The sequence below is a fragment of the Salminus brasiliensis genome, chromosome 23, assembly GCF_030463535.1.
Source record: "Salminus brasiliensis chromosome 23, fSalBra1.hap2, whole genome shotgun sequence".
NCBI lineage: Eukaryota > Metazoa > Chordata > Actinopteri > Characiformes > Bryconidae > Salminus > Salminus brasiliensis.
Genome location: NC_132900.1, coordinates 9,584,811 through 9,641,302, shown reverse-complemented (window position 1 = coordinate 9,641,302; position 56,492 = coordinate 9,584,811). Strand labels below are relative to the sequence as shown.

General features: G+C 39.6%; 4 protein-coding genes across 7 annotated transcripts in view; 1 reads left to right on the top strand and 3 right to left on the bottom strand.

Moving 5' to 3' along the window:
- Positions 1-1,057, bottom strand: part of ccl25a (chemokine (C-C motif) ligand 25a) — a 4,127-nt gene extending 3,070 nt beyond the window's left edge. The window contains exons 1-2 of the mRNA XM_072668868.1: positions 978-1,057; positions 362-449 (exon numbers count right to left, since the gene is read on the bottom strand). Of these exons, the coding sequence (XP_072524969.1) occupies positions 362-425 (64 nt within the window). The 5' untranslated portion in view covers positions 426-449; positions 978-1,057. The remainder of the gene's footprint in view (positions 1-361; positions 450-977) is intronic.
- A 17,352-nt stretch (positions 1,058-18,409) lies between these two features.
- Positions 18,410-33,945, top strand: ranbp3b (RAN binding protein 3b). Of its 4 annotated transcripts, none has more exons than XM_072668669.1 (17): positions 18,410-18,439; positions 21,745-21,800; positions 23,322-23,358; positions 23,680-23,766; positions 25,157-25,228; positions 27,142-27,207; positions 27,508-27,609; positions 28,967-29,067; positions 29,457-29,570; positions 29,700-29,797; positions 29,970-30,045; positions 30,182-30,275; positions 31,111-31,235; positions 31,729-31,849; positions 32,058-32,200; positions 32,642-32,843; positions 33,109-33,945. In XM_072668669.1, exons 1-17 carry the CDS (start codon positions 18,418-18,420, stop codon positions 33,153-33,155), a joined length of 1,563 nt encoding a protein of 520 aa, XP_072524770.1. In that variant the 5' UTR covers positions 18,410-18,417; the 3' UTR covers positions 33,156-33,945. The 4 variants fall into 4 exon arrangements, with proteins under 4 accessions (XP_072524770.1, XP_072524769.1, XP_072524768.1 ...); XM_072668668.1 differs by having other exon boundaries at positions 27,496-27,609; XM_072668667.1 differs by lacking the exon at positions 18,410-18,439 and adding an exon at positions 18,478-18,511.
- A 367-nt stretch (positions 33,946-34,312) lies between these two features.
- On the bottom strand, positions 34,313-39,547 carry capsla (calcyphosine-like a). The gene is made up of 5 exons (XM_072668670.1): positions 39,512-39,547; positions 37,826-37,963; positions 36,486-36,663; positions 36,189-36,398; positions 34,313-35,327 (listed from the first exon to the last, which is right to left on the bottom strand). Exons 2-5 carry the CDS (start codon positions 37,897-37,899, stop codon positions 35,226-35,228), a joined length of 564 nt encoding a protein of 187 aa, XP_072524771.1. The 5' UTR covers positions 37,900-37,963; positions 39,512-39,547; the 3' UTR covers positions 34,313-35,225.
- A 6,245-nt stretch (positions 39,548-45,792) lies between these two features.
- LOC140546160 (neurturin) lies at positions 45,793-47,244 on the bottom strand. The gene is made up of 2 exons (XM_072669345.1): positions 47,004-47,244; positions 45,793-46,259 (listed from the first exon to the last, which is right to left on the bottom strand). Exons 1-2 carry the CDS (start codon positions 47,242-47,244, stop codon positions 45,793-45,795), a joined length of 708 nt encoding a protein of 235 aa, XP_072525446.1.
- Positions 47,245-56,492: the final 9,248 nt, after the last annotated feature.

Here is a 56,492-nt window from a genome sequence, read left to right as displayed (position 1 = left end):
TCATTAAGTCAAGAGTGCTTAAATGTTTTGTCTAGGAGGACCAAATCATGGATCCATTAACTGGCTTTTAAAGCTCCCATATCACAAAAACAAAGCAATGTTTATGTAATAAAGGTTATTTTCATTTTTACATTTTTTTAATGTTTTTATTTACTTTACACCACATTTTGTTGCGAAAACAGTTTAAAATACAACTTACAATTAAACATATGGAATTGAATTAGTTAGTTAAAGTAAAGTAAAAAAGTCTCCCATTGACTGAGAGGGGTTGAAGTAACTTTCTGTTGGGCTAAATTCAAAAGACTGCACTTTGGGCAGCAGAGGCAGCGCTGTATTAGATAAAAGGGTGTGTATGAATTACCTTGTGCGAAGGTGAGGGAAAAGAACCCCAGAACCACGAGGAACAAGAGCAAACTGTATCGCATGGCTATTGATGTGTCGATGTGTTTCTGTTGGAAAACACAGAAATGTCTTAGAAGTGGATGGTATGTGCCCAATCTCTTTTTAGACATGCCCATAAAGATTATCTCCTTTATGTCCACAACCTTGACCCTTGAACAAATCGACACACAATGAGTGAACAGAAGTCCTCTTTGAAAAGCAAGTTTGAAAGTGACAAGACAACTATACATCTCTGCTTGATTAAACCGCAGCACAACTAATGCTCTGTTAGAACATGATGCACTTGTTGACAGTCTCCATGCTATCATTGATTAGGACTTGTTATTTATTAATAAACTATTTATTAATATTAATATTAAAATTGCATTATTTCAAGAAATACCATCTTCTTTAATTACATATTCACACAAAAAGTACAAATCTATGTAAATCAATGTAAAAAATCTAATATTTTCATATACTTCATCAGCAAAAAACTAAAACACAATTAATGTGCTATATTATAAACATATAAACATAAAAAATATCCCCCATAACTGTGCACACAGATTCAGATTCAGATAAAGACTACTTACCAGAGTCAGTATAGGGCATTAGAAAGCTTAGCCAAAGTATCTGCTGGGTTGCAGGAGTCTGCTCGCTATTTAAGGCTTGCCCTCTTATAAAGATATAAGCTGTGACACGTGATGCCTGATACACACCCTTTCAAACTAGTGAAAGACGTTTGATACTTTCGTTTTGCATGAAAATATATGAAGGGTTGAAGTGACTGGTTAGAGTGGCTGGGTAGTGGGGGGGCTGGGGGCGGTTCATGATTTTTTTTACGATTCATAGGTAATCCAAGAGTGTCTTCTACATTCCTCAATAATATGCAGAATTAGTCTTAAAACAGCTAGTGTTAAAACGAATAGTTCAGTTTTAAAATCTGATTGGCTGAGCTGTGTTTTAAGGTATTTTAACATTGCTTAATGTACAATGTTAAAAGTATAAGAGTCCTTGAGGAACTTTTGGAGGCTCTTTTGAGTAAAACTTTGGAGGAACCTTCTCAGGTGCCTTGTGGAACCTTTTTCTTAAAGGTTCCTCAAATGACTCAAAGAGGTTCCTCCACAGTTTCAAATTGAAGAACCTCCAAAAGTTCCTCAAGGATCTTATACTTTATACTTCACAACAACTGAACTCAGATCAGTTTATGATAATTATGCTGCTCACTTGGAAAATACAAAACACAAATATGAACATTCACTGATGTGAATGATTATAAATCATGAATTATTCATATTTTATGTGAAATATGAAATAACTGCAAGACATATACACTGTATGTCCAAATGTTTGTGGACACTCATTCTAATGAATGCATTCAGATACTTACCTACTTACCTCAACTTACTTACCTCAATGAACAATTTGAAAAGCATAAAGCAAATGATGCTCGAAAAATGTCAAGAATATTCATGCACAAGAAAAACCTCTTGTGTATGGTTCTTATTGGGAAATGTTTGGTTGTATATAGCATCAAGAAATGTTCCACTATAGTTACAAGAACCTTTTTTCAGCCCTTTATAGAACCCTTTTTGTTCCCAGCAGTGGTCCTGGAGGACTCTCTGTCCTGCACATTTAGTGTTTACCTTGCTACCAAAACACCTGATCTAGTTAATCAGCTAATTAACAAGCTCTGAGTTGAAGGTGGTGATCACAAAACCACTAAACAGTGCAGGAGAAGAGGTCCCGTACTAGGAACCCGCACTATTACAATTATTATACAGTACAACTGGGACTCAAATGGGATTCATAGATGGAAACACCTGCAGAAACAGTATTTTCAGTATGGTTATTTTTAGGGTTATGGTTAGGGTAAGGATTAGATTCGGTTTGGGTTATGGTTAAGGTTAGAATTAAGTTTAGGTGTAATAATTGAAGTTTAGGTTTAAGTTAAGGTGTAGTAGGTTAGGTTTAGGTCTAGGTTGAGGTATACTAAATTACATTTAGGTCTATGTTGAGGTACAGTAGGTTAGGTTTAGGTGTAAGTTAAGATGTAGTACATTAAGTTTATGTTTAAATTAAGGTATAGTAGGTTAAGTTTATGTTTAGGTTAAGGTTTAGTAGGTTACGTTTAAGTTTAATTTGAGGCAGAGTAGGTTATGTTTAGGTTTACATTAACATGTAGTAGGTTAAGTTTAGAGGGGCAGTGGTGGCTCAGCGGTTAGAGCGCCGGGATATCGATAACAGGGTTGTGGGTTCGATTCCCGGGCTCGGCAAGCTGCCACTGTTGGGCCCTTGAGCAAGGCCCTTTACCCTCTCTGCTCCCCGGGCGCTGGAGTTGGCTGCCCACCGCTCTGGGTGTGTGTGTGTACTCACTGCCCCTAACACGTGTGTGTGTGTGAGTGTGTGTTCACTACCAGATGGGTTAAATGCGGAGGACACATTTCGCTGTACAGTCCACACTGTACAGTGACGAATACGTGCACCTTTATCCTTTATCCTTTATGTTTAAGTTAAGGTGTAGTAGGTTACATTTAGGTTTAAGTTGAGGCAGAGTAGGTTAGGTTTAGGGTTACATTAAGGTGTAGTAGGTTAAGTTTAGGTTTAAGTTAAGATGTAGTGGGTTAAGTTTATGTTTAAGTTAAGGTGTAGTAGATTACATTTAGGTTTACGTTAAGGTGTAGTAGGTTAAGTTTATGTTTAAGTTAAGGTGTAGTAGGTTTGTAAGTATGTAAGTTTAGGTTTTAGCTAAAGGTAAGTTTAGGTTTTAGCTAGTAGGTAACATTTAGGTCAAGGTTAACGTTTTATACAAGTCACATATACCCTAATAAAAATAAAAAGTTTGGTCCTAAATAGTGCTTGTCTTAGTTTTATGGTTTTAGGAAAACTCTGTGACTGGTATAGAATTTTTATATTGCGTGGGGCATTAAAAAGGTTCTACATGCGTTTTTTTAAGATTCTTCACTGGGGGTCATAGATTTTTAATGTCTTTTAATGGTACTGATTTTTTTTTTTTTGTCTTTTACAAATTACTGATTACTTTGTGAAAACAACAGTTGTAAAAAGCACTATACAAATAAATTTGACTTGACTTGACTGTATTTCATTAAAGCATGGTTCTAAAAGAATATTTAGGGAACCAAGAGTGTTTTTTTCTGTGGCATTTCTCCATGAAATTTTATTTTACATTTTTGCAAGACCAGAATGTGTTGGTGGGTGTTTGAACTTCTACATATTCTAAATGTTTTGTGGTGATTTGTGTGGTTCAGTACATTTGAGAATCCAGGCCTGGATTTGCAGGATGTCTTGGCATTAGAAAAAAATGTGCACTACGCAAAGTAATGGTTCTGCATTGGTTTTACGTCACATTCAAATAGTAAAGTAACAGGGCAGTAAAGTCAGACCCAGATGATCAAAGGAAGTGCAGCTGATATGCTTTAGAGACTCTTTGAAGTATCTGATGAATTAGGCTGTTAAAAACCTTCTGATCCACTTATAGGTTACCAATTGAGACATATCATTTTTTTATTGTACAAAGAGTTCACTGCTCTTACATAAGATTGGGGGAAATATGCTTGGATGGGAGCACAAATTCTGAAGTGTTATTTATTACTTGCCTTACATAAGAAGCCACAAAAAAGTGGTGTTATATGAGACATTAAGGAGTCAAATATTCAAGCCTCATTGAAAGTTTTGATGTAACCTAATCCACACAAACAGCACTGCTTGAACTTGATGAAACGAAGACCACTTTCATTTGCAATTTCATGAGTCCCAACAAAGCTTTATCATTATGTTACCGTATGATAGCATTTCATTTTCACATTTAAGGAAAAATATATTCTCTCCTTTGCAGAGGAGCTGTTTTTCACTCCTACTGTTTGCTCCTACTTTTAGCCAAACAATCTTAGCGTCTTGTAGCTTAACCAGCTGTTGGTCAGCATGTCCAGAAAACTAACTCCAAAATGGTACCTCACTTAGACTACACTCTGTACATGTTTCTTTGAGCAATGCCATAGGAGAACCACTTTTGGTTTCATAAAGAACCATGTTTGTCAGAAATGTATGAATGTAAAGAAAAACAACCCTCTTCCTTTAAAAGACAAAAAACCTTTCTCTGGATACAAAGGTTCTTTATTTAATTTAAAGGGCCACATCTCTATTCCAAAAATGGTTCTTTATGAAACCAAAAGTGGTTCTTCTATGGCATTGCTCAAAGAACCTTTTGTAGCACCTTTATTTTTTTACACACATAAACTCCAGAAATCTCAGACCTAAATCTGCTGGCCTGTGATTATGCATTGCCCTGTTAAAAATATTTATAGTAATCATTTCGGAAATATGAAGAACTTTCAGTACCTACAGGGCGTGTACTCACTTTCGTTACCACTTTAAATACTTCAAATAAATGTTCTTTTAAAACCAGCTTTCCAAACTTCCACGGCTTATCTAGTCCAATTTGTAAAATGTTTGCTTAATATTTTTCTATTTTCAAGATGTGCAGATATGCAGATGTGCTGTCAGTACTGACACATAATCAATGTTTCCGCACATTGATGTATGTTCTAGAAATGAGACCCTTGTGCATTTCCATTCCCAAGGGGCTCCCCTAAGTGAGTCTCTTACTACAAACAACCAGCCATTTATCACTAATCACACTTCAAACAGATGGAAAATTTCAAATGAACTTCTTCAAGCAGGAGCTCCAAAGCTATTTTCTCTCTCAGGTTGGGTCATGTTCCGACAGTCGCTAAAGCCTCATATTTCATTGGTCTAATTTTTTGCCTGCTTTGAAAGACGCTTGACAATGGATCATGAGGACAGGAGGTAATGAGGTGGCTATATGATAGTGTAGCACCCCTTCTTCGCACATGCAAGTGAAGCGTTTAAGTGCTCTGTGGCTGATGGAGCTATTTTCAGTATTTGAATCTACACATACATGGTCAAAACACATTGAACATAAGGTGCAATGTTAAAAACACTTAAAAAAACTTATTTGAGATATGCAAATGCAAAGAGATTTATTCCAAGTCATTTTGGAGCATTTCTGTTGGCTTTCATCATGATAGTCATGCAATGTAAAGAGTGTGTTCTAATGTATTCAGATGAATCTGTCCAACCACTGGCTCAGTTTACCATTGAATACATTCTGTACATGGAAACCAGGAGTAGGAATTAATAAACAATTTAATCAAATATATCTGCAGCCCCCATCAGGACATTCTTGCATTGGAATACACTGATGCATCATGCAGACCATCCTGTTATTGCACATGTAAATAGAATTTGAGCATGAAAGAGTGAAAAAATATACATGACTCAGTAGAGAATGCCAATATAGGCAATTGTTTTTTCCCCCAACAAAAACCTGAAAGCTGATTATGACCCTGTATAACTACATTGAAAAATGGCTTGCGGTAATATATGTAGCACAAATTCCATTAACTTCCCACATTAAAATGATCTTAGGCTTGTGTGCAGCTGTCCAGCCATTAAGACCCATTTCATGAAGCTCTCAACACACAGTTCTTGTACAAATGTTGCTTCTAGAGGCATTTTTTCAGTCCTTGGAGTTTGTCTGGTCTTCCATTTAATGACTGGACTGTTGTTGCTCCCGAAATGCTTCCAGTTCACAGTGATTGGGCTTACAGTTGTCTAGGGCAGATCTAGCAGAGCCTAGATTTCATGATCTAGCTTGTGGCAAAGGTGGCATCCTTAGACAGTGCCACATTTTAATCCAATGAGCTTTTTTAAGTTTGACTCCAGTCTACTGCTGATGCCTGTCTATGGAGATCATATGGCTGTGTGCCTGGTTTTACACACCTGTTAGCAATAAGTGTGGCTGCAACATCCGAATCTAATAGTTAGGAGGGAGTCTTAAGACTCAGAGTCAGAGCTGATATCTAGATGATGTATGATGCCTTGATTCGTCAATATACAGTAAAGTGGTGCCATACATATTCTAATAACAATACATACATTTTAATTTTAAAAAAGTACTTTAAGCTTTGAAGTCACCAATGTTAGGTCAGTTTATTGATGGTAAAGGCAGTTGGGTTAAAGCTAGTCTAAAGAATCCCAAACTGTTGTAAATGGCTTTGCTATTCCTGTGTTCTTGCACGTTCATTCTTGCTTTCATTCTTGGCAAGAAAGTTCTTCTTAGGAACGTTTGAGTCTTGGCGTTGAGAAACACTCCCAACATCTGGGTGCTGGCTGGGTTCTGTCACTCCACATCTGCCATGCCAGTTACCAAACCGTATACTGTTCAAAATAAAGGCTTGTAAATGGTTCTTCCAAAAACCTTTCATTGGTACAGGACAGGGGTATCAAACACACAGCCAAGTTCTAATCCAGTCCATCAAAGTCCAGAATCCATGTTCTCAGCAGCGATGCACCATCACCTTTTGGTGATGTTCATTGGTTGAATATTTACAAAACTCCCTCCTTAATCATAAGGACACTGACCTACAGGTAGAAACAGACAGACAGACTCAGCCGGAGGATCAAAGCTCCTGCAAGATCGAAACAAATGCTGACACTGTTTATGAATAGATGAGTGGGTTTATTGGGATGTGTTATTATATTGTGGCTCTGACAGAAGCTATATATAGAGCTAAAAGTTCATTATAGTTGCCTTTCATCAGAGAAAAGTGTGATTTGTCGGTCAGTCGACTGCTGTTCTGCTGGCCTGCTTTAGGCATAATGTGCTACTGATATGTAATTCTTCAGAGGCAAGATAATTATGCCACTGTAAAAAGGTAATTGATAAAATTGTCACTGTCATGCAAAAACCTTGCATGTTGTACACCAAAATGGCAGCTTTACAAGAGAACTTATATTATATTTTATTAGACAATAACAATTTTATTAATTAAGTAAATAAAAAGTACTGGATCATTTCTACTGGTCCATATTAAAACAAGGGAAATAACAACTGCCAGATTAAAAGTATGTAAAATGGTAAAAACTGCAAAAATTAAGAAAACTTCAACACTTTTGCATGACATATAATAAAGTACCTTATTACATGAAATGGGTTCTCAAGACCCTAGTCTTGAGAGCGATGACCAAGTGGCTATGCTTCATAGTTCCAAAGTTGACATGCTGTTATATATGAAGTATGAAAAAGGGCTAAATGTTTGGTCTAAACTTTGTAACAGGTGCTTTTCTTCACTGTGACCTGGAATGCTTGATTTACAAACACATTCAGTAGATGTTGAGCAGCATATTTGCGTGTATTGTATGCAGCAACTCCAGCTGTGTTGATAAAATTCACAAGGGTTTCAGGAAACTTTTGCAAACACAAATGTGTGGTGTTTCTGTTAAAAGTGATTTTAGTAGTACATCATTTGTAGATGCTTACTTTTGGAAATTCAAATCAAAGCACTGACTTCATTTCAACATTATGTGCCGAGATGGTAGAAGCTTGAGTAGCTTTAGCAAGACACTTGTCAACTTCCAAAGCTAGAATATTAGGTACCCCTGTAAAATTATGAACCAGGAATTAAAACAGTGATACTTCTGGTGGATTGGCATCACACATAAAACTCTGAAAACACATGAATGTTAACTGGCTGTTTGGGCTAATAAATAATCTGTTGTGGGAAAATCATTAGTTCAGTTCTCAGTGATGCTACAGCCATCCATGACTGGGAGTTCCAGAGAACATAACTGGTCTTATTAGATGGTGAATTAGATAACCCTCCCTCAGCATTTAGTGTCAAGCTAACCAACACCGGTGTATCAGAACTAGCAGCTAGCGTTCTTCTCCAAAGACACTCAGCTGTCCAATTACTCTGTGTCAGCAATTGGCTGGCTTCAAGTGACTCAAATGAAGCATATGCTAGCCTTTATTATCTCAGAACTGGTAGCATCCTGCTAGCTAGTGTGTGGGAATTGAGAATTTGGGGAAGAAAATTGGGGAAAATCCTTACATTAGAATACTGCGGTTCTGCACCATGTAGTGACATACAGAACTGCTATCCTGTGAAAATATGTGGAATTCCCCTTGTAAGTTGAGTCCACTTTCAGAGTAGCTAGAGCAGGACAAAGTTCAGTATAGGAAAGGTATTCTAAGAAGCAACCCTTAAACAAAGAATACTGAAGTGGCCAAACAGTTTTCAGTTACAGTAGCATTTCATTAATTATTAGTCTAATAACCATAGTCTCTGAATGTATTAATTGCTGGGTGCAAATAATGAAAGCCTTCCTATGGCCTACTTTAAAAGACGTTGAGGACTTCTTATTGGTTTTAATTGGATTTACCTGCTTTGATGTAGTTTGATGTGTAAAATCAATTGTCTGCTCAAGATTTTCCATTAAAGCTGCTGTTATGCTCTCTTTAAGTGTCTGCCAAACTCGTCAGTCATGGAATTTGTAAGCGCCTCAGGCTACTTCTGCAGATGCTTAAGAATGACAGGTTACAAATACATATTTAACCCATAGAGTTTCCAAGGTTTCGCGAATTTCCTTTTTCGAAACTCCAAACCCACATAATTCCCACATTACTTTTAAAGCGTTTCACAGTATTTGTAAATTTGTAATTGAGAGCAACACTGAAATAAGTATCACTATTGGTTACTTCTAATTGGTGCAGATGCCGTTTTGTAGCCTTTACATAAATAAAATATGTATATAAATGGTAAATATTAAGTATAGTAAATTTACTACACAATTAACTGGGCTGAGTAATAGGTGTATGAATAGTTTTCTAAGCTGAGAAAAAGCACCTAAATCTCAAAACACAGTTCCTGAGGCAGGTTAGTGCTTGCACATGTCTCTAGGATATGATACATAATTGACAGCCTATATATGCCATTAGCACCTATGTAATTATATGTTGATCAAAGAGCAAACCTTACTTGACTTGGTTTTATCCTTTCTTAACTCTGGAGACCTACAATCAAGAAACATTTATTTTTTGAAACATTGCACATAAGCTGGCACATCAACGGGGAAGAGCTAAAAGAAAAGAAAAAAAAACAGTGTTGGCATCACCTACTTTATTTCCCATTCGTGAGCATACCAGTCTTGATGGATTAATGGCAGTGAACTCGAACGAAAGTAAGGAGATGGTTTCACAAAAGCTCTCAAAACAAAATGATGGTCCACCGCCAAGCTCCCTTGGATGGTGCTTTAATACATGAAAAAACAAATAGATGAGCATTGTCTTCCACATTCCATCACACAGTGTCACATGTTATTCTAGTGTAGCTCCACTGAGGTCATTTACAGCTCACATGTTCAAAAGCAACCTCGAGCAGGCCATTAATCAAGCATTGATCAGATCTGCCTGGAGCTTTGGGGAAAGTCTGATGGAAACCCCACCCAACCTCCACTCCATGAGGTGGTCTTATTTTAAAGGACATGGGTATGTATTGTCTATAAAGGAACACCCAACTAGATGCAAAATTTCCTATAGGCACTAAAACAAAAACAAAAACAGGCAACAAAGAGCTGTTATTGCTGATTTCCTAACTGTAATTACATAATGAATTACATGGCAAAGAATAAGCCACTGCTACAACTTCGACACCATCAATTCCAGCTAAAGGTTGCAGCTGAATATATGCACAATGGGAAAATAAAAAGATTGACTTGTTTGGCCACAATGACCAGAGGTATGTTAGTAGGAGTTAGTGGAAGGCATTCAAGCCCAAAAACACTGTACTAACTGTTAAGCAAAGTGTGGTAGCATCAGCGCATCTGATCATCTGGCTATGAATCATAAAGAAGCTTAAATTGTGTGATGTTTGTTATAAGTAATGTAATCCAGGTTCAAGAAACTGCCCTCAAGGCTGAATGTTTACAGGAAACAACGTCAATCCAGGAACCTGGCTTTAGGTATTAGGATGTGCTCTGAAACCTGAAGCTGTGGCATCTTATGCTTGCAGAAGACAAATGAAAATGGAGGCCAAGATGAAGATCAAGCTCACAGGTCATACTTTGGTAACATAATGCATCTGCCTTTCCTTTTCCTAAAAGCGGAATGCTGGCATCATACATAAATACACAAAACAGTGTAATAGACTTAGTGTAATAGACTTAGTGGTGAAATGTAATAGCAGAGCATTTAAAGGCATCACTTTTGGTCTTTCTGGCTGATTCGCCTGCAATATAAGTCTAAGATTTGGCATGTGTATAGAGACCTAGCAGATAATCTGCAGCTTGGGTGGTAGTGATATGGTTGCATACTTTTCTACCTTTGAAATGAATGCACTGTTATGCACATCAGGGAGGTTGATTATGCAATGAGCTTAAGTACAAGCATTGTCTTTAATTAAAAGATTCATTTTGCCATACCTGAAGAGAGGCACAGCAATTTGTATGTACAGTAGTTTGGAATCAATGTTTTTGTTCTGACAAATAAATACAATGAATTCAGTATGTATAGTATGTGGCAGTATGTGGTATATGTATTACGTAGTATATATATATATATATATATATATATATATATATATATATATATATATATATATGTATACCATTGTTGTCACACAAAACAACTTGTGTCTCAGGAAACCTGTGCATCTCTATTATCTCTATTTTGGCGATATATATATATATATATATATATATATATATATATATATACAGTGGATATAAAAAGTCTACACACCCCTGTTCAAATGCCAGGTTTTTGTAATGTAAAAAAATGACAGCAATAATTTCCCTTTTTCCACCTTTAATGTGACCTATAACCTGTACAATGCAATTAAAAAACAAAGAGAAATCTTTCAGGGAGGTGAAGTAAAAATAAACAACTGAGATAATGTGGTTGCATAATTGTGTACACCCTTTTATAACTGGGGGTGTGGCTGTGTTCAGATTTAACCAATTACATTCAAACTCATGTTTAATTGGAGTCAGCACACACCTGTCACCAATTAAAGTGCCTCTGATCAACTCCAAATAAAGTTCAGCTGTTCTAGTTGGCTTGTCCTGACATTTTTGTAGCCACATCTTCCAGCACAAGACATGGTCCGCAAAGAGCTGCCAGCGCATCACAGGGATCCTATTATTCAAAGATATCAGTCAGGTGAAGGCTACAAAAGAATTTCCAAGTCATTAAATATACAATGGAACACAGTGAAGACTGTCATCATCAAGTGGAGAAAACATGGCACAACAGGGACATTACCAAGAACAGGACGTCCGTCCACATTTGATGATAAGACAAGAAGAAAACTGGTCAGGGAGGCTGTTAAGAGGCCAACAGCAACACTGAAGGAGCTGCAAGAATTTCTGGCAAATACTGGCTGTGCAGTACATGTGACAACAATCTCCTGTCTTCTTCATATGTCTTGGCTATAGGGTAGGGTGGCAAAACATCCAAGCCCGGCTTAATTTTGCAAAAAGACATCTGTAATCTCCCAAACACATGTGGGAAAATGTGTTATGGTCTGATGAAACCAAGGTTAAACTTTTTGGACATAATTTTAAAAGGTATATTTGGCGCAAAAACAACACTGCTCATCACCAAAAGAACACCATACCTACAGTGAAGCATGGTGGTGGCAGCATCATTCTTTGGGGCTGTTTTTCTTCAGCTGGAACTGGGGCCTTAGTCAGGGTGGACGGAATTATGAACAGTTCCAAATACCAGTCAGTGTTGGCACAAAACCTCCTGATAGAAAGCTGAAGATGAAGAGGAACTTCATCTTTCAGCATGACAATGACCCAAAGCACACATCTAAATCAACAGAAGAATGGCTTCACCAGAATAAGATTAAGGCTTTGGAAATGGCCCAGCCAGAGTCCAGACCTGAATCCCATCGAACATCTGTGGGGTGATCTGAAGAGGGCTGTGCACAGGAGATGCCCTCACAATCTGTCAGATTTGGAGCGGTTTTGCAAAGAAGAGTGGGCAAATATTGCCACATTAAGATGTCACGCTGATAGGCTCCTACCCAAAAAGACTAAGTGCTGCAACAAAGTATTAGTTTAAGGGTGTGCATATTTATGCAACCAGTTTTTATTTTTATATTTTTCCGCTGTAAAGATTTCTCTTTGTTTTTTAATTGCATTGTACAGGTTATAGGTCACATTAAAAGTGGAAAAAGTTGTGAAATTATTTGTCTTGCTGTCATTTTTTTACATCACAAAAACCTGGCATTTGAACAGGGGTGTGTAGACTTTTTATATCCACTGTATATATATACACCCACATTCTACATGTATAATCAGCATTTCATGCCGAAGCTGGCCTACAGACATTTTTACAGCAGGCACACCCAAGAACATCTAACGGTATGTGATATTTGATTTAATAAAGTGGTTCTTAATCTCACTCTAAATGTGCTGCACGTTTTAGTGTTTTCATTTTTCTAACCCACCTGGCTCAGCTCCCCAGATAATATAATTATCAAGTCTTCGAGAGGTGAGTCATGAGCTGAGCAGAGAAAACAAAAACAACTGCTGTGTATGAACTGATTGACAGTCATTGGTTTTGATTGACAGTCATTGGTTGAGCTGTTTTACTAACACATATTTAGGCACACAAATGAAAGGAAAAATATTCCCTAGTATATTTTCAGAATTTGCTATAAAAGAAGTATGCTGTAAAAGATTACTATACAAACTACCAGGCGTTTCTTGGTGTGCCCTGTTGCTAAATTGAGTATTGGGAGTAGCCAATAAGAAAAAAAGCATTTAAATGTCCTGGAAAAGAGCAGGTCAAGGAATCAGCTGCAGATGATAAAAGAAACTGTGTTACCTGCAAATAAAAACACAAAAACAACAGTCAGTAAAATTAACAACAAGTGGAGAAAAGGAAGAATGCACTCATGATCTAAACATTGTAAGCTTATCTGTCAAGCATGGTGAAGGCAGTGTCACGGCTTGGCCTTTCATGGTTGCTTTTGGAACAGGCTCACTAATCTTTATTGATAAGGAAACTAATAAAGACAGCAGCAACATTGAAATCAGAAATCTACACAGTAGATTTCCAACTGCAGGTATAGCCTATTGCAAGCAAGGGATTTGCAACCAAAAATCAAGTGTTATGTCATTAATTTTCTATCTGTTCCGATAATTATGCTTAACTACACATTAGGTAGGTGCCATGTTCTATGTTATTTAACTCATCTAGATTAAAATGCCAGGTAGCAAATCCTGAAATTCTGATTTTTAGTTTCATATTCATTTTTTGATCTCATCCCAAATGCCATCAGTGTTTGTCTTTCCAGCAGTCTTCTCTGAAAAGACTGTATTTGAATAGTGGCTGCCCTCCACTGAACCTTGTTTTCCCCTTCCAAAGAAGTCTAATTCTTTCAGAGCTAGATTATACCTGCAAATGTTCCCAATAGTTCGTTTTTCATTTTTCTGTGATGGATTGGTGAAGTCCTCTGTGCCTGCCTCTGAACGTGTGAGTACATGGGGCTTGCCTGAGGGCAGTGTCAAAAGCACCTCTCACACACACACACACAGACAATGTGAAATGTAAGATACATTACTATTATCTCTCTCCTTCTCTTATCTCTCTCTTTACATCACTAACTCACTTTATACAACAGGAATAGACATAAACCTACATATTTATATTTAGCTGCACTCTCTCTCAGACTATACCTGTCTTATAAATGTGCAAATGACAAATAAACCTGAAACTTGAACTTGAAACTTCTTCTACACATGTCCTCGGACAACCACGTACACCTTCTTCCCTTTCTTTTCCCTTCTTTCATTTTCTGAAAATACCACAAGGAAATGATAAAATACCCCAGGGCACTAATAGGATAGGTCTTTGTAATCAGGGGTGTCACAGCTGGAAAAGCCCAAACGAGGTCTTTACTGAAAACGAGGTCTTTACTGAAACTCTCTTTCTCTCTCTCTCTCTCTCTCTCTCTCTCGCTCTCTCTCTCTCTCTCTCTCTTTCTGTCTCTCTCTCTCTCTCTCTTTCTCTCTCTCTCTTTCTCTTACTCTCTCTGTCTCTCTCTCTCTCTCTCTCTCTATATATATATATATATATATATATATATATAATTTGTTGAGAGGTTTAAGTGTAATGTATACACTGATGAGCCAAAACATTAAGACCCTTCACAGATGAAGTGAATAATAATATAAACCCGTAATAAAGGCGACTGTTACAGGCTGGATGTCATCATGCTGGATGCAGGAGAATGGTCAGGTGTGAAGACCTGAATGACTCTTTGACAATGGCCAAATTGTTATGCCCAGAAGACTGGGTTAGATCTCCAAAACAGTAAATCACAAACTAATAATTAACTAGCCTACTGTTTTTTTAGGGTTTTTTTATTTATTTTGCTTTTTTATATACTACAGACTTCCTCACTTGTTCGTTTCTGAATACATCTGAATACAATCTAATTACATTTGATTCTATATTCACCTCATTATAAGGTTCTATTCAAGAGAGACGGTCAATATAAAAACCATAACCAGTTCAATTTACATTGACCAGACTTAGAGACATAACCCCCATAAAGAATTGTATGAGTCAACAACTGAATAAATTAATAAATGTTAAGGATAATTTTTCATTGAAACCTGAGTTAGGAATCTCTGAACATGAGAGGGTGGAAAATGTAATATTTGTAACTGAGGCACCTTCATTATTGTACTCAAGGAGGCAGTATACGATTCTAATTAAATAGCAAAAAACACACTCCTTCCTACAGTTCTCCTTCAGAAGCTCCACCCCCCAAATTCATGCACGTTGTGGGTTAGAAAACGCTTGCTACAATTGTTGCTGCTAAGCAAACCATTTGTGATTAGCTCACAAACTGGACGAAACAGCAAAAATATGTCAATGTTCTCTACCAATAGATTATTCATAGAGTAACATCCTTATGCCTTTTCATGCCTTTCATCGTTCTTTGGCCTTTCCACCGTCCAAATGAAATTTGGCTTCTGCATCTAACCCATCTGGGGAAGTGAACACACACCTGGAGTGACTGCCGGCCATCCCAACACCCAGGGAGCAATTAGAGGTTAGATACCTTGCTCAAAGAATGTGGAGTGCAGATAAAGTGCCTTTCTATTACTCCCCCTGCCCCTACTCTCTTCCGTGTTGGTCTAGGGCATGAAGCTGGTGACCGTCCAGTCTCAAACCCACTTCTCTAGCCCTTAGACCCCTCCCCTCCCACACACACACACACACACACACATATCTCCATTTTACATCCTGCAACAATAATAACTAAAAATTTTCTTCACCTGTAAAGTTAGTGATGCTAATTGAACTTCGTGCTAGACAAATATTGGCCTCATCGACATTAAGAGCAAGTTAAAAAATACTTGGACACAGATGGAATTTGGCAGTGAACAGACACATACACACTAGTGAGCAAACATACAGTGATACAGTGAGCCCACATACAGGAAAGGTGGACAGCCATCACTCTGTTTCCCAAAACAGAGAGGGTTATGGGCCTTATTCAGGGACCCACAACCCTGTTATCAATAACCCAGTGCTCTAACCACTGAGCCACCACTGCACCAATGACAGGAACTTCAACCATCAACAGTGAAAGGAGTTTCTGGATGTAGTTAAGATCATCTTTAGCTAATTCTTCCCTAACACTACAGCTAGAAAACCCTCCCTCAGCATTCCATAAGCTAAGATGTGAAAGTACAATGTAGTTTGTGAAGTAAACATATATTTTAAAGATTATGATTAGGGTTATATCTCTATTTTTGATCATGAGTTGATCTGTTTAATGTAGTTTTGCAGTTTGTTTGCTGCATAACATACTTTTCTTTACATCTTATCTCAAATAAGGACATTAGGAAGAAATAGGGAATGCCAAGTAACATTTTAACAGGCCTGTCACACATTGTGCTGTTAAAAAAATAAACTAATTACTAAATAAAAACTCTTTACTTTATTGAAATGTCAATACTTCTTACTTTCACTTCATGTTTTGGCTCCATACTTTCACTTTTGAGTAAAAAGAACAGTTTCCCATTCCTGACCACCAGATGCCTGAAAGAAAACCAAATCCTGCTCATGAACTACCACTGCCCTGCACATATGGCAGTGATTATATGATTGGTTTAGGAAATCACGCCACCTAGTGGCTCCAACACGACATTATCAAGTCACACTGATGCAAAACCAGAGAATTTCATTATTACATGACTTTATTTTATGTCCTTGTTGTTCTAAATAAAAAAGGCCTATTGAGTTTGTCCTGCATCAACCCTTCTAAAAGTTGTCATCACAGCATAGGAGATAAAAAAGAGGAGATGAAACTGTTAGAAGAAATACAATATACGCAAGTTCAGGTGGTTATGAATGACACAAACACCAGATTTAAACAGCTTAGAGAACTTGTGGGACTGTGTAGGGAAATGAGTGGAGAAGAAGATTTGACTAGGATGTCTGTGGACAGCAGTGAAGAATGAGTAGGAAGCAGTTTATTTAAAAAACCAAGTGGTGTGAGAAAGGATATACAAAACACTGCTAGATACTACATTAGAGTTTTGATGTGTCGCAGTGATTTTTACAAATAAACAACACTGAAGTCATTCTTTTTGACTTATGTTATGTATACTATACATACTATAATAAAAATAACTACAGGAATCATATACATAGACAGAAACATACAGTTCCATAAAAAGAGTTGACATTTCAAAAAATGAATGGAATCAATGGAATCCTTACCCAAAACCAAATGTCAGGTCATCTGTCCTTGAGCTAAAGCTGAAGCTGAGGCAGAGTTGGGTCATGCAACAAGACAATGATGCAAAGTCAACCTCAGAATGGTTCAAACATAAGGAATATAAATGTTTGGATTGGTTGAGCCTTGACCAAAACCTTATTGAAATTGTGTGGCATGACCTGAAACCTGTGATGGGGGGAATATTTCAAGCAAACCTGGCTGCCATGCTCCCTGTTATCAAGCTTAGACCTTCTAACATCATCTTTATTAACAGGTAATTACACAATTATCCACCTCATACTGCCAAACAACTACAAACATAAAATACTGTCTTTTTTGTGAGACTGGGTGGGCATACTTTGCTTGACAAACTTTTCCAGGTTGGAGAAAACAACACATAACCAATGTTGGAAAAAAGTACAACAATTTATTAGCTTTAAACTCACTGATGACTTCAGTGACGACTCTTACACTTAACTATGTCACTAAATGTGACTTCACATTATTTTTAAGGTGAAATAGGTTGGTGATGGAATTAATGTTTTATGTTAAATTGATTGAACTGACCCTGGCAAAGGTCAGTAATTGTCCTTGATCTTCAGTAATTGTCTATTTTGCGTAGCAATAGCTTTTTTTGTTTTACAGAATTTTTCATGAGAGTTTCTGCACTCTTCTTAATGGCACTAATACACTGTTTACAACCAACCAACCACATGGGGTACCACACAAACCACCACAACTTCCTAGCAAACTCCTAGCCACACCCCTGCAACCACTAAGCAACTCCTTTGCAACCCTTAGCAGCAACAGTTTCACCCAGGTAGCCACATAGCAACAGTCTAGCAACTTCCTGGACCACTTACCTCTAACCTCCTCAGCCATTCTGTGTTTTCTTCAGGAAATGCACTTTTAGTTCTTCTTGATATCTCAGTTGTTTTCCCATTAACCTATTTAACACTTTTCTTGAGATGTTATAACGAGATCACAAGAATAACAGATTGTTGTCTTGAGAAAACAGCTTTGATTATCCTGACCAATTAACATGTCATCTTGAGATCATAAAAAAAAAGTAAAGTTGTGGTAACAAAATAATTAACTTGTGATCTTTCTGGACTTTTGTGCAGCCTCTTTTTTACTTTCTCTCAAGTGTATTTAGGCTCCATACTTCCACTTCTTACTTGAGTGCAGTTTAAATACAGTACCCCAAGTATCCAGTATAAGTACCTTGTATTACTAAAATTTATTCGAGGCCAGAACTTGAATGTGAAAAAAACACTAATTCAAAGTGTGGTTTTATGGATTAATTTAGATTTATTTAGCGCTTCACATTTTTCCTTTTCTGTTCTAGAAATAACAGCCTTGTGGCGCGGTGGCTTGTGGGTGTGCGCGGAGAAGTAAAATGGCGGACTTGGCGAACGAAGGTAGGCAATGGGCTGAAGCAATGAAACCACAAAACAAAGGAGATAAATTACTCATGAGAAGTGCAGAAGCAGGTATTTGCGTGTGTGAAGAGCGGCGTTTGTTTTTCTCCCCCCACTCGTTCGTAAGGACAGTCATGTTTAAGACCCTGGCCGCGCTGGTTCGCCAGTTATTAATGAGTGAGTGTTGAGCTCCTAGAGCTAGCGAGGTTAGCTAGCTGTTAGCTCAACCCTGTCCACTCGGGCTGGCGGCGTGAGGGGGCTCTCCTGTGTACATACCCCTGACTAAACAGCCAGCTAACCGGCTAGCTGCTTTCCCGGCCTTTTTATCATTGGCCGGCGGGATGCAGGAGAGGGCTTGATGACCCGCTGGCCGAGCATTTGAGGATTGCCCGCTCGGCGAGTGGGTCGCGTTAGCAGCGAGCGGAAAACACTGTTTTACTAAAGCCGTCCATAAAGAGGGGGTTTATTCCACATATTCCCACCACGGCACGCTTGTGAATTAGTCTATTTCTCAGTCATCTAATTGGCACTAATGTAGCCTGCTGAAATCGGATTGTTTTGCCGTGTTGTTAGCTAGTCCATGTGTAAGTTAGCTAACGCTGCGTTATTAGTCGGAGGCTTGAGCTGTTTTGAAATCCTGGCCACAACAGGCAGCAACTTGACTAATACCCGAAAGCGTAGCCAGCCTGTTTAATACGATTTCCCAAACAATGGTAGACCGTTAGATTTGCGTTCAGGGCTTAAAACCTTCAGCTTAACCACATATCACGAAACCTGGCTGAATTATATGTGCTGGGTTTACGTTTGACTGCTGGTTTACCCGCATTTTTAGAGCGGCAACGTTAGCTAGCTAAGGAAGCTAGAGCTAGCTATCATTCATCACAAGTGACCAGACAGTCTAGCCAGCTGTATTGTAGCTAGCTGCCTGCCTGCCTGCCTGCCAGCCAGCTACGTTCAGCAACGTACAGGACACAAAGTCCTGCTTTTAGCCTTAAACCACAGTGCCATTAAAGCTGGGCCATCATCAGAGTAAATGCTTTCTCCTTGAGCCGCTCAGCCACTCGGTTTTCAGTGTTGTCCAGCAGATGATCACTGTACGATAGTTATAGCCAGCCAGCTAGATAGCATGAAATACAGATTAGGGCAGGATATTAAAAGTAGGTCTGATTTCAGCAGTGTAGCAATAGCTGCTTGAGATTTGCAGAGACATCTGAGCTGTTTAAAGTTTTAGTCCATGTTTCATTAGTTGAACTTGGCGTTGACTGAGCTAACATGCTAGCTAGCTATAGCTACATTTGATGAAAACGGGCTTTGCTCAGCTTAGATGGCTATTTTTGGCTAACCCGAATAGCCGTGAGCATCAATCGTGTTTACACCTGTGCTGAAGGTTCATAGCGAGGCGGCCCTGCCTGCAGAGCCACTGTTCCTAATCCTGATCCTAATCGAAATGAAAGCAGCTGGCTAACATTAGCTGGCTAGCTACTTTAGCTGTGTGATGTCGTCGTTTTGTCATTCGCACGGGGTGGGGTAGGTAGTTAGCTAGCAGTCTGCTGCCCTGATACACTCGTGGTTCGCAGCGCAACGTTTGTTGTGAAGCGGCTGAGATCGCATCACTTGGGCATCGTTTAGACCCTGAATCCGAGCAGCAAGCCCGCGGCGCTGTGTCTGAGCAGGTGGCTAGCATCCCTCCACCAGGCCCGCCGTGTGTAATGCTCACTATTTGGCTGGGCAGCCTGGCCGCGTTGTGCTGCTAAATCCGGGCCCGCCCACCCCCCAGCTCTTAGTGTAACGAAAGCCCTCCTGCACATGACTCTGCTGGAGCTTCGCCTACTCCAACCATTAGGGTACATTAGGGTCAGTAATTAATGTGTGGGGTGGTCGCGCTACGGTGGTACTGTCGTTGGCTCTAGGTGTGATTATTGTCAATCATTGTAAAACCCTCCTACTACAGTGAAGATGGTAAGAAATAACGTGTGTGTGGGTGGGTGTGGGGGGGGGGGGGGGGGGGGTGTGTGTGACTGCCCTGGGATTTCCAAAATCATTTGGAGAAGGTGGGGTTCACCTTCTTCTTCAGAAGAACTCCAACAGTGTCTTTCCTTGCAAACCCCTCCAGAAGCATAGCATTACAGGTGCATTAAAACCCCCCTTAACGTTCAGTGGAAGTCGATGTAGAAAGCTTTTATTCCAAGTCATTTTGTAGCATTTCTGTTAAACCCTTCATGATAAAGAGTGAAAGGTCAAGTACCGGATTCAGATGAAAAAAACATGAAAACCCACAAAAATAAAGATACAAGGTTTTTGCATGACTGGGACGGTGCGTCTGTATGTTGTGTGGGTAGCCCAGAGTACTGATCTGCCTAGACTTAACCTAATACCTTAGAGCAGCACTGATTGAGTTGACTTTATTTTACATCAGGGTACAGTTACAGCTGTTATAGCCGTTGATGTAGAGACCCTGTGCTGTTAAAAATACCACACTGGGTCAGGGCAGATCATATGTCTTTGTTTATTTACACAACATGATGTGTATTCTAAGCCTGCTTTAGACGTGCCAGTGTTTTATTGGGTAGGTAATCCATTCCAAGTGCTTAAAATAACAGCCGCTTTTTTAGTAATAGAAAGAGATTTGATCTGCTACTATACACCTGTGTGGTTAAAAAGGATGGGAGGGAAAAAAACACTATCTAAACTATCCATTCACAGGAATAATGCTGGGAAAAGTACTAAATTGTAATGTCATGGTAATAAGATGTAGGGCAAGTCTTTAAAATATCACAGTGGAAATGTTTCATGGCTCAAGAATCGTAATCATTCATCCTGGGGTCTGCACTGGTTTCCCTCCCTGTTAGTTATGGCTGAGGGTAGAGCTTAGATAGGTGTGGCATACATGTAATCACAATACTTTATTACAGATTTCACACACTGCACTGTAGTAAATCCTATTTTCACAGATTGATTATTCTCTCTTTATAATGTGTATTGTGGTGTTTTGATATTATTTTTCATGGTACTGATAAATCAGATCAATGTCCAGATCTGGATCATAGAAATTACAGCACACGTACTCGATTAGACTCTGTCTCATGCGTCTAGAAAAGTTGGAAGTGAAGTGCACTGCTTTTGTTGACAGTCCGTCAGACATTATACATGTTAACGAAGAGCCCAGTTTCTTAGAGGCAGTGTCCTTTCAAATGTAATTAAGGTGACCAGACACAGGTATTGAGGTTAATTATAAAGGTGAATGTCAAATTACACCATCGAACCGATGATCACTATAATCCTTTTTGTTTTTCCCCTCTCAACAGAGAAGCCTGCCATAGCTCCTCCAGTGTTTGTGTTTCAGAAAGACAAGGCACAGAAGGTAGGCCTGATTTAATGCTGAGTTGTAAGTTTTTGGGGTGTTTTTTTTGTGTGTGTGTTTTTTTAACTCCTCTTTAGATAGGATTTCTGTATAGGTACTTGCTGTACAAATAAAGGTCATTAATCTCTGAACAGCAATTTTATGTTGACTTTTAAATGAGTTTTACTTGCTGTTTTTAGATCTTTCTTGGTACATTTGTACTCTAGGAGCATGTTTACACCTGGTCACTTCATACAGCCTGAGTATCAGGATTAGGATATCTGGCCAAGGATAAGGCCCGGCCACATACAAGTGTAACTGCACCCAAGACTCATTTAAACCCTATACAAATCTGATCACTCAAACCACTTAAGAGGCCTGAAGCGCATTTCAGCCGCATGTTGTTATAGCAGTGTAAACACATCAGTCTCTGTAAGATGCATTCAGCCACCGAAACAACTTCTAGAACAATTCAAAACCATTTTCCTGTGCGATGTGTCGCTGGGCATGCGAACCATGTCTGTGAGAGACAATCCTGGAGGATGAATGCATGTGAGTTACAGAAAGAGGCTGAACAGATAATGAATTTGTTGCCACATAACGGGCAAATGTGCATATTCCATCCCACACAGCAATCGGATTTCAGTCTGACTAACTTGAGACATATTTGACTACATGTGGCTGAAAACTCATCAGGATACAATCCAGATACAAGTCACATAAAGCTGCTGTGAGAAGTTTGATAAACATAGACCTGTTGCTTGAAGTTTGACTAATTTAATCTAGTGTGTTGAGGATGGTCGTTTGAAACAGCTGTTGACAGCTGTCGCTTCCAAGTAATTTGTGCTGGTTATTGACCTCAGTTTGTGTTTTTGGGTTTGTCAATAACAGCAGATTTGATTAACAAAGTCCTTTGGGATTTTTAAAGATATAAACTATTAAGAATTAAAAAGACAATGAAAGTTTGGGTGCTTAATGTAAAACGATGAGTCGATTAGGAATTTCCACAGGTCTTGAGGATTTACAGCATTAACATGCATTATTATATTGAGCATTAACAGCTTCAGACAACAGTGTATCATACTGACAGGGTATATAATGATGAAATCACTGTGTAGATGTTTGTTTGAGGTGGAGGAAATGTACAGGATTGTAACTTCTGGTATTTGCGAGTAATCAAGTGAATATTTTTTTTCTGGCAATTCAATAAGCACAACACAAGGAAATACCTTGCGTGAAATGAGTCCTGCGTCTCATTGTTTGCTGTGTTGGCTCTTCAACTAGCAGTAATGTTATCCTTGTGGCGCATCTGGCATGAAAACCTAACAGTGTCTATCCCTAATTAATTGGTTTAAAAATTAAGTGTGTTTTCAAAGTTTAACTTTCTAACCTACTGCTATCATCTGAAAAGTAAGCATATAGCTCTTCTATTTTGGCCGAAGTTGTTTATTTTGCTCTTTTTCAGAAAGTAATTTCTGATGATTAGGACATGTTCTTGTGATGTTGGTAGCTTGTTGATTCAGATGATCTTCTGTGTTGCAGCGGTCTGCTGATGGGTCCAGTGCAGAAGATGGCGAAGGTACGTTTGCTTCACTACTTTTTCATTGTTTCATTTCATAATCTCAAGTATCCTACTGAATACTTTTGTTTTTCAGCTGTTCCGTTTTTAGTGTTCCTAAGCAGGCTTGAAACATACATACATATTGGGGCAGTTAAAAACAAATCTGACATAAGCAGTGTAGCTGCCTGAGATTTGCAATGGCATTTGGACCTTTTAAAGATTTAGCCAGTATATCACTAGCTGTTTATGTAATGTGAAATTAGGATGAAGGCTAAAGACCAAACAGTGACTTAAATGCCATACGTGTCCTTTTAACTCAGTGGGTTTGTTTTGTTCCAGATTCAGACAGAGAGGATGGAGAGTACTGTCCTCCAGTGAAGAGAGAGCGAACCTCGTCTTTAACACAGTTCCCGCCTTCACATTCAGGTGAGACAGTTGGCCAAGCTGGCTTTGCACCACTCTGTGGATAAATAGGTGGATCTAAGTGGATTCAGATGTGCTAAATCAAGAATGTCACGAAACTCTTCTGCCAGGGCTCTTCAGGAAAGCATGCTGGCTGAATCTGGCATGAAAAGCAGTGCATGTTAGTTGACGTTTGTTCTTCCATACTTTTCCAATCATGGGGAGAGGGGGAATCACCAGTCTAATTACACTGGTTTTAATGAAACATGCAATTGATCAGTGTTTATTAAGCACTAACAGTAATCTCAATATGCTTACAAAGGAAAATAAATAAATGTATCACGATACTATAAAATATCCTATTATTGCCCAGCTCTACATCAAAGACCTCCTGAAATAGACGCCAGCTAGGGTAGAACACTGATTGATGGAGAGCACAACTGATGTGCAATGTTTGTAGACATTGCCAGTGTTTTTGTTTACAATAACAGAATTGTGTAGTTGTTGAACGCAATTCGCAAACTTAAATTCCATATCAGTATCCACATATTTTATCTCCAAGTTCTCAGCAAAGATGTTGCTGGAGCTTGTTACAGCCTGCTGCAGTTTTCCTGTCTGCTAGGACAGGAAACCGCTGCTTTAGCCAGTTATATATGTTGATGTAAATACAAGTATCCAAGCCAAATGACTGTTTTGCAGTGATTACAAAGTGAGAATCTGTCTGTATGAGGATGCTCTTTGTGTGTCATATATTAATTGGGGTGCTCAACATTAGGCAAGAATCATACTAGTACCTGTATCTGAACTGTTTAATGTGTTTTCTAGCTAATCATTTGTTTATATTTAATGTACAGCTGCTTCAGCAATGCTTATTTCCTGAATCAGTGTTATTAGCATTAAGCTAATGGTGTACATTTCACATTCCCTCGCTGCGTTTATTACTTTACAACTCTAACCTCCACACAGAGCTTTAAAGCTTGAAATAGATGTTCAGTTTCATTTTGTGTGCTTAAGAGTTGATCATTTAGTAAATTAACTGAAAGGCTAATTCTAGTTATGTACCTGGATTTCTAAAAAAAAAAAAAAAATAGCTGGAATTGTGTTAGTACTCTTAAGCTGTTAAATAAAACCTTATTCTTATGTTGGGTGTGTTTAGTATTTTAGAGGTTTTGAATTCATATAGTCACACACACATGTATGTTAGTGAATGTTTGTTAAATAGTTTTCTTGAGCTTCTAATTGTCTAATTATGCATCTAATTATGATTAGTACCTATTCATAAAATTGACCAATCGACACCGCAGCTGTTGATGACACCAAACTAAAATGACACAGATCCTCTGCCAGGCATGTTTTCTTATTGTAGAGTCTAACCATTCTGTCTCTTTATGTATGTGTCTTTTTCCTGCTGCAGTTTCCAAGAATAATGTGTTTATGCCCTCGAGTTTCTGCCAGTCTCCAACAGGCAATTCCGACTCAGAGCCAGGTAAGAGTGGGAGACTCTTTATACCTCTTAGTACTTTTATTGGCAAATTCAAGCTCCTCTTTGGAGGGGAGCATATTTTTGGGTGTCAGCGGTTTGCTTTTTGTTTTGATAGTCCAGTGTTACTTAAAAGATCTTGTTGATCTTGTTAACTTTTTGCAGCTACATTGTTTTGTTATGGCAGGGATGATTATTGTGGGCAGTGAGGGCTGAATGTTCACATCAGAAGGGGTGTGAGCATGCTGCTGTTGTGATTATATACACGTGTTGCTTCATGCAGTTTTTGTCTATTCTGTGAAGATCAGTAGATTTCTATGATGGCTGAAGTGTTCTTATAATTGGCTGATTTTGGTTGATGCACACTTGACAGTAGGCTGTACAATGTCCTGCCACTCCAATTTGTTGCACATTCCTACATATGAATTCAGTTATTGAGAGATTAAGACGAAGATTATGTCCATTTTTCCCTTTCTACGTTTAAATGGTTGTTTTAGTTTTTCCTCACAAAGGCGCCACTGTTATTGTGCAACATTTTAGTCAGTGTTTTGTCTATTAAGCTATTTTCCCCAGCAGAGAGAGAGAAAAGAGAAATAATTTAGTTTCTTTATTTTGAAATCATTAAAAAAAACTTGAGGCGCAAAGATCACATTATTTATGTGCTTAGTTGCGACATGCTTTTTGTCTTTTTATGTTTATACAGTTGAGCAGGCCTCTGTGGCATATTTGAAAAAAGCAGAAAGTGTGTAATGGTGAAAGGGGGAGGTAGAGAGGAAAATAAGTGTGTGCTTGAGCCGCTCAGGGGAGCTTTTCTATTTCTGTCAGTTTCGAGAATGAGCGGAGAGGAGAGCCAGTCAAGCAGGCTGAACCAAAATGTGCTCAGCTACCATCTCTGAGAGCACAAGAATGTGCTAAAGTAGGTCTCCATGCCCGAAGGGGACTTTTTCTAAGGAGATTGACCAGGAAGTGGTCAAGCGGCGCTCTCTGGAATTGCTATGGTAACTGAACACAGCTTGCCTGTGGGGCACTGAGTAGGGAGAGGTGGATGGAGAAACTGGGTTTTATTCTAATAGAGAGATGGCCGAGGCAGTTTTCGTTTGGGTCTGTTTGTGTGGGAGAGAGTGAAAGTGAAAGAGAGTCAGGGTTGTGAAAACAGACAGCCTTATTTGGTTGTTAGTTTATCAGGGGTCTGTAATAAAAAGGTACAATCGTCATGGTAAATGGTCATACAGCGCCATATGGATCAAATCTGTGAAAACGACAAGTTTACTTTTTATGTGGTCAGAACAGTGGGATCTAAGAACAGAGTACAACACTGCTTTCTACAGTCAGGGTTTAAACACAGCCCAAAATAAACCACAGTCTGCCTCCAGTCTTTACATTTACCTGTTGATTAACAGTTGATACTATGATAATGCTGTGATGCTGTGAACTCCTGCGGTTGATGCCGATATGACAGGACAATCCTAGTACCCGAATGTTTGCATCACAGTCAAATGATCACATTCACAACTTGTGTCCAAATGATTGATGAAACACTGGAGTAAAGACAGTAAACATTTTCTTATATTTCAGTTTGGGGCAATGCAAAGTTCTTCCAACAGTTTGATTTCATCTTTCTTTTGCGATTCTGAAGGTGTTTACTATTTTGTGGAGGATCTCTGATGGATTTTTACAGATCTGTGATAGATCTGTATTTTTTTTTTTATTGGGTGGGGGTGTGGTATGCAGACATGGCCAATCCAAACTGAAATAAAATGATTGAGAAGCTCCTGTGACGGAGAGAATTATTATTATTATAGTTATTATCAATTTAGTGTTAATCCAAATAGTTCTTTGTCAATTTCATTTTAATGATTATAATTATTATTAAATAATTTAATATAATTTTTTTTTTTTGGTTTGTGGAACTTTCTTAGAGGAGAAGCCAGTTGGATTTCGGTTGAAACCTCCGACTCTGATCCACGGCCAGGCTCCCAGTGCAGGTAAGACTTGTTCCTTCTGTGCAATCAGAGCAAGTTAGTTATTGCAACATGTGAAAATGTAACAAAGTAATTTGATTTGGTCTCTTTTGAGAGAAAGACATAGCTTATACATGCCCACCGAGCCTTTTTGTTTGCAGCTGTGCAGCTTCCATATTTTCTGTCATTCTTGTCTAAATAGCGTAAAGTGGTGTAGTGAATCTGTCATTATGTTCTGTAATAAAATTAAAAGTGGTCTGTGTAGTTTATGCTGCTTTAGACCATTCGGTTTCAGATCCAATCCATTAGTAGGCTCTTTTGCAGGCGTCCCCAGTCAGAAACCCAAGGAGCAACAGCGCACTGTCTTGAGACCTGCAGTACTGCAGGCACCACCTACCAAGATCCTTACAGAACCCAGCAAGAGCAGTGAGTACACTCCCAGCTTTCTTTCCCTATGTGACTTCAACTTTGCATACAGACACACAGCAGACCCCCTCGCATTCCTTCTGAATTTACTCTGCTCTACTTTTGTATTAGGATTAATTGATTTGATTAGGTGTCAGATATAACACATCTGTGGGACGTGGTATGCATATTTCATGTGCTGGGTTCAAAACCCAAGGCTCAAGCCTCTTTTTAAATACCATTTTTTTAGCAATAATTTTCCCAGAAGACACTTACTGATGTGTATATGATGCCCTGAAACATGTTAACGGCTAGCGTTTGATAGTTTCCCTTGCCTAATGGTTGTTTATTACATAGACTTTACAGCCTAGAGGCTGCTTTAACAGCTGTGTTTTGACAATGCTAAGTATGGGTTTTCAAACCAAAAGTACCACAGGCATGTTGATTAGTATCAGTAACCAAATATAAATTCACATTCAGTGGTAAGACCACTTGCTTCTAAGTCTAAATAAAAGAGAACAAGCAAACCTGGATGAACCAAACTGCAGGATGTGCAATTTTACTCTTGTACACAATTATATGACCACTTGTTGCTGTACCGTGTTGTGTGGTAAGGTTAGCTTTGCAACTGGGCTACAGATCCAACACCATTTGAAAAAGATTTTTAGTCAGTTTTCTGTCCTTCTACTATACCAGTCCCTTGGCTTCCTTCAGATTTGGGTAATTATCATCGAAACATTTAAAAGTGGGCTTTCGGTCAGTTAGATTTGAACAACTGTGGTCAACAAAATGTTGTAATGTGGGGGCTCTGAGTGACCCCCAGGGTGCAAGCCTACTTTCTGAGCCATGCTGCTTTGCCATCTCCAGCTAGAGTTGGGTAGATGGCGCCCTTTCCCCTCATCAGTCTTAAAGCAATGTTAGTTGGTGCGACAGCCAACAGGTTATCACGCTGGCTTAGCTAACTAGGTATTCCTTTCAGACCTATAGTTTAAATACTTATTTAATGATTTAAAATGGAACCTTTTATTTGATTTTGTTGCCTTTGGTAATGTAGATCATGATTATTTTTGGAGATTGTTTAACTGTCTGGTGAATCTCATCCAGCCCTGTTAAGATGCAAGACACTGTGATGATACTAACAGGGTTATTTTAAAGCATTTAATGGATCAGACATTTTCCTCCAGTTTGACGTTTGTAGCTTATATGGTTTTTAACTGCTGATTGTCAAAGTTGGCTGTTAATCTGAGCTGAATTGAAAAGAATTTGTGATCATGTTAGTTTTGATGCTAATGAACTGAAATGCGATGTTTCTGTGCACTTTTCCGGTCATTTTGTATTGATAAAAGGAAGTAATAACTGCCACCAATTTCCCTGACAGACTCGAGCTGTGGAACAAATGGCGTGGGGAAGTTTTCAGATGCAGCATCAGAAGGCCGGTCAATTTTCCTGAATAACACAGACAGCTCGGACAAATCACCGGTAAGGAGGGACCTCAGTTTTAATAAGATTCAACTAGAGGATCAACGAATATACCCAGTCACATGCGTCCGCATAAACCTATATATACACATTGTCATTTGAAAGTTAATGTGGTTGCGTAAGGAAAGAGGAGCTGTAGTCACGTCCTCTTACACATTGGGATATTAATAGAGTAGCTGTCACAAAGCAGCAACCTCGTGTTTTCCCACTAAGCTTGCTCGGTCACTTGTTGATCTTAGTTCTTTAATAGTTCCTTTATTGGTTTTGCTCTTTCTGGTTAGCCGTGTTTATTTCAGTGTGTCATGTGTATTGGCCAATGCTGCCTGATAACTTCACTTAAACTAACGTCACTTTCGGTCTCTGTTTCTTTGCCGTGTGGCTGCACACAGAATAAAGACAAAGAAGGGGGAGAGAATGGTGGGGAAAAGACAGAGGAGAGTGCACAGAAGAAGGATGTGGAATCGAGTTTTGTGTTTGGGCAAAATATCAAAGAGAGGGCAAAGGTCAGTAGCTGTTTGTAGTAACATGGATCACATGACCACTATGAGGGACTTAATATGGATTGTTCTCATTCAGTGATATTTAATGGTATTTAAAGTATACTTCTCAACCCTTTTTTTATCCCTTTTTAGTTGGAGGAAAACAGCACACCCAGTGAGTCTAAAAACTCGACACAGGACCCGCAGTCAGGGAGCACCAATTACTTCTTGCAGTACATGGGAACCCCAAGGTAACTATCATCAATTTCTGCTTTTTTTGTTGTTGTTTTGTTTTGTTTTGTGTGTGTTTGTGTGTTTTGCTTTTTTTCACCCTTTTACCTTTTCTCTTTGTCTACGTTTTCTCTGGTTTAGTTGTTCTATTTCTCAGCAATTGTCCAAGTCTGATTTTGTTTGACTTTCCAGCTCTCTGAATGCTACCAACAACACAGAAAAAGGAGCCAAGTTTGTCTTTGGCCAGAACATGTCCGAAAGGGTTCTGGTGAGTACATGTGCTGTTGCCAAACTAAAAAGTGGTTTGGGCTTTTTAGATGTTGCCATAAGATGGTAGAAATTCACTCAAATGATCAGTCAGTCCTAGAACAGTATTGAAATGTTTGGGTGTATGTGTGTTATAGAGTCCCCCAAAGTGTGGTGAATCGGCAGCAGAGGGTACTAAAGAAACAGCTTCAGCGTCGGAGCCCTCATCACAGGAAGCGACCCCAGAGAAAAGTATGTGTCCTCTGCTTAAAGTAGTAGTTTTCAAAAGAACAGAGATGTGTATGTATGGTGTCTCTCTGCTCTAGCTTTGCATTGGAACTACATGGTTGATGCAGATAAAAGCTTGCACCTCACCAATTACCATCATGTGAGCAATAGCATTTTGCTCAGAAATCTTCCCTGAACCACATTCCTTTTTCTGAAAACAAGACAGAAATCAGAGATTATTAAGTTTGAGGTAGAACAGCTTTACAGTTTGTAGCATAACCCTCAGACGGTCTGAGGTAGAGCTGTGTTTTCAGGAAGGTGCACTATTCAAATACATAGATTCCCATAGTGATATTCAAACCACCGCTGGTTTGAAATGCTTACCTGGCCTATTTAAAGCGCTGCACTTGTGTTCATTGTCTCTTTATCTTGAGGTCTAACAAGTCATTTAAGGACCACAAATAACATGTAGACATTATTTTTAAATATTTCCACTGAAGATATTATTGAAGAAAGTGGTTCTTAATTTCAAGCTGTAAAAGAAATTGTAACAAATTTTAGTTGTTGAAACAAATTTGTAGTTTGTTCCAAAAAATTGTGTTTAGAAATGAGTACATATCAATATACAGTATTAGTCTGATGTTGGACTAAAAGGTCCCCAAAAGGCATTGCTTCCTTGAGCCACAAGATGTCACTGTTTCTTTCTGGTGACACCGTTCTGTTAGTGGAGTTGTTATTGATGGGACAGTAGATACCTCCTAACCTGACTTTCACTTGCCAGTACCACCCTATAGTGATTTCCAACCTTGATGAAATGAAATAAAGTCCAATTGAACACTGGCTGTGTGTGTGTGTTTAGATCATAGTGTGATGGAGTCTCTAGAGGAGTCAGCAGCAGCATACACCAAAGCCACCGCCAAGAAGTGCATTTTGGAGAAAGTAGAGGTCCGCACCGGAGAGGAGGCAGAGAGCAATGTGCTACAGGTCAGCCGCCAATTTAAATTCATGTATTGTTAAGTTGTGATTGTCTGGACGTGCCCTTTTGTACATGACAATTTCATATTGTCTCCCCATTTATCAAAACCATGTCATTTCCATGTTTTACACGTGTGTGGTGTACATGTGGTGGACTTTTGTCTTGGCCTGTTTTTGTTTTTTGTTTTTTTTTCACCTCTTTTGGGAACTATGCTTTAGTGTTATTTTGTTAGGGAGATTCCTTTTGGCCAATATCTGTTGGCTCTAATTTCCTACCTATTTTAGTGGTTTCCAACACAGCACCTTTAACTCAGGAAGGGCTGATTTAACCGGATTGGGTGTGTTGGGAGTGATATAAACACTAAAATGTGGGAACCACTGTACTTTAATGACACAGACGCGTCATGGGGGGGTGAGTGAAGTGGCATCCTGTGAGAAGAAGAATTCTGTGACCGTGTATCCAAACATGGCCTTAGAGTTTTCCTATATCTTTGCCCTACAGATGCAGTGTAAGCTGTTTGTGTTTGATAAGCCGGCTCAGTCGTGGATCGAGCGAGGTCGAGGGCTTCTGAGGCTCAACGACATGGCCTCCACGGACGATGGCACGTTACAGTCCAGGCTGGGTCAGAATTCATCTGCTTTTTGGTTCTGCTTTATTAAAGTGTTCATATTTGCTTAAACTAGGATCTCAACTGAGCTCCATGTTCTCACTCTGTATGTTTAGTCCTTCTCATCTCTGAGTTGTGTTTTTTTTTTTTTTTTTTTTTTTTTTTTTTTCTCTCCTCTCCCTCTCTTCCCTCCTCCCCCTCATATTCATGCTCTGTTTCTTAGTGATGCGCACCCAGGGAAGTCTCCGGTTGATCCTGAACACTAAGCTGTGGCCTCAGATGCAGGTGGACAAGGCCAGCGAAAAAAGCGTCCGTATCACTGCCATGGACACAGAGGACCAGGGTGTAAAGGTCTTCCTCATATCAGTAAGCAGAGCACCACTGTGGGAGTGGGCGTTTTGTTTCAGTATTTTTTTTTCTGCTCTTAATGCAGCTTGTTGATCTGAATGTAATAAAGAACTTAAAGACTACAAACATGATTAGATGTTCTCAGGCTAAATGGTGGGTTTTCTATATCTAGCACTGTCTAAATCTGCCATAGGCTTGTCTTTGTGTACTTTAGGCAGCAAGTCAGCTATGCTGGTGGAATTTCTGTTGATTCCAATTAATACCTGCTTTTATAGGTGTTAAGTTATTACGTTGTTTTTTTTGTTTGTTTTGTAGGGTTTTATTTTTTTTTATTTTGTATATTAAGACATTAACCTGTTTTACCAAAGAACTGGATCAGGTGTAGTCGTGGTCCATCAAAAATGCATAGTACTGGTCCTCTTTCGAGTGCAACCTTTTTACAAACACTTTGTCCTGCAGGCCAGCTCAAAGGACGCAGGACAGCTGGCTGCAGCGCTGCACCACCGCATCCTCGCCCTGCGGAGCCGTGCTGAACAGGAGCCTGAGAGCACGCCTGCACCACCTCAGGCTGAGATCCCACAGTCTAATGAGGAGGACAGTGACGACGACGAATTGGCTAACAGCGGCAGCAACATCACCGCTGGGAACACCAGCGCCAGCGGTATGCTTTTCCCTGCCATGGGATGTTCAGTGTATGAGCTGTTTTAGTTGGAGCAACTACATCCAGTACTTGTCAGTCAACCTAAAATATTCATATTTTCCATTTTGCTTCATTTTTCCTTAGAGATCAGGCATAATTAGCCTTTCGCAATGGTCATCCTCCTTCCATGAATGAAAAATGTGTATATAGAGCAGTTTGAAGCAATCTTTTATTATTACCTCATGCTAACATTTTTTGGGGGGGGTTCTCCTTTATTCTGTCTCAGGGACCTCCGAAACTCCTGGCGAGCCCCCGGCAGCGGAGAGCACATAACACCCTGCACAGCTGCCTGACTGAAAACTGCTCAACAGGGTTGGGTTTTTTGTTTTGTTTTTGTTTTTTGTTCCCCGTGGGTGGACAGCCTTAACCACCGTGACCCTCTCAGCCCAGCGCTGTGGGTCCTTCAGCTCCAACCCTGTAGCAGAGCTTCAGCATCTCTCACCTAAAACTTGTGTAGTTCATTTCCCCTTTCTGCATTTATTGTAAATCTGAAATTCAAAATTTTTTTATCATTGTTTTTTTTGGGTTCTGTTTTAGTTTCCTGGACTGCAAACAAACAAAACAAACAAAAAAAGAACAGAAAAGAAAAACAGAGACTTTTCCATTTATGGGTTTGGACTTGGCTGCTCATCATATTGATGAGTGTGAGGGTATTCCTCTCTCTGTTTTAAGATACGGCACATGTCATGACTGCAGTTTCTACCGCAGGACCTTTTTTTTCTTATCTTTCTTGCGCTCTCTCTCTTTCTCTCTCCTTCTCATATATTCAAATATGCTCTTAACACTCTCTGCTTCAGATCACTATTCCTCCATGACGTCGTCATTCAGAATCGTCCAACATCCGTTCAGTAGCTTCATGTCCTTACTCTTTGGACACCCTCCTCTCCCCGGTCACCCTTCTGTTTTTGATAGCTGTAACCTTCTGCTCTGATTCTAACTTATTTCCAGTGGTTTCACCAAGCATCTCTGGTTTTCCATAAGCCAATATTCTTATTAGTCTGCTATGATGGTAGTTAGGTAGATCTCTTATTGATGTAATGAATAAAGGACTAAACCAACACAAGGACTGTGCTATTGTGGATCTCTGCTTCTAAAATAACCCTGCCCCCTGAGAAGAGGAAGAAAAAAAAAGAAAAAAAAAGGAAAGGGAATTGACTTTGCCCCGTCACCATTATGGAGTTACCAGCGTCTGCCCCACAGGTTTGCATACGGACAGATGTGCCCATTTTTGTTTGGGGGGGGGGGGGGGGGTGATTGCTGAAGTTTTAAGTCAACATCTCTACAGATACTCATTTTTATTTTCCATATTCTGAAGGTTTGTAATATGTTAACTTTTTTTATTGTTTTATTATATTAACTTTTTATCCATTTTCATGTCACTGGAGACAGTACAGTGGAGATTATTTTGTTTGTTTTATTTTCTGTGTGTTGAAATTTGGAGTGCATTTAGAAATACAACGTGAATACAGAACTTCTCATGTAAATTTCTACGAATATATCATTTATTAGAAAACCATGTCTCCAATCTCCTTTATGAAATAATAGTAAAATCAAAGTTTAAAAAAAAAACAAAAAAAAACAGGAAAACTTTAAAATAAATTTGTCTAATGTCAAAACATGTGGTCTATTCGTTACCTTGTTTTGGGGGGAAAAAAGGCTCAATTTGATAATGAAAATTGGAATGTGTTGTGAAGGTGTGGAAGGACTAAGGTTAAGGAGTGAAAGAAGGAAGGCTCCTGGTTGTCCAATATCAGCTAGGTTGTTTGGTTTCGTCCTCTTGAGGAAGCAGCACGGTGCTTGACTGCTCAGTCACTGCAAGTAACTGTATTACTGGTAGTCATTTCTAACATTAGCCTGTTGTGCTGCACTGGTCGGACTTTTTAGAATGACTGTTTCCTGTGAAAGAACTGAGGAATTGAGCTGAGAAATGGGCTGGAGTTGAGCAATATGGTGTTTTTTTTTTTTGTTTTTTTGACTGCCCACCAGAGGGGGTCAGAGATCACTGTTACAAGCAGTCTTATCCATTTCATTTGTTGTAAGAGAACATTTGTACAATGTAATAAATTAAGTTTTCCTTGATGTGCTGTCCAAACGCTAGTAGTGTTCATGTGTTCTTATGTGGGGAGAATTATTATTATTTTTTTTTATATATAAAGGATTTTGGTGATTAAGGCATCAAATCTGAACTGAGTATGTTTATTAGAAGTGTCATTTGTTAAAAAAAAAATTACAGGTACAGTTTTATGGTTTAAAGCTTCTTAAACTTTTGTTTCAAATGAACATCCAGTATTGTTTCTAATACAAATAAAGCAAGCTGCCAGCAAACCAGTTGAGCTGTGGAGCTTACAGCTTCCAGGCGTTTTGCATCATGGTGACAAAGTAGTCGTCACTGTCAATGGAGGCACTGACGCCGCAGTAGTAGTTCACAAACTCCTCCAGAGTGACCTGGAACAGGATAAATGGTTACAACATATAATAACAGGCCTGAGCTCTGTCTGGCACATCTGTAGAATACAACTGAATTCCATGTTATTACTTAACATGTTATGTTATTTAAACTGTTATTTAAAAAAAAAATTAACTCCCTTAAATTACACAATGCATGTCTTTTAGCTTATATTATAGTTGTGATTTGAGTCAACAGGTTTTTTGTTCCTTTCTAAATACAGAGAAATCAGTTGAAACAAAGTTAACTTAAATGCATGTCTGTTCAATGCTGCTGGTCAGTTAGTTCCAGTCACACAAGGCCAGGATTGGGTTGCACCGGTTTTGTGTAAAGCCTTTACTAAATCCTTACTTACACAAACTATCCTTTTACTAGATCCAGCAGAGTTAAGCACTGTCGCTTTTACATGATGACAACAAATGTATAACCTGTCAATAAACACACAGCAACCGACACAGATTTCCTACATTTTATGGAAAACTTACATATACTGAATTTAGTGCATATTGCGATTCACACTTGCAATTTTGGGGAAAGAGCTATGATTAATGTGGACTAGTGCTGCAGGTAGGTAGAAAGTAGATTGGTTATTAGCATAATTTGTTAAAGGGTGGGGCCTTATCCATAAACAGACACCATGTTACGCGTTATGAAAACTCCCAATTAAAATTCAGCAATTGGTTGGTCTCCTCATACATACTGCGCTTGTAAAAATAAAGGTGTTTCAAATGGTCCTTTGAACGATGCCATAGAAAAACATGGCATTTCAGACTAATCCCAAAGGAGATTTACTCAAGGAAGTATATGAAGAACAATATACTGATTGACCTTATTTAAGCTATATGTTCGATTCTGCCTACCTTTCCGTCTTTCTCGTTCGGTGAATCAAAACTGTCAAGAAAAGAACGGAACACTTGCTCCTCGGTCCACTGACCGCTCTTGTACTTGGGGTGATGCTTGCTATTGTAGACTCCCTGCAAGTCCTCTATGGTTACCACTTCGTCACCAGTGCGGTCCAGCTTCTGAAAGGCCTGCTTGATCACCTGCATTCTGGCACTGGACATTGGGGGCTGGAAACATCAGGTTGGTGATGATGGATTATTTAGCACCACATTTGCTAAATGATAGATCATTTAGCTGCACTTCCCATTGCTTACCCTTAGTTTCTCCAAAAACTCATTGAAGTCAATGGTGCCACTTCCATCTTTGTCAAGTATGGTGAAGATCTGCTTGGCCTTTTCCATTCCAACACACACGCCATATGTCTCTAGCCCCTTATGAAACTCCTGCAGGTTCAGAGACTTACTGCCATCATCATCCATGATGCGGAAAGTTCTGTAATGTCAGAACAGCGCCAGGGTTGTCACAACTGCATTCTTGAAAAGTGAGAGTTCAGAAGCAATGGTGGGGATACTGGGGAGAAAACTATTAAACAGTTTGATGTTCTTGGCTGTTGAGAAGCGAATATATTGTTGCAGCCAAGACATCCATGCATAAAAAGGTGGTTAGAGGTGTCTGAAGTTTATTTTTCCAACATTTCTGACAGTTTAGCCTAAACACAACTATTTGTTCTGTATGTTTCAGCTTGTGATGCTTTATAAACAATGCACAGCATAGGACAGATGTTATTTACATATCGTCATATCATCGCTGTCCAATAAAAAGCACATTTACAGGAGACACAAAAAACTGTTTTAACTTTAAATAAAAGTCAATGTAAAATAATTTTAATCTAAGTCATTTTGGAACATCTGTATTGGTCCATTTGTCCAGAATTATTTACACAGTGTACAGAGCAGCTATAGGGTTCATTACGTATTATGATGAGGAAATCTAAAAATGGACAAAAATACAAGATTTTCATTGGACAGCAGCGAAAACAGTCAGGTCCAGAAGTCTTAGTACAATTACAAAGTCTCTGTTAATTTTGCCTCTGTATATAACCACAATTAATATGGTTAAAATGTAGACTTCCAGCTTCAAGAAATTCAAGAGATTTATAAAAAACATTGCATTGAGTGTTTAGGAATTATAGCTATGTTTGACATCCAATTGACTCTCCAATTTCACAGGCTAGTTGTATAGTTGGACTGACAGGTACACAGTTTAATGGGCAAGTGTGGCCAGTTTTCTCATTATTCCCTGATCCAAATCATACCACATTATCTGTCAAACATGGTGGAGGTACTGTTATGACATGAGCATGTATTACTGGGTCTGGTGTTTATTGATGATGTGACTGTTATTAGTACTATCAGAATAAATTCTAAAAAGTATAGAGATACTTTCTGCTCAGATTTAATTAAAGGCTGTTTCAGTCTACAGATGGATAATTTGTAATAAAATACTTGAATACTTGGGTTATACTATATGGGTTCTTTCAAACCAACAAGAACCTTCATATACAGTATGCTGGCTATATATGCGTGCATTAGAAGACAATCAATGTAAAAGGAGCAGATTCCAGATTAAGTAGATATATTAAAATATGTCTTGCCTTCCCAGCCCTTTGATCCCAGCTGCTCCTCTACTTAGACACTGCTGCCTCAGTTCCTCCAGCACATCTGCCATGGCTTCTTATCCACACCTCCCTGGGTGAACCTCTGCTGCAAAAAGATGGAACCTAATGGACCTGCTAGAGAGAATCACTCAGATGATTAGGGTGACCTCAATTAATACTTCTCCACAGTGGATCGCCGAAACAAAGGTGTGTGGTGTCCCTCGGGAGCTCCTGTGGTTTAACTGAAAAACTCCGAAAGTGTGTGAGTAAGGAAGCCTTTAGCCTTTGGAGGTTGGCATGGGAATAAATAAGTGACTTGGGCAAACAGGGAAGTCAGGAGGGCTTTGAGTGCTTTGTCGGCTTGGAAACTAAAATGCAAACAGTGTTACCGGGTGACTATGGGTATAAATGTGTAGTACTGCCAAACAATGGAGAATTGCTAATCTAGTACAATCTGCAAGTCAAATCAAATCACGTTTATGGTCACATCAGATTACACGGGTGTAAAGGCGAGTGAAAAACTTGCACCAGCCCTCATGGTAGTTAACAGACAAAAAAGAAAACATATTTACAAAATAGAAATACTGAACATTTACACATTAACTTACACTATACATACTCTCTATTTACAACACTGCACTGGTTTAAAGCAGTTTAAATGTACAGGTTAGGTATAATCTGAATGTTTACATTATTTACAAGATAATGTCTTTGTGGGTGCTGTGAGACTGAGCACAGGAGTTCCAGTAGTAAGTGTAGGCTGCAGAGTGTGTTGTATGGGGTGGAGGAGTGATGATACAGGTGAGATAGCTTAAACCCACTTGACTTTACTTGGACTGTTTTCCGTTCAGCAGCCTAACTAATGCTAATAATTACATACACAAACTGGACCCTCACTCACTACAATACACAACCATGGCTCACGGAAAACACACTACGGACAACAATGAAAATATTTCTTTTTAACTCACACATACACTCACATACAGATAAATATGTACATATGTATATGTATGTATATATATATATATACACACACACACACACACACAGACACGCACTATTTCATCTCTGTATATATATTTGTATATTTGTATTCTGTATTTTTTTTTTGCTTAAATTTCTATATTTTCATATTTTTATATTCTATTCTTTAACTTAAATGTAACTTATTCTATTTTTATTTTCTTCATTTTTATTTTATTTTTCTTTTGCACTTTTGCACTTTACTTCATTAAGTTAAGGTTTAGTTAAGTTTAAATGTAGATTTTTATTGTATAGCTTGATGTGGGCAGACTGTCAAAAAAGCATTTCACTGCAAGTTATACTGTGTATGACTATGTATGTGACAAATAAAATTTGATTTGATAAAAATTTGATTTTTTAATTCCACATAGGTTACACAGCTGCAGCCTCTCAGAGGGCTGCAGTGTCTCTCCGAGCATCTCCTCCTTCTTCTTGCACACCCTAATCTGACTGACTCTGCAACCTGCTTTCGCACGTGCGGATCAGCAAGGGCAGGTGCTCCACTCCCGATTCATATGTGGTATCATGGGCAACCAGTTAACACAGAAATAAAACCAGTAAGCGGTCTAGTTTGTGTTCATAATGTATTTGTGTTCAGAGTTTTGATAGAATATCATGCAAAAATACATTGCAGAAGGATATGCAGGACTAGCCTACCTTTCACTCCGCAGCCGTTTCCGTTTGGGTCACGCTGTTTACCAGGGGCTCGGCGGCGTGGCTTCGCCCATCTCTCCGCCCTCACCTGTTGTGGTTGTTTCACTGGTAACTCGCGCTGGTTTTCCAGCTTCATGCTGGTGAAGGTTAAACATAGCTACAATGAATAAATCATGTTTTTTAAGGTGCATTATTAGTGAAAAGCTGAAGTGGGTTTAGTGTTAATGTGCTAGCTAGCTACTTGTTGAGAAGCTCCTGATATAGCTAGCTAGTTAGCTACTAGCTATTCTATACCTTCAGATACAGGCTCATTTTAAAACCCCTAAACTCTGTACATGGTCTGAAACTCGGGCAAAACGCTGACAATTGTCCCTTTTTGTAAACGAGAACAATTCTGAGCTAGGAGCTTTAGTCTACAGCAGCTTACGACCGGAGTAGTATGCCTAGCATTTAGTTAGCTAGCTCGCTAGCTCGCTAGCATGTGCAGGAAGCTGCTAAGCTGTTCGCTGTTTCCCTAGCAACGCCCGATGGTTTTCCCGCTAACCGATAGAAGATGTTGCCCCTTAAGGTCAAAAATAATAAAAACGCCTTCGTAGGTGCCATGTCTCAAATCTAATTACATAACTAGCTAGCATGTTCTGGGTCGTATTTGTCGAGAAATGTGGAGGTGAGTAGTGCCCTGTGTTTACAGACTGGTTTAGCTAGCTAGCTACTTATTAACGTTACCGCAGATGTAGCGCTAGCATGATGCTATTTACACTAGCTAGTTTATTTAACGATGCACACGGGACCAAATTCTACAATATGAGCTATAAGTTAGTGCTAAAGACTGCTGTGTAGATCTATCCACACAGCGGGTCCTCACATCCCAGAAACCGAGCTCAGCTATGTAGCTAGCTAGCTAGCTAGCGCTAACGTTATTGCTAGCTGGCGCGGGCTAGCGAACTTATTAGCAGCGCCATTAGCCAACATGGGCCCGTCAAATGAAAGAGCGCGCTATCGTATAAACGGACTATAAAAACGGTTGAAAGGGTCATCAACAAAAAATATGTACCTTTTAAAAATATGTACTGAAATAGCAGTATATAGTTTCAGTAGTAGATTTTATTTACCACACATTCCTTGGTGTTACAGGGCTAAGAAACTCGCTCAGTTGCCCATTACATCTGCTCTTACATTTGTTTTCTGTTTCAGTCATTTTTTCCAATTTTTTCCAACAAGTTAATGCTTTAGTTATAACATACAGGAATTAAATGTATACTTTTGTCCAGGATCCAGGTTCTGGAGTTCTTGGATTCTGAAAAAAGAATAAGTACCCCACTTTAATGCGTATATATCATAAATATATGTGTACTAAACTATTTAAAGTTGATTAAAGCCATCCATAAGCCCGGTGTGTACAGCACAGACCACTTTAGAACTGGCTAGCTGTGTTGACTGTGTTGTGGCTGCTAATTCAACCTAATTGTAAATGCCTCAAATGCATCTGCATTATGTCCACAGCTGCCTGTAGGCTAATGTAATAACAGCCCACAAAGCCACTAGTACAGCCTGAGATGGGAGTGTGTGCTGCTTTCTTGATGTGAGAACTTTGTGGTTAGCCTTATGTTAGTTTGCACATGTCCAAATCGTTTGAGCGTGGATTAATCAGTCCCATAACCATGCTTATATATCAGTTGGCCTGCCATCAATGCTAGAGAAGACCAACAGAGTACAAGGCCATTGGGTGTTTATAGTCTTTCTTCACCTAGAGGAGTAAAGTTGGTAAAAAGCATCATCCAGATCTCAGGAAATCATTAGACAAGATCAAATGGCCAGAGATTGAGCAGCATCATAGAAGCTTAGGCTTGATTGATGAATGTGTGAAGGCCATGGCCGGGAGAGACATTTCAGGTGCTAATAATTGGTTTCATATGTGGAAAATGTGGAAACTGAAGGAGAAACTTTTGCAATAGACCCATTGTCAGGAAGATTTCTACCCTGGAGTGCTTTTCACTGAATTATTTACAGCCTGTTGTTTACTATATCTTAACTGTGTTAAATAACTCCAGGTTTCTGTAGAATTCCCAAGTTGGGCTATGTTATTTGTGAAGGCTGGACTCTATACGTTTAGCTGAATGCTGCTGGTTGTTGGAAATTGGATAATTTGCAAACGACCTAATACAAGCAAGTCTTAGATCAGACATAGTTTCCTCGCTAAGGTAAATGTTTATTACAGAGGGAAGTCTTGTATTTACAGATGTGTTCCAACACAGATTGGTGAACATGTTGTAGTACTTTTTTTTTTTTTTTTTTTTGGTCTATGTGCGAGTTTCCTTTTGAATGAACTCATCCTATGGTTGATTAATGAGTTTCTTTTAGCTGTGCTGTAAACGTTTTTTTTATTTAGTCCACTGAAAATGTCATGTGGTAATGTGTGCATCACAAGAGTGGAATTTTGGATTCACCGTCAGGTCAGTACTGAAAAAGATGTCCAGGAATAGGCCTTCACACAAATACTAAGGAGCACAACCTCAGTAGAGGGGCGCTTCGAAGACAAAGTTTAACAGTGCGTTACAGAGAGTTTTTAAAGGACTTTCATTTAAGCCCTTTCATTTTGTACCCTGTTTATTATGTTTTCATTAGGGATGAAGCAGTCTCTCATCCGTCTGCACTCTATAGGCCTCGTGTCGTAGATTAAACAGGAAAAGGAACACACAGCACTTGGATTGTAGACGTGATTAAAAGAAAAATAAGCAACAGTGTCTTTTTGTCAGTTAAGCTGAGATGTTTATTCAGCAGTTATTTAAGAATGGTAGATTTATTAGAAATTCCATTTTGGCACAAGTTGTTTTTTGTTTTTTTTTAATAAATAAGTCTCGGTCTGCCCTTGACTAAAGTATCTAAATAAATATGCACACCTCTATCCAATAAATATCAAGTATACACAAGAAAGATGCACTGCATCAACATTTCTGCCGTTGGTATGGAAGAATAAGAACCAACACTGCCGAAGCTGTAAAGAAGTACAATGGGGAGAAGCTACTCATACACACATGGTACTGCGTCTTTCTGTTAGTCTTTACAGAGAAGTACATATAATGATATGGAACATAAGACAGTCCTACAGTAACATTCGGTTTGATCAATGATTAACAGAAACCGTTGCCAAATTGTATGCATATACACCCACTGAACAATTTATTAGGAGCATTATAATAATAATGGCTACTTTTGCTCTCAAAATAGCCTCAGTTGTTTGTGGCATGGATTCCACAAGATGTTGTAAACATTCCATTGAGATTCTGGTCTATGTTGACATGATAGTTCACGCAGTTCCTGCGGATGTTCCAGGAGCCCTTTCATGCTGCAAATCTCCCGTTCCACCACATCCCAAAGGTGTTCATGAACATGTAAAATTGTGCTTTATTATGAGAACATTAGAGCAGGGGTGGGCAATTCTGGTCTGTTAATTGCCAGGTATGGTAGATCTGTTAGAGAAGGGAAATCAGCGAACAGAGCTAGACTCTGGCCCCTGTTTCCCCCCCCTGCATTAGAAGATGGGTAAATTGCGGTCATGAAGAGATGCACATGGTCAGCAACAAAATTCACATAGGTCTTGGCATTTGAATTAACAAGCCCAAAGTGCACCCTGTTACACCATGATTCACCAGCCTGGACTGTTTACATAAGGTGGGTTGGACCCATGGTTTCATACTGTTGGCACCAAAATCAGACCCTACACTCTGTGTGCTACAGCAGAAATTGAGACTCATCAGACCAGGTTACACAAGTCTGCAATTGTCCAGGTTTTGTACTAGCAGCAACAATCATGCTACGCTGCAGACCTCTAACTGCATGTTCATTGCTCTGCTGCCACGCGATTAGCTAATTAAGTAATTTCATGAACGACTATGTGTACAGGTGTTCTTGATAAGGTGCTCAATGAGTGTATACAAATATCTTAATGCAGTATGTTATGATTGCATCACACTCTTTTCCCTATATTTTCCAAGATATAAAATCTCTCATAAATTTCCAGAAGAATTGTAACAGTTTCTTTAAGTGGCTAATATATTACCCAGGGTTGCCTGCTCAGGAAAATCTCTTTCAAGAACATCCAATTAGCAAATTTATATGCTGCTTCTGGCTTATGCTGAAGATCTTTGAAGCAAACCCAGCATATGATTAGTTTTATTTATTTATTTTCTCTACCATCTGAAGCCTACGTGTGTACAGCGGTTCTCAATCTGGTCTGTTTGTTGTCTCATAGGTAAATCTGGCTGCCAGGCCTTTGGTGTAGCATGGAGGCTGCGTGTCCACTCAGCTGCTGTTGCCTTGTTTTCACAGTAAGTCCATTAGCTTTGAAGGCCGGCCATGTTTAGGCCTTGATGGTTCCCGGCCTGCCTCCAATCTCATTTGTGGTTTTGTTCTTAATTACCTCAAAGTTCTTGTTATTCAATTTGACCACAGTCGCACAACCTCCTTGGCAGCCCAGACCTTGCACGCCTACCTGTCTGCGTTGAATGAGTGAGCTAGACCAAAACTAGGAAAAGTAATAGAGTGTTACCTAACAGTTCTGTGTAGTAGAGATTTGGCTATTTATAGCTCCGATGACTTAGAGGGAATTAGATGTTAACAGTATGTGCAGTGGGCTACAGATCTGGGACAACCCAATATGCACACGTCTGCCCTGCCACTGTCTGACTCACACCAGATTGACCTCTTGGATGTACTGTGGCATAATCTTTAAAGAATCGTAAGCAAACAGATTGGATTTAACCTTTTAAAAAATAAGTGAGCTATATATCTTTGTTTAATAGTAATCCTTACAAAGCAGCCTTAGGCCTTTCCTACGTTTTGGCACCAAGGATTAAACTAGGCGATATTAGTGTGATAGTGATATTAGGTTCCTCTTCATTTTAAAAGCAGAATTTAAAAATAGATGTATCAGACTGTACTTATATGTACAGAGCAATTGATTCATAAGTGAAGATCAGATTTTTAGTACTCGGTATGAGCTCTATTGGACAGATTTGGCAAGACTTTAAACAGAAAATAAAAAGCTAGGTAGGTATAATAAAGGGGCGTTCTCTTCAAGTGACAATGCAGGTTGTTATTTAAAGTATATGACCTGAGAAGACACACAGGAGTTTAAGTAAATGTGTTCATGTGTCTGTGTGTATCTGTTGGTGTCTGTGTGTGTGCGTGTGTGATTTCTATCAGTGAATAGTCGACCCCAGGAGAATGGGTTTAGCGCAGCTAGATTCATTGCATGTACATTTCTCTTACACAAAGTAAATGAGGTAGCTGTGTTTAACATCTTACTTCAGTATTCACATAGCATTCATGACAAAAGACAATTCTGTGTACTTCTCCAGAACTGTAAAATCTCTGTCCATGTGGAATTGAAAGACGTGAAGTTCGGATGTAGTCTTCACTCAGCAATTTCATGTTCAGGAAGTGTGGAAGGCAAGGGTAGTGTCTCAGCACTAAAAGCTTGCACTACTGGTCCCATCAAGCGACTGTTTTTTCCTCTTTAGATCTCTTAGAACCACGTTCTCCAATGATCCATGAAGCACATGAACCAGAAAGCAAAAGTGATCATGAAATTCCAGCTGTCTACAAACCATCCCTTTCTGCCGGAGTGTGAGACATAGCCTTCCTGTCTGCTGTGGCTTCTGGGGTTTCCATTATGACATACACAGAATTCATCTTCATGTATGTTTCCATGGTTATGGCAGGAGGCTTCACTGTTACCACGGTGTTGACTAGAACCCATCTGAAGCTTTGACTGTTTCCATGGACTTGACTGTAGAAATTGTCAGTTCTACTGTTACCATGGCGTTGACTGTAGCCTCTCTGAATCCTTCACTGTACAGTAGCATGTCAGAAGCATCTGTGAAGTTTTGACTGTTACTGTGGAATTTGTGGAGCTTAGAGTTGAATAGCCTTTCTGACATTGCTACCATTACCTTTGAGTTGACTGCAGCTTTTCTGGATCTTTCAGTGCCATGGAGTTGCATCTCAGAAGCTTTGGCTGTTACCATGGAGTGGACTGGAACCCCTCTAATGCTTTCAACCTTTTCCGTGGAGGTGACCGCAGACTCTCTGAATCTTTCACTATCATAGAGTTGACAGTAGCATCTCAGAAGCTTAGACTCTTATCACAAAGTGGACTGTAGCCTCTTAGATTCTTTTACTGTTTCCACAACTACGCTTCTACCCGGGCCTCTTTTGCCATCACCCACTCTGAAGCTTCAACTGCAACCCAGGCATCTTCCGTTTCGCCGTTTTCTGTGGTGTCATACACAGCCGCACTCCCTAGCTGACACATTTGGGACAATGCCAAATTTTCCATTGTTGCCAAAGAACACCAAGTTCCCCTCATATTTAGTTGGCCGGCAACAGGGGCTGTAGGGTTCACGGTCCCTGGTGCTTTCCACACTCGGTGCCTTGCGCTTCTGGCCAGATGACTTGTTTAGGCGCAAGTAGTCCATGACTATGTCATAGTTGCCTCTGCGGCTGGTACACTTGCCGCTGCAGTATTGGAAGACCACAGTTTCATTGCTGTCGTAGCCCAGGCCAAGTTCGCTGACCTTCAGCTGCTTCTTGTGCAGCTTGCATGGGTTCGGCCCCGTCCTTGCACGCTTGGTTCTTCTGCCACGGCCACTTGCTACCACCGTGCTTGACCTCCTGTCCTGCCTGTTCACCAGCATCCTGATCACCCTCTGCAGCTCACCCTCCGTGAAGCTCTGGAACAAGTAGGAAACTGGAACACAAGTAGGATAAACAGTCCATAAATTACCATCTTAGATGGGCAGTAAAACAAATTGATGAGAAACGCAAGGCCCTCTCTTCATTGTAAAGCTAAAGGTCAGGCATGCATCTTTTTAAATCGAGTAGTTCAGTCTGTGTCTCTGATTGCTGATCTGAGTTGTAAAAAAGGATTATGCCTTCCTTTCAATTGCTTATTCATAATGGCCTCTTCACTGACACTTTGTTTTGTTCTAATTTCTTTTTATTAGTTCGAGCATACCTGAAACAGTATGAACCTTTAAGGATGTTATTGAATATACATGTTAGCTTATAAACATTAAATTAAATTAGAATCGTCAAAATATATAATGATAGCTAAAAAAAGCCCATATGAACTCTGTGAGAGCCAGTTTTCCACCAGTCTTCTGAAGGTCTATCTTAGCACCTTTTTATACAAATGTCTTCTCGAAAAAGAAAACCATAAAACTTTCATTGCTGTTTGTCGCAGTTCACTCAAAGTTTATAGTTGGCGTGGTGCTGTGCAAAAACGTGCTTTCTTTTTTCCCCCTCTCTAATAGCTGGCTAAGCTGCAGGTCCCTTGACACATGAGGTGTGATGTGAGTGTGAGTTGGTGAGATGTGTAAATTAAACAGTGCTGACCGCTGAGCGATACACTAATCCCACCCGTCAGTCTGTTCTTATGCTGCCTAATCCACACCCGTGCCTTTGCTGAGAAAACAGCGTCTGTTTATCTTACACTGCGATAGCAGAGAGCTCACGCTGTCCGCTGATCTAGCCACCCGCCGAAGACCTGTCGCTCCAGGTGAAAACGATGGTGAGTCTAATGGTGGTGCCGCTGATGAAAGACGCGTGGACGAGGCCGAGACCGAGGCCCTGGGGTTGGTGGCCCCGGCAGGCAGCATGGTTTTGGTGAGCAGGAGTGAGAGAGCAGTGCTAATGAGGATTAAGGCAAGAATGGCCCCTTTCCATAACTTCATCTTAGAACGGTGTGGAGCATTGAAACTCTGTAAGACATAAAAAAGAAGACCAGACACAGGTCCGTTAGGTATTGTTTGAAAACGCCCCCATCAACACAAAGTTAACCTGTTAATCTTCAGGAGATTTCAATTGACACCTCTCAGGTGGGAGGGATTATTTAGCGTTAGAAGTTGTTGAGTGTTTACTTAGGATCTCTTTCGCCGCTCTAGATTTTATCAGCGCCACCTTCACACAGAATTGAGTGAACATTGTCAGTGTAGCATGAAAGAAATGTTTGGCTTTTGTGGTAACACAGGTTGCTCAGTTCCCGCTCTAAACACTCGATCACGTTTTGTGCTTGATGTTCAGAATCATTCTTGGGAAATGACTCACTTTCTTGGATCTATTTCCCATTAGGGACTCCAGACTCCTCCCTGATGTCCCATTCCTATCTATTTGGTACTTTTAAAGACCTCTCTGTTTGCTCTCAAAGAAAACATACTTGTATGTATTTGATGTCATAGGTTTTTTCAACTTACTGCACTTTTCATATAGATCCTTCTCTAAGTTTTGCAAAGGGTGTAGAACATCTGGGACCCCAACATTCACACTATTTACAAGCTTGAGTTAAACACTCAAGCAAAAGTGGCAACCCAATGCAAACCCTGTCTGGCTGATGAAATAGTTGGTTCAAGGAATGGGATCAGCTTTTGTCTTGACAAACAGCTTCATCTTCTGTTGTTGATATGACAGAAAGCGTGGTTAGTGGGTGGGTGGGTGTGTTTGTAACTTATGAGCTACATTAACGGAAACACTAATAACATTCCTTGATCCCCTTCTGTCACACCTATGTGTTATCAGGATGACTTGCCTTTCTGCCCCCTCACTTCATGAGGTACACTTGCAAGCATCTAGTAGGTCATTGTTCTCAGTCTAAATCCCTTTCAGATCTCATTTCATTTTCCAGTAAAACAACCCGCTAGTATGCAGTGCAAATAGCAATTCCTGTTTTTTCCCCCTCAACGTGTGCTAGTTTCTGTCTTTTAGAATCGACAGCAGGAAAACATTTCCACAGCTCAGGAAACGGCACATGGGTATCGACTAAGAACAAATCCAGACCGGCTGCACTGAAAACGTTCTGGCAGACTTGCTGCGTAGTGGTCTCAGTGTGGTCTCAGTGGGCTGTGTGAGGTATGGCTTGTTTAGACTGGGCTGGTACAGATAGCGATCCTGGAACTGTTGCGCTGTCTAGAGACAGATAAGAGCCAGTCTTTCAAAGAAATGCATCACTACACCTTGTGTTTTCCTCTTTCAGTCAGACTGCATTGGTTGTTTGTTTGTTGGGGGGTTTATTTACTCCAAACTGATAACACTAGTAAAAACTTCATAGTGATTGGCAACAGCGTTGGTAACACTGACAACAATGGTAGCAACTTCTGATTAAAGAATTCCAGACTTTCCCAAGCCTTTTCCTGTGATATGTGAAGTTTCATTTCCATGCTCATATATTATCACTTTTACAGTCACTGCCACATGCAAGTCTTTAAGTAAGTAAACAATATAATCCCAAGACTGTTCTTTCTTGGCTATAATTTGAGACGCTTATCTCATTTTATGAAGAACATATTCCTTTTTTCCTGTTCCATTTTTATCTCTTGCTTCGTGTGTATTGGATTTGTTACAAACTGAGTAATCTAAAATGTGTCCTCTCTTTTGGCAAGCTTTGATGGTCTCAGCGTTTCCCACAGATGATAATAAATTATACTATCATTATTTGCTTGCACAGCCAAGCACTTAAGTCTTTGCACCTAAATCCCCATCAATCCAAATTGCGTAATAATGTTTTTATGACCTAATAATACTGGTATGCCAATAAACATTTCCATAATTGGAGTATTAGCAGTTGCACTGTCATTACTGAGTATTAGCATGGATCCATAATAATCATTTTCCTCTCTCTCAGTCCATCCCTCCAAATGATTACTTAATTGCAAAAGGAATAATCAAACACTGCTCTTACTTTTCTAACATGCTCAATTGATTAATTGCCCTGATGCTCTAAATTGCTACCATCCACGCGTAAGAACCTTTTGCATGATTAATGCTGTACATGTAATGGGCAGCTTTTAATACATGTTTATGTACTCATTATTAGAGCTGACGTTAACTGCTGTGGATACACAAACCGTGAGAATGGTTGTATGATTATGATGAATTCCCCAGAAGCCTGAGTTTTGACTAAGTGAAACTGACCGTGAGTGTATATGAAGCGTTTCTCTTTTGCTAGCACATCATCTGTTTTTGTTGCACACCACATAGAGTTAGATGCTGTTGGGCATAGGCTCATAGGCTTACTGGGAAAATATCCATCTTGTAAATGCCTCCCAAGCTAGTGTATAACCTCAATCTCACAGTCTGGCTCCCAAAACACCACAGCCAAGTGGTCCAGAGCTGTATAACATGGATTATGTGGATCAGGTGTGTTCTCAACAAAAATGTGGACTGGCAAAGGGTACTTGAGAGCTATAGTCAAGCATAGTTTTTACAAAGCAAAACAGTTAGCCCCTAGACTACAATCTACAATCAAATAAAGGTTTAGTGGTCTAGTTTGCCTGCCTACTAACATAAACTCTTAAAATTGACCATATTCCTTTCATAATTGTCATGACAGTGCACACAGAGTTCAAAAGGCCACACATTGCTGACTCTGTTCCAAGACTCCTACTGTTAGGCCCTGACGGAAAACTGCCGAGTATTTGAGTTTGAGTTGTTACTGTGCTGGTGGTTGTAATGAGATGCAGACTCCCATGAACACTTATGACAAACCTATTTAAGTCTCGTTGTATCAAAAATAGCCTACACTGTATTTGTTACAGCTTCACATTCAACAGCTTAGTCTTGCGTGAAATATTTCCAGTAACTTGGTGACCAAATACTACAATACTACAATAGCGGTACATCGTCCTGTACACAGACCTCTATGACTCATAATTGCCCGTGCAAGGACAAAGGCTTAGCTCTATATGTGAGAGTAAACAAGTATAAATGTTTACATCCCAGTTAGGTTAAGTCATAACGTTTAAACACTGCAGTGTCGGAGAACATTCCAGATTGTAGTGCTCCCAAACTTGCACCAATGTGCCATTTCATGCCTGTGCCTTTGGACATGAATATGTTCTGTGTTTGTGGTGATGAAATATGAAAGCAATTTCAGGACAACTTCAGTAATCTATCTGTCACATTCTTGATTAGCCTCGTAACTCCACCTAACTGCCGAAAGTGCCAGACTTGCATTCTTCAGCTTGCATTGCTTTCCATGTAATTACAGAATAATAATCCTTAGAATGTACAAAAAAGGCTTCACACATTGAGAGGCTTCACACATTATTTATCATTTTTCCTAACGATTTATTCAGGCAGACACAACATGTTTACTATCCAAAGTGTGATTCTTTAGTTTGGAACTGGAGATGTTAGGCTAATGTTAACAAACACTGGACTAGAGTGGACTAGTGCCATAGCCTATCTGAGTTTTGTTGCTGACCATGTGCATATCTTCATGGCCACAATTTATCCATCTTTTGTGGTAATTTTCTTCCAGCATGATAATAGATGATGTCACAAAGCAAAAGTCTCAAAAAAAAAGCCTCAGCCACTGGGATGTAGTAGTAGGGATGGGTAGAATGGGAGGTTCACTGTGTTAAAGAGCATTATACAGAATCTGCAGGAATTAGGTAATGCAGTAATGTTGAGTGAGGCCTCTGTCTGTATTAGTATATTGTCCCTAAGAAAGCGCTTAGTGACTATGTACACATGTTTACAATTCATTTGTAATTCGTTATTTATTTGTAAAAGTTATTTACTTTTCCTATTTTTTTTTTACTTTACTTTCTGGAAAATGTCATCTCACAACTCATTACTTTACACTAGTAAACCAATGGAACTTTACGCTGTACACTAGGAATCCATTGAATGTACAAGTAAAGCCAAATAGTATTTTTCTGAGGATGTACCCATCCGATCCAGTGAATCAGGATCGAGGCCCATCCAGGCATATTTTAATGAATCGGGTATCAGCTCCACAAAGCACCACTAACCTCAAAGCACCATTAACGGTTATTATGCCCAGCCGGCTGTAGTGTGGATATTCTCAGAAGATAAATAAAAGAGTCGGCAGTGTGGAGCTGTTGTACAGAACATCAAACTATAGCAGAATATCTGATACCATGGACGCACTCTGTTTTACCACCAGAAGAGCCGCACTAGCACTAAACAGCGTGTTCAGAACCGGAAGGAGGCTAGCGCTGATAGGAATACACATGCACCATAGAAACCCAAATCATAGCACTTTCACATCAGTAGAGCACCAACAACAGATATCAGTCCAAAGTGTCTACCATTACACACACACATACGGAGTGATTAGACTGCAGTGTTTTAAAGGAGCCGGGAGCTGATTACTTGGGGAGGAGAGTCAGACTGGATAATAAGATCTAAACACTATAAAACAGTCATTTTAAGAAAAGTTCCCACTAAACTAAATCAGTCAGTCCAGAACATCTCATTATAGAAACTGCTACTAAAAACAAAGGGATTTTACATCAGTATTAATCTGATCTAAACTGTGTGGCTGAATTATTTATACAAACACAAAGATCAGATCGGCATTGGACGATACTCAGCATTAAGAGACTGATTCAATCGAGGTGGCAAAATAACCGGATCAGGACCGTAGTTCTTTAATCACTTATTTAGAAAAAACACAATCACAATCCAATTACAGTAAACACTATTTGAAATGTGTCACGTCACTAACATGACAGGAAAATTGCCTTTAGGTGCACTGCTAATTCAGATCAGCAACATTTTCAAGTAGTTGTGCTATTTGTGATAGAAAAATGCTGAAAAAATATGTTTAAAAGCGTTTTGAGGCATTTCTTTAACTAATTTGATAATTTCCTTCATTTTGCCTTTAAATGCCCATATTATGTTCTATTTTTTTAAACAAATTGTCCCATACTTCACTCCACCATATCTGACCATTTATACTTCCTTACTTACCCCCAGTAGGTGTGTGCATAGAACCCACCATGCCTATTCAGTAGACTGTGGAAGCTTTTGCCCACAGCCTAGCTTTCATTCACTGTCAGCGGTGTTAGCATTTCTGGGTGAATTATTTCTCTAACCCTAAAGTTGCTCCAGGGCTTCTGCTGTTGCTGCTACATGGCCCTTCTGACATTTCCTTTTACCCACTGCTAAAGCCTTAAAAAGGAGCATACACATCTCAATGACCCCCAGAAAAAAACATCATCTATACAGAACACGTGGATGGCATATTTCTCTCAGTTGGGCCCATCGTAACAGTCCAAACACTCAGAGTAAGACTGTGTGGAATATTCCAGAACAAACAGCACTTGATTCATGGGGCTGTGAAAGGAGCACTGCAGGTATTCAGATGGGGCTGATACAGCAGCTCGGCTGGCCAGGAGTAAATCTCTGTCTTTGTCTGGGGTATTGATAGGGTGTGTTGCATAACTACAGGCAGAAGCAGGACAGTGTCACTTAACATATAAACTGCCAACTCAAAAAGCTTAAGCCGTGTAAATGTATGTGTGAGAGGCGGAGGGTGTGTTGGTAGGCGTAGTAGCTCACCCTATTACAGGAAACTGTCTGTATTATTTGTATTATTTGTATTATTTTATATTTTTATTATACAATGCTGCTAAATTGAGTTTCTAGTAAATGGACAGGTTTGCGATACTTCCAAGTGGATAAATATTACATGTTGAACGAAACCGAACTGAACCAAAACGGTTCACTGGTAGTTTCAGGAGTACAGATACACTATATGTCCAAATGTTTGTGCACACCCCTTCTTAGGAATGCATTCAGCTACTGAGGTTGCACCCATGGCTGACACAGATGTGCAAATACACACACACACACACACACACACACACAGCTTATCTATTCCCTGTAGAGAAGTGTTGCCAACAGAATAGAATTCCCTGGAGAAGATCTACATGAATCTATTGGCACCACGTCTAATGCCAGGTGTGGGCCAGTAGCCCCCAACAGTGAGCTGTGGAGCAGCAGAACTGTGTTCTCTAGAATGATGCTGCTCTATCCAGTACTTTTGGGATGAGTTGGGGTGGGGTGGGGTGTTGTGGGGTGGGGTGCTGATCATCCAACATCCTGACCTCAACAGCGCTCTTGTCGCTGAATGCAGTCAAATCCTCACAGCAATGCTCCAAAATCTAGTAGAAAGCCTTCTCTAGACAGTTACTCCAACAAAAACAGGATTAACTTTTTTTGAATACCTTGAACAGCTGTGTTTCTTTTTTTCCCTTTTTTGGTACTCTCCTTATTTGGTACTGGCAATTAACCTACGTAGCTCCCCTTAGCACTAGCAGTGCTCTTAACACTAGCAGGATAAGGGCTTAACAAATGTTCTCCTCTATTACATGCAAATCCATACATCGCCTTTTTTTAAACTGCCACTGATGTGGAATTGCCAGGCAGTCAACATCCTCTGCGGAAAGTCCTGGGTCCCCAGCTCCACTACACCAGCCTGTGCGGGCCAGCAGTGCTTCAAGAGTGATATGGGTGGGAGGGGAGGCGCCATTTACCCTTTTTGACAGAGCACTGGCAATTGTGTTCTTTAGGACTCTGGTCGCTGATGACAAAGTGGCATAGCTCAAACTTTTCTTTCCACTCGCCACATCATTATACACATGCATTTGATCCTTTAAATTTTTGATCCTTTAAATGCTACTAGACACATTTACTATTATGTTTGACATCAGTTACAGTACTTATTATTCTTTTTATGATTTATTACCAAAACATGAGAATCAGATTCAAATATATATTAGTTATAATTATTGGAGTGTTGTATTACCCTCTCTCACTTGTGTATATACACCATATGGATAAAAACATTGGGACACTTGCTCATTCATTGTTTCTTCCAAAACCTTTTTTATCCTTTTTATCCTTTTTTTTATTGGATATGTTTTATTTAACTGTCTCTACTGTCTCTACGTTGCTGTGAGGATTTAATTGCATTCAGCGACAAGAGTGATAGTGAGGTCAGTATGTTGGATGATCACCAACCCAGCCCAACCCATCCCAAGAGTACTGGATGGAGCACCATCATTTCAGTTCCACTGTTCCACTGCTCCACAGCTCAATGCTGGGGGGGGGGTTATACCCCTCTAGCCCATGCCTGGCTTTAGGCATAGTGCCAATAAGTTCATATTTCCTATTCTATTGGCAGTACTTCTCTACTCTCTACAAAGAATTGGGGTATCCGCAAACATTTGGACATTTAGGCTGTGTGTACAGATCTTGCTCAAATCACAACTACAATGTCTGGTAGGATGGGTTTCAACACACTCAACCTCACTTGTTTTTTCAGTGCTAAATATTGCCTTCCCTCCAGCTACACTGACATGAGCAAAGAATACCATTATACGTTCATGCTACTGCTAACAAACACAGCTGTAGTTCCTGTTTGTGAGAGACAGACTGCAGGTATCATGTAACAAAATCATCACCATATGGGGAAGTACAGTTTTGATTTCAGTGTTTGAAACATGCCACTGACTCATTGTTTAAAGGATGTTTTTTTTGGTAAATATTGTTGGGAAAAATTAGAAACTTGCAGTTTATATCCCTGTATTGTGTCCACCCATACACAACTGTTTGTGAATATGGTGATGAAATTGTTAGAATTGGTCACACGCCTAAACCAGACCTTAGTAGGAACTGAAAGCATGCGTGCAACTTACCACCTAAAGGGTTAACCATGATCTGGAGTGTGTCTCTATCTCAAGGCAAAGAACTCCAAAGTGAAACCACCAACCAACACATCAACAAACTGTTTACATCTGGTAAACAATAGAGTAATTTTTATCTTAGTCTCTTTTGTGAAGAATTGAGAAAAATGGGCCCTGGTCCACTGTCTGCCTGTCCAGTAAAAAAGCCCTCTCCGTCCCTTCACAGAGCACGGAGGAGGCCAAGGAGCAGCAGGGAAGGGAAGAAGAGCACACTCCAAAGATCAGGACAGGATTAGCACTAATGCGCCCTGCTTTATCTACAGTCACGTGGGATAACACCTGGGACTGTCTCTCTCTCAGGGTGTTGAAGCAGCCGGCAGGGCTAATCTCGCGGCCTACGCATCTAACCGCACACACACAAACACAAAGGCATGACACACACATTCACAGCACCCACATATGCTAACCATCCCAACACACATCCACCTCATACACAAGAAAACTAGAACTTTGAAACCCCAAATCTCTGATATATGATTACACAGCAGTGTTTGTTGACTTGCGCCATATTGTTTGAGTTATAACTTTACTCATATTTCATTTCCCAGAAGCTTTGGGTTATGTTTTACTTGTGTTATTAACTCCCTGTGGTTCTTGTGGGCTTTGAGTAAAAGTTTGTTAATGTGTGATTTCCCTCAGCACACCCCTTCAATGGCAATTCAAGCTTGCCCTAGGCAGATGACTGTAATACTCAAGATCAGATTTGTTACTTCCTGTCTTTCCTCCCCCCCGACCTAATCATATTCATGTATTTATACAAGCTAGCAGCTTGGGAAGATTTTCTGAAAAGCTCTGGAACAAACTGGAATGGAAAAGACTCACACTCGCGTGGTTAAAATGTTTAAGCTACGTATTGAATGTGGGTGTGGGGGTGATTTAGAGGCCTGTTTAAACATAACATCATATTGTATTAACTTTGATTTGTGCTGTTCATGTGCAGTCTGTTTGAAATGTGCAGAGCTGCTATGTTCTGGCCACGTTTGATCACTGACTCAATTCATTTATGGTCTTCAGCGCTGTCCAAACCAGAATGAAGAAGATACCACAAAGCGTGATTGGCCTCTTGTCTCAACCAAGTCTTACTGCACAAAAAGCACGATCGGGGAAGGATGACTTATATGATTTGAACACTACAGCTTGCGGAACACACTGTAACAGGCCGTTTTCTCTGTACAGGTGTGCAGTCCTGTGTTGGGGAGAAATCCGATTCAAGCTTTTTTCATGGCAGGTACGTATTTGATTAAGTCCACTGTGTGATTGATGTGTAGCATACTGTCGTCTGATTGGCTTGTTTCTCAGTGTTGTGACAGTTTGACAGGCTAATCAGAGCTCACCTGAAGCATTCTGGTACTTACTAAGCTCTGTTGCAATGTCGCAGTCCAGACCTACCTAGACTTAAAAAAAAGGTGCTTCAATTGGTTCCTTGA

Excerpts from the sequence above, each read along its gene's own strand:
- LOC140546160 (XM_072669345.1), bottom strand. The coding sequence starts at position 47,244 with ATGAAGTTATGGAAAGGGGCCATTCTTGCCTTAATCCTCATTAGCACT. Across the intron at positions 46,260-47,003 it reads GAGCTCTCTGCTATCGCAGT|TTTCCTACTTGTTCCAGAGC; the intron begins GTAAGATAAACA and ends CTTGTGTTCCAG.
- ranbp3b (XM_072668668.1), top strand. The coding sequence starts at position 18,418 with ATGGCGGACTTGGCGAACGAAG. Across the intron at positions 29,798-29,969 it reads CAGTACATGGGAACCCCAAG|CTCTCTGAATGCTACCAACA; the intron begins GTAACTATCATC and ends TTGACTTTCCAG. Across the intron at positions 30,276-31,110 it reads GGAAGCGACCCCAGAGAAAA|ATCATAGTGTGATGGAGTCT; the intron begins GTATGTGTCCTC and ends GTGTGTGTTTAG.
- capsla (XM_072668670.1), bottom strand. The coding sequence starts at position 37,899 with ATGGCAGATGTGCTGGAGGAACTGAGGCAGCAGTGTCTAAGTAGAGGA. Across the intron at positions 36,664-37,825 it reads GGGATCAAAGGGCTGGGAAG|AACTTTCCGCATCATGGATG; the intron begins GCAAGACATATT and ends CTGACATTACAG. Across the intron at positions 35,328-36,188 it reads CGAACGAGAAAGACGGAAAG|GTCACTCTGGAGGAGTTTGT; the intron begins GTAGGCAGAATC and ends ATCCTGTTCCAG.